The sequence below is a fragment of the Nerophis ophidion genome, linkage group LG26 (assembly GCF_033978795.1).
Source record: "Nerophis ophidion isolate RoL-2023_Sa linkage group LG26, RoL_Noph_v1.0, whole genome shotgun sequence".
Classification (NCBI taxonomy): Eukaryota; Metazoa; Chordata; class Actinopteri; order Syngnathiformes; family Syngnathidae; genus Nerophis; species Nerophis ophidion.
The window spans coordinates 6,617,354-6,678,301 of NC_084636.1; the positions used below are offsets into that span (position 1 = coordinate 6,617,354).

The 60,948-nt window shown below is 41.9% G+C and overlaps 3 protein-coding genes across 5 annotated transcripts; all 3 read right to left on the reverse strand.

Annotated features, from left to right (window-relative positions):
- Positions 1-12,037: 12,037 nt before the first annotated feature.
- Positions 12,038-29,199, reverse strand: slc1a8a (solute carrier family 1 member 8a). Of its 2 annotated transcripts, XM_061888137.1 has the most exons (12): positions 27,977-29,199; positions 26,335-26,616; positions 22,366-22,445; positions 22,060-22,275; positions 21,711-21,753; positions 21,432-21,639; positions 21,251-21,350; positions 20,953-21,186; positions 19,068-19,262; positions 12,925-13,059; positions 12,757-12,859; positions 12,038-12,682 (listed from the first exon to the last, which is right to left on the reverse strand). In XM_061888137.1, exons 2-12 carry the CDS (start codon positions 26,578-26,580, stop codon positions 12,536-12,538), a joined length of 1,707 nt encoding a protein of 568 aa, XP_061744121.1. In that variant the 5' UTR covers positions 26,581-26,616; positions 27,977-29,199; the 3' UTR covers positions 12,038-12,535. The 2 variants fall into 2 exon arrangements, with proteins under 2 accessions (XP_061744121.1, XP_061744122.1); XM_061888138.1 differs by lacking the exon at positions 12,925-13,059.
- A 955-nt stretch (positions 29,200-30,154) lies between these two features.
- On the reverse strand, positions 30,155-41,050 carry LOC133543733 (zinc transporter ZIP3-like). 2 transcript variants are annotated; one of them, XR_009804506.1, is made up of 4 exons: positions 40,957-41,050; positions 37,234-37,486; positions 30,744-37,172; positions 30,155-30,710 (listed from the first exon to the last, which is right to left on the reverse strand). XR_009804506.1 is itself a non-coding variant. In XM_061888483.1 (3 exons), the coding sequence occupies exons 2-3, from the start codon at positions 37,441-37,443 to the stop codon at positions 36,453-36,455; spliced, it is 930 nt and encodes a 309-aa protein (XP_061744467.1). In that variant the 5' UTR covers positions 37,444-37,486; positions 40,957-41,050; the 3' UTR covers positions 30,155-36,452. The 2 variants fall into 2 exon arrangements, 1 of the variants encoding a protein (XP_061744467.1); XM_061888483.1 differs by having other exon boundaries at positions 30,155-37,172.
- Positions 41,051-42,204: 1,154 nt separating this feature from the next.
- sgta (small glutamine rich tetratricopeptide repeat co-chaperone alpha) lies at positions 42,205-60,116 on the reverse strand. Its single transcript, XM_061888010.1, has 12 exons — positions 59,986-60,116; positions 53,855-54,030; positions 53,689-53,792; positions 53,467-53,545; positions 53,311-53,410; positions 53,091-53,195; positions 49,063-49,198; positions 48,894-48,956; positions 48,791-48,828; positions 48,530-48,715; positions 42,472-42,596; positions 42,205-42,409 (listed from the first exon to the last, which is right to left on the reverse strand). The coding sequence occupies exons 2-11, from the start codon at positions 53,952-53,954 to the stop codon at positions 42,485-42,487; spliced, it is 1,023 nt and encodes a 340-aa protein (XP_061743994.1). The 5' UTR covers positions 53,955-54,030; positions 59,986-60,116; the 3' UTR covers positions 42,205-42,409; positions 42,472-42,484.
- Positions 60,117-60,948: the final 832 nt, after the last annotated feature.

The following is a 60,948-nucleotide window of genomic DNA, read 5'->3' on the forward strand; positions in this document are numbered from 1 at the left end:
CACACTCACAGGTAACCCCTGAGGTGTCATCATTGATTATTTGACAATTTATTTTTGATTATAATTATCCTTAGTGTTGACTTAATTTTTCAACTATATGTTACTCAAACAACTAGCACATAACATTAGCCAATGTATGTCGTTTTGACGCCATACAGTCCAATTACTGATTCCATGTATGGGATTTGAACTCACTTCCCCTGTATAAGGAGCCCACATGGCTGACCATTGTGCTATCCTGGGTCCCATAAGGTTTTGGTTTTCACTCATATACAAATGTAAACAGTGAACTATGATCAAGGCAAAACAAAAAAATAAGATCTTCCTAGTTGTGGATTTGAACCCAGTAGTACTGCGTGAGAGGAAGCAGTCTTAACCAGTGAGCTATCATGGGTCCCTATGAGAACTGGTTTTCGCTCATATACAAATGAAATCAGTGAACTATGACCGAGGCGAAACAAAAAAAAAGATCTTCCGACTTATGGATTTGAACCCAACTGTACTGCTTGAAAGGCAGCAATTTAACCATTGAGCTATGCTGTACGCTGACAAGCTTTGGTTTTCGCTCATATACAAATGTAATCAATGAACTATCATCAAGGAGAAAGAAAAAACAAAATCTTCCTAATCATGGATTTGAACCTAGTTGTACCGCGTGAAAGGTAGCAGACTCAACCATTGAGCTATCCTGGGTACTACTATCAGTTGTTTTTTGCTCATATGCAAATGTGATCAGTGAGCTATGACCAAGGCGAAACAAAAATCAAGATCTTCCTGGCAATTAATTTGAACCCAGTCGTACTGCTTGAGAAGCAGCAGTCTTTACCATTGAGCTATCCTGGGTCCTATCAGTTTTGTTTTTGCTCATATACAAATGTAATCAGTGAACTATGATCGAGAAGAAACAAAAACATAACCTTCCTAGTTATGGATTTGAAGCCAGCTATACTGCATGAGAGGCAGCAGTCTTAACCATTGAGCTATCGTGAGTCTTATTGAAAAGATAGTCTGGCTCATTCACTAATGGAATCGTGACATCTTTCACAGTAAACTACAATTGAGGTGGAGCTAAATTTTGAACCTAAGTTACATATCAAACCAATTGGGAATCAAACCCAGTACCCCTGTATTTGTACCCCACAGTGATGACCATTGAGGTAACCTGGGTTCCATCAAGAAATGATTTTCGCTCATATACAAATGCAGTCATTTAACAATGATAGAGGTTAAAACAAAAAACAAGACCTTCCAATTTATGGATTTGAACCCAGTAATACAGAGTGAGAGGAAGGAGTTTTAACAAATAAGCTATCCTGGATCCTAGCAATATGTGATTTTTTGCTCACATACAAATACAATCATTAAACTATGATGAGGTGAAAAAAAATCTAAATCTTCCAAGTTATGGATTTTAACCTAGGAGTACTGTGTGAGAGGTAGCAGTCTTAACCATTAAGCTATCCTGGGTTTTGTTGTGACTAGATTTTTATTAATATACAAATGCAATCATTTAAGTATGATAGTTGAAAGACAGAAGTAGCTTTTCCAAGTTAAGGATTTGAATCCAGTTTTACTGACTGAGAGGCAGCAGTTTTAACCATTAAGCTACACTCAGTCTTGTTGCAAGTTTAGTCCGGCTCATTCACTAATGTAATCGTGACACCTGCCTCGATAACAATATATTGGTATCGAGACTACCCTGGAGTGGACCAAAACATCCAAAAGGGGGACTTGAAAACCAAAGTTTTATTGAATAGTCTGATTTCCGTGCGTCGTGTGTTCAAATTTCTTACAGAAAATGGTAAGATTGAGTGTGCCAACCACATTAACAAGGTTTTGGTTGGTGGAATATTAATATTAGTAAAGAATATTTTATTAAAAATCAAACGGGCACTCATACACCCGTGAAACTCGGGGTCCACGCAAAGGTAAAATATTCGGGAAGATCGGAGCATGTGGGAAGAAGTTACAACGTTACAACTTCCCACCACAAGGGGGCGATATTGCTGTCAATATCAAGGTCGAGTCTTACATCAGTTTGGAGGCAGAGTGGGTCATTGCAAGTCAAGTAATGACAGTTAGCTGTAGTTTTCGCCCTAACCCCAAGTGTGTACATCCAGACCCTTCATTTGAACCAGCTTTTGTCAAGATCAAAAATTGGTTGGCGCCGAGGTACGCATGTTGATAGTTCCGTGGTAAGCCTTAAAGTCAAAGTTTGGCACAATGCCACACCCACGTCCTGAGGCACAGGCAAAACCCCTTCGCAGGTTATCATCGGCCCATCAGTCTAGTGCCGGCCATTTTAATCGCAACTCGTTTGGTCAAAGTCCCTAGGAGGAGTTCGTTGGAGTACGAACCCTGTTTTTGGCCAATGAAACCAAGATGGCCGACTTCCGATTATTTTCTATCATGGGTTTTTGAGACTTTTATTCACATTCCGTGTTGGTATAGTCTCTATGGATTTCCCTGACAGTTGGCATGAGATAATTTTTTTTAATCTTCAAGAGGGGGCGCTAGAGAGCCAATTTATGAATTTTGAAAATATGCACATTTTTGCCAGACCTGACGCTCTTGCAAAATTGGTGAGTTTTTGTGCTTATTAAGTGCCTCAAAGTGGGAGATTCATATTCAATGAAGCAAAGTGGAAATAAATCTTAGCAACACAAGACAGAGGGTGGTCCAGTGGCTAAGATTGCTGACTTGAAATTAAAGGTACTGGGTTCAATCACTCTCCTCTCTGAGCTGCTACCTTACCGTGGTAGAGGAGTTTGCGTGTCCCAATGACCCTAGGAGCTATGTTGTCTGGGGGCTTTCATGCCCCCTGGTAGGGTCTCCCAAGACAAACAGGTCCTAGGTAAGTGATCAGACAAAGAGCAGCTCAAAGACTTCTATGGAATTACAACAAAATGAACTCAGATTTCCGTCGCCCGGACGCGGGTCACCGGGGCCCCGCTCTGGAGCCAGGCCCGGATTTGGGGCACGATGGCGAGCGCCTGGTGGCCGGGCCTGTCCCCATGGGGCCCGGCCGGGCACAGCCCGAAGAGGCAACGTGGGTCATCCCTCCAATGGGCTCACCACTCATAGGAGGGGCCATAGAGGTCGGGTGCATTGTGAGCTGGGCGGCAGCCGAAGGCAGGGCACTTGGCGGTCCGATCCTCGGCTACAGAAGCTAGCTCTTGGGACGTGGAACGTCACCTCACTGGGGGGGAAGGAGCCTGAGCTAGTCCGCGAGGTAGAGAAGTTCCGGCTGGATATAGTCGGACTCACCTCGACGCACAGCAAGGGCTCTGGAACCAGTTCTTTCGAGAGGGACTGGACCCTCTTCCACTCTGGCGTTGCCGGCAGTGAGAGGCGACGGGCTGGGGTGGCAATTCTGGTTGCCCCCCGGTTCAAAGTCTGCACGTTTGAGTTCAACCCAGTGGACGAGAGGGTAGCTTCCCTTTGCCTGACTGTTGTTTGTGCTTACGCTCCAAACAGCAGTTCGGAATACCCACCCTTTTTGGGTACACTCGAGGGAGTACTGGAAAGTGCTCCCCCGGGTGATTCCCTTGTCCTACTGGGGGACTTCAACGCTCATGTTGGCAACGACAGTGAAACCTGGAGAGGCGTGATCGGGAAGAATGGTCGCCCGGATCGAAACCCGAGTGGTGTTTTGTTATTGGACTTTTGTTTTCGTCACAGATTGTCCATAACAAACACCATGTTCAGACATAAGAGTGTCCATATGTGCACTTGGCACCAGGACACCCTAGGCCGCAGTTCCATGATCGACTTTGTAGCTGTGTCATCGGATTTGCGGCCTCATGTTCTGGACACTCGGGTGAAGAGAGGGGCGGAGATTTCTACCGATCACCACCTGGTGGTGAGTTGGCTGCGATGGTGGGGGAGGATGCCGGACAGACCTGGCAGGCCCAAGCGCATTGTGAGGGTCTGCTGGGAACGTCTGGCAGAGTCTCCTGTCAGAGAGAGTTTCAATTCACACCTCCGGGAGAACTTTGAACATGTCACGAGGGAGGTGCGGGACATTGAGTCCGAGTGGACCATGTTCCGAACCTCTGTTGTCGAGGCGGCTGATTGGAGCTGTGGCCGCAAGGTTGTTGGTGCCTGTCGTGGCGGTAATCCCAGAACCCGTTGGTGGACACCAGCAGTGAGGGTTGCTGTCAAGCTGAAGAAGGAGTCCTATCGGGTTCTTTTGGCTCATAGGACTCCGGAGGCAGTGGACGGGTACCGACGGGCCAAGCGGTGTGCAGCTTTAGCGGTCGCGGTGGCAAAAACTCGGACATTGGAAGAGTTCGGGGGAACCGTGGAAAATGACTTCCGGACGGCTTCGAAGCGATTCTGGACCACCATACGCCGCCTCACGAAGGGGAAGTAGTGCACTATCAACACCGTGTATGGTGCGGGTGGTGTTCTGCTGACTTCGACTGCGGATGTTGTGGATCGGTGGAGGGAATACTTCGAAAACCTCCTCAATCCCACCAACACGTCTTCCTTTGAGGAAGCGGTGCCTGGGGATTCTGTGGTGGGCTCTCCTATTTCTGGGGCTGAGGTTGCTGAGGTAGTTAAAAAGCTCCTCGGCGGCAAGGCCCCGGGGGTGGATGAGACCCGCCCGGAGTTCCTTAAGGCTCTGGATGCTGTGGGGCTGTCTTGGTTGACAAGACTCTGCGGCATCGCGTGGACATCGGGGGCGGTACCTTTGGATTGGCAGACCGGAGTGGTGGTCCCTCTCTTTAAGAAGGGGGACCGGAGGGTGTGTTCCAACTATCGTGGGATCACACTCCTCAGCCTTCCCGGTAAGGTTTATTCAGGTGTACTGGAGAGAAGGCTTTGCCGGATAGTCGAACCTCGGATTCAGGAGGAACAGTGTGGTTTTCGTCCTGGTCGTGGAACTGTGGACCAGCTCTATACTCTCGGCAGGGTTCTTGAGGGTGCATGGGAGTTTGCCCAACCAGTCTACATGTGCTTTGTGGACTTGGAGAAGGCATTCGACCGTGTCCCTCAGGAAGTCCTGTGGGGAGTGCTCAGAGACTATGGGGTATCGGACTGTCTTATTGTGGCAGTCCGCTCCCTGTATGAGCAGTGTCAGAGCTTGGTCCGCATTGCTGGCAGTAAGTCGGACACGTTTCTAGTGAGGGTTGGACTCCGCCAAGGCTGTCCTTTGTCACCGATTCTGTTCATAACTTTTATGGACAGAATTTCTAGGCGCAGCCAAGGCGTTGAGGGTTGAGGTTTGGTGGCCACGGGATTAGGTCTTTGCTTTTTGCAGATGATGTAGTCCTGATAGCTTCATCTGGCCGGGATCTTCAGCTCTCACTGGATCGGTTCGCAGCCGAGTGTGAAGCGACCGGAATGAGAATCAGCACCTCCAAGTCCGAGTCCATGGTTCTCGCCCGGAAAAGGGTGGAGTGCCATCTCCGGGTTGGGGAGGAGACCCTGCCCCAAGTGGAGAAGTTCAAGTACCTAGGAGTCTTGTTCACGAGTGGGGGAAGAGTGGATCGTGAGATCGACAGGCGGATCGGTGCGGCGTCTTCAGTAATGCGGACGTTGTACCGAAATGAGTTTCCTCCGCCGGGTGGCGGGGCTCTCCCTTAGAGATAGGGTGAGAAGCTCTGCCATCCGGGAGGAGCTCAACGTAAAGCCGCTGCTCCTTCACATCGAGAGGAGCCAGATGAGGTGGTTCGGGCATCTGGTCAGGATGCCACCCGAACGCCTCCCTAGGGAGGTGTTTAGGGCAGGTCCAGCTGGTAGGAGGCCACGGGGAAGACCCAGGACACGTTGGGAAGACTATTTTGTTTCATCTGGCCTGGGAACACCTCGGGATCCCCCGGGAAGAGCTAGACGAAGTGGCTGGAGAGAGGGAAGTCTGGGCTTCCCTGCTTAGGCTGCTGCCCCCGCGACCCGACCTCGGATAAGCGGAAGATGATGGATGGATGGATGGGTTCAAACACAGCTCTAGTTGACAGTATTTTGTTCCACTTGATCATACTTTACTGATCCAGGAGTCCTCAATGACATCTGTGTATGGACCAAAATCTCACCTTCACAAGACTGATGATAGCCCAGTGGTTAATACTGTTGAATTAGAACATAAGGTACTGGTTTCGAACCCCACTCCGGTTGACAGTATTTCTTACAACTCATCAAACTTTAGTCAGCCAGGGTTCGTAGATAACATTTCTGTATGAACAGAAAAGTAAACTCCACCAGACCAAGGGTAGTCTAGCGGTTAAGACTGCTGACTTGGAATGAGCGGTTTAGGGTTCAATTCCCACTCTGTTTGACAGTGTTTTCTTTCACTTCATCATACTTTAGTGAGCCAGGGGTCGTAGATAACATTTGTGAATGGAAATAAATGGAATCTGCACAAGAACAAGTATAGCTCAGTGGTTAACACTGCTGAATTGGAAAAAGAGGTACTGGGTTCAAATCCCACTCTGGTTAACATTATTTTGTTTCATCTTACTTTACTGAACCCGAAGTCCTCGATTACATTTGTGTATGGAACGCAATCCATTATTCACAAGACCCAGGATAGGCCAGGGGTTAAGACTGCTGTCTGGGAATGAAAAATACTGGGTTCAAGCCTAACTCTGACTGATGGTGTTTTGTTCAACCTCATCATACTTTACTGAGCCAGGAGTGTATATGAAAAAAATATTCACTTTATAATCACAAGACCCAGGATAGCCCAGTGGTTAAGACTGTTGACTCAGGTTGAAGGGTGCTGGGTTCGAATCCTGGTTGGGTTGACATGTAATTTACAAAACTGTCTGGAGGCTTAAAGGTGACATATATTGTGACTATGTCACCTCTCCCATGTAATGTTAGAAAAATTATTTAAAAAAAAATTTTTTTTTATCCAATTAGAATTAACCTATTTTATTTTAATTGTACCCAGGAGAGGTCATTAGTCAACGCTCTTTTTTTTTTTAACTTTATTCTCCTATTCCCACCCACCTCAGGAATTACACTCACTCGCACGCACGCACTCATTCTCACACACACACACACTCATTCATTCTCACACACACACTCACAGGTAACCCCTGAGGTGTCATCATTGACTATTTGACAATTTAGTTTAGATTATTATTATCTTTAGTGTTGACTTAATTTTTCAACTATATGTTACTCAAACAACTAGCACATAACATTAGCCAATGTATGTCGTTTTGACGCCATACAGCCAAATTACTGATTCCATGTATGGGATTTGAACTCACTTCCCCTGTATTAGGAGCCCACAGTGCTGACCATTGAGCTATCGTGGGTCCCAATAAGCTTTGGTTTTCGCTCATATACAAATGTAATCAGTGAACTATGATCAAGGAGAAACAAAATATAAGACCTTCCTAGTTATGGATTTGATCCCAGTAGTACTGCGTGAGAGGCAGCAGTCTTAACCATTGAGCTATCCTGGACCCTGTAAAATTATGGTGTTCGCTCATATACAAATGTAATCAGTGAACTATGATCAAGGAGAAACAAAATACATGATCTTCCTCGTTATGGATTTGAACCCAGTTGTGCCAGGTGAGAGGCAGCAGCCTTAACCATTGAGCTGTCTTAATTCTTTGTGTAAGTGTAGTCTGGCTCATTTAGTAATGGAATGGTGACATCTGTCGCAGTAAACTACAATTGAGGTGGAGCTAAATTTTGTACTTAAGCTACACCAATTCTCAAATCCCTTCACTGGCTTCCTGTTCCACTCAGGATTTAATACAAAGTCTCCCTACTAACCCACCGGTGCCTCCATGGAAATGCCCCCTGTACCTCAAAGAACTACTCACTCCCAAATCCTCCACACGAACACCTCAACTTCGGATAGGCTTACCTCCTCCAAGCTCCGAGGACAAAGCTACAAACAATGGGGGACCGAGCTTTCTGCTCCGCCGCACCCAGTCTGTGGAAGGCTTTCCCTGACCACCTGAAGGTACCACAGACTGTGGGTGCTTTTTAAAAAAGGCTTAAAACCCCTTTTTTTTTTTTTTTTAAAAAGCCTTTTTTTTTTTTTAGATATATGCATACTATTTCTAACTTAGGCTGTTCTAGTATTTTGTTTTTAATACACTTTAGCACTTTGAGGTTGTTTACTCAATGTAAAGTTATTTTTACAAATAAAATGTGTTATTGTTACTATCAATATCCTGTATATGGAGTTACAGTGGGCAAAACATATTAAATATACTTGTAAAATTAAACTCCAGCTTGTTTTAATGAATACGTTGGCGTACTACGCTACTGTATTTAATGTTGGTCTTAATGATCATACTGGAGAGCCAAGAGTTTTCTGTGAAAAAAGTTTGACAATAGAGGATAAAAATATAAAAAAAGATGTAAAGACTTTGTTTTTCTGCACAATATTGCATAAAAATTTTTTAAAGATATACTTAAAAAAAAGTTTGAGAACCACTGTAATGGAGGATAAAAATATATATTTTTTAATTATATGAAGGCTTTTATGTTTTTTACACAATATTACATAAAAAATATTTTTAAAAATGTTTGAGAACCACTGTAATGGAGGATAAAAAAATATTTTGAAAAATTATATGAAGACTTTGTTTTCCTACACAATATTACATTAAAAAAATCTAAAAATATGTAGAAAAAAAAAAAGTTGGAGAACCACTGTAAAATATTTTTTTAAATATATGAAAACTTTTTTATGTTTTTCTAAACAATATTACATTAAAAAAAAAAATCTAAAAAATATATTAAAAGTTTTGAGAACCACTATAATAGAGGATAAAAATCTGAAATTATTTATATGAAGAAGCGAAATTTTTTGTGAAGTGAATTATATTTATATAGCGCTTTTCTCTAGTGACTCAAAGCGCTTTACATAGTGAAACCCAATATCTAAGTTACATTTAAACCAGTGTGGGTGGCACTGGGAGCAGGTGGGTAAAGTGTCTTGCCCAAGGACACAACGGCAGTGACTAGGATGGCGGAAGCGGGAATTGAACCTGCAACCCTCAAGCTGCTGGCACAGCCACTCTACCAACCGAGCTATGCCGCCCAAGACTTTATTATGTTTTTCTACACTATATTACATAAAAAAATTCAATATAGAAAAAAGTTTGAGAACCACCGTATTACAGGATAACAATCTAAAAATATATTATATGAAGACTTATGTTTTTCTACACAATATTACATTAAAAAAAATTTAAAAAGATATTTAAAAAAAAAGTTTGCGAACCACTGTAATAGAGGATAAAAATATAAAACAATTTATATGAAGACTATGTTTTTCTACACAATATTAAATAAAAAAAATCTAAAAATATATTCAAAAAAAGTTTTAGAACTACTGTAATAGAGGATAAAAATATTTTTAAAATTATATGAAGACTTGTTTATGTTTTTCTACACAATATTACATGAAAAATCATCTAAAAATATATACAGAAAAGTTTGAGAACCATTGTAATAGAGGATAAAAATATTTGAAAAATAATATGAAGGCTTTTTTATGTTTTTCTACACAATATTCAATTAAAAAAAATCTAAAAATATGTAAAAAAAAAAAAAAAAAAATTGTAATAGAGGATGAACATATTTTAAAAAATTTATGAAGACTATGTTTTTCTACACAATATTACATAAAAAATTCTAAAAATATATTAAAAAAATACGTGTGAGGATAAAAATATTTTTAAAAACTATATTAAGACTTTTTTATGTTTTTCTACACAATATTACATTAAAAAAAATCTAAAAATATATTAAAAAAAGTTTGAGAACTACTGTAATAGAGGATGAAAATATAAAAAAATTATAATAAGACTTTTTTATGTTTTTCTACACATTACATAAAAAATCTAAAAATATATTAAAAAAAGTTTGAGAACTACTGTAATAGAGGATAAAAATTTAAAAAATAAGACTTTTTTATGTTTTTCTACACAATATTACATAAAAAAATGGAATAGAGAAAAAAGTTTGAGAACCACTGTATTAGAGGATAACAATCTAAAAACATTATATGAAAACTTGTTTTTCTGCAAAAAATTACATTAAAAAAATCTAAAAATATATATAAAAAGTTTGAGAACCACTGTAATAGAGGATAAAAATGTAAAAAAAATTATACAAAGACTTTTTTATGTTTTTCTACACAATATTACATAAAAAAAAAATCTAAAAAGATATTTAAAAAAAAGTTTGAGAACCGCTGTAATAGAGGATAAAAATATAAAACAATTTATATGAAGACTATGTTTTTCTACACAATATCACATAAAAAAATCTAAAAATATATTTTAAAAAAGTTTTAGAACTACTGTAATAGATAAAAAATATTTTTAAATTATATGAAGACTTGTTTAAGCTTTTCTACACAATATTACATGAAAAATCATCTAAAAATATATACAGAAAAGTTTGAGAACCATTGTAATAGAGGATAAAAATATTTGAAAAATAATATGAAGGCTTTTTTATGTTTTTCTACACAATATTCAATAAAAAAAAATCTAAAAATATGTAAAAAAAACAAACAAAAAATTGTAATAGAGGATGAACATATTTAAAAAAATTTATGAAGACTATGTTTTTCTACACAATATTACATAAAAAATTCTAAAAATATATTAAAAAAATACGTGTGAGGATAAAGATATTTTTAAAAACTATATTAAGACTTTTTTATGTTTTTCTACACAATATTACATTAAAAAAAATCTAAAAATATATTAAAAAAAGTTTGAGAACTACTGTAATAGAGGATGAAAATATAAAAAAATTATAATAAGACTTTTTTATGTTTTTCTACACATTACATAAAAAATCTAAAAATATATTTAAAAAAAGTTTGAGAACTACTGTAATAGAGGATAAAAATTTAAAAAATAAGACTTTTTTATGTTTTTCTACACAATATTACATAAAAAAATGGAATAGAGAAAAAAGTTTGAGAACCACTGTATTAGAGGATAACAATCTAAAAACATTATATGAAAACTTGTTTTTCTGCACAAAATTACATTAAAAAAATCTAAAAATATATATAAAAAGTTTGAGAACCACTGTAATAGAGGATAAAAATGTAAAAAAAATATATACTTTTTTATGTTTTTCTACACAATATTACATAAAAAAAAAATCTAAAAAGATATTTAAAAAAAAGTTTGAGAACCGCTGTAATAGAGGATAAAAATATAAAACAATTTATATGAAGACTATGTTTTTCTACACAATATCACATAAAAAAATCTAAAAATATATTTTAAAAAAGTTTTAGAACTACTGTAATAGATAAAAAATATTTTCAAATTATATGAAGACTTGTTTATGCTTTTCTACACAATATTAAATTAAAAAAATAATTATAAAAAAATAAATATAAAAAAAGTTGGACAACCACTGTAATAATGGATAAACAATATTAAAAAAACTGTTTGTGAAGACATGGTTTTATACACAATATAACGTAAAAAAAAAATCTAAAAATATATTTCAAAAAAGTTTGACAACCACTCTGAGGATAAAAATATTTTAAAAAAATATGAAGACTTTTTTATGTTTTTGTACACAATATTACATTAAAAAAAATAAAATATATAAAAACGTTTGAGAACCACTGCAATAGAGGAAAAAAATATTTTTAAAAATTATAAGACCTTTTTATGTTTTTCTACACATTATATTAAAAAAAAAAATCTAAAAATATATACAAAAAAGTTTGAGAACCACTGTAATAGAGGATAAACAATATACCAAAATGTATATGAAGACTTATATGGTTTTATACACAATATAATGTAAAAAATCTAAAAATATATTTAAAAAAAGTTTGACAACCACTGTAATAGAGGATAAAAATATTTTTGAGAATTATATGAAGACTTTTTGATGTTTTTCTACACAATATTACATTAAAAAAATCTAAAAATTATAGATAAAAAAGTTTGAAAACCACTGTAAAAGAGGATAAAAATATATTTTTTTAAATATATGAAGACTTTTTTATTTTTTTCAACACATTACGTACAAAAAATCTAAAAATATATATAAAAAAGTTTGAGAACCACTGTAGAGGATAAAAACATTTTTTTAAATCATATGAAGACTTTTTTAAGTTTTTCTACACAATATCACATAAACAAAATCTAAAAATAGATTTAAAAAGTTTGAGAACCACTGTAAAAATTGATAAAAATATATTTTTTTAAATTATATGAAGACTTTTATGTTTTTCAACACAATATTACATAAAAAAACTTAAAAAGATTGAGTGTTCTTGTGCATTGGCAGATGAAGTGAGGACTGCAGCGGAGGTTAAGGCAGAACTACTTCCTGTTTGAGAAAGGAAGATGAGGAAAGTCCACTTCCAGAATAAAATGAATTTCAGAATAAAAGAACAAATGCACCATGGACGCGTCGCCAACAGGAAGCAGGAAGTAAAGCACGAGAGGAAGCGGACGCACGCCAGCATGCAGTCGCCTGGAGAAGGTCACTTGAGGCCTCAATCACAGTCCCTTTGATGTCCGAGAAAGGTGGCGCCGCCCCCTTTGGGCGCCACGTTTCCTCACACCTGACAGATGTTGTAGTAGACGGTGTGGGCGTGGCCGTCCAACACCACGTCGCCGTCTTTGTGCGTGTGGATCTCCGTCATGGGCACGTCCACGCTGTGGGCGTGGACGTGGGGGGTGTGCGTGCCGTACGAAGGGACGCCCTGAGGGTGGGGGAGGAACATTTTTTTATTTTTTTTTAGCACGTGGCGTCAGGTTGCCGCCGCGTGACGTTTACCTTTCCCGTCCCGCTGAGGGGGAAGTCCTTCCGACACAGGTGGGCGATGATGCCCGCCGCCAGGGCGTCGCCCAGCACGTTGATCATGGTCCGAAACCGGTCCCTGAAACCAAGTACACGGTCACGCGACGCACTCAGGCCACACCCACTCACTCCGCCGCCACCTACAGGATCCAGTCGATGGCCACGATGAGGGTGATGTCGTCGGGGGGCAGGCCCACGGACGTCAGCACGATCACCATGGTAACCAGGCCGGCCTGGGGGATGCCGGCCGCGCCGATGCTGGCGGCGGTGGCGGTGATGCTGGCGGGAAGAGACGCGGGGGAAGGGGAGGTGAGGACGGCTGCGGGGTTGCCGCGGCAACAACATCAAACGCCATGCTTGCCAACCTTGAGACCTCCAATTTCGGGAGGTGGGGTGTGGGGGGCGTCGTTGGGGGCGTGGTTAAGAGGGGAGGAGTATATTTACATGTCAAGTATTTCATATATAAATATATATACGTATATATATATATATGTCTTAATTGGATTATCCAGAGAATAGTGCTCGATACCGTGGTAGAGCGCAATATGTATGTGTGGGAAAAATCACAAGACTACTTCATCTCTACAGAACTGTTTCATGAGGGGTTCCCTCAATCATCAGGAGATTTCAATTGTCATTCGTCAATCTCCATCCATCCATCCATTTTCTACCGCTTATTCCCTTTCGGGGTCGCGGGGGGCGCTGGCGCCTATCTCAGCTACAATCGGGCGGAAGGCAGGGTACACCCTGGACAAGTCGCCACCTCATCGCAGGGCCAACACAGATAGACAGACAACATTCACACTCACATTCACACACTAGGGCCAATTTAGTGTTGCCAATCAACCTATCCCCAGGTGCATGTCTTTGGAAGTGGGAGGAAGCCGGAGTACCCGGAGGGAACCCACGCATTCACGGGGGGAACATGCAAACTCCACACAGAAAGATCCCGAGCCTGGATTTGAACCCAGGACTGCAGGACCTTCGTATTGTGAGGCAGACGCACTAACCCCTCTGCCACCGTGAAGCCCATTCGTCAATCTCCTGACGATAAAATAAAACTCCTCTCTGAGCTGCAACCTTATCGTGGTAGAGGAGTTTGCGTGTCCCAATGATCCTAGGAGCTATGTTGTCTGGGGGCATAAAGCCCCCTGGTAGGGTCTCCCAAGGCAAACAGGTTCTAGGTGAGGGATCCGACAAAGAGCAGCTCGAAGACCTTTATGAAGAAGAAAAATCATGGACCCAGATTTCCCTCGCCCGGACGCGGGTCACCGGGGCCCCCCTCTGGAGCCAGGGCACGATGGCGAGCGCCTGGTGGCCGGGCCTGTTCCCATGGGGCCCGGCCGGGCACAGCCCGAAGAGGCAACGTGGGTCACCCCTCCAATGGGCTCACCACTCATAGGAGGGGCCATAGAGGTCGGGTGCATTGTGAGCTGGGCGGCAGCCGAAGGCAGGGCACTTGGCGGTCCGATCCTCGGCTACAGAAGCTAGCTCTTGGGACGTGGAACGTCACGTCACTGGGGGGTAAAGAGCCTGAGCTAGTGCGCGAAGTCGAGAAATTCCGGCTGGATATAGTCGGGCTCACTTCGACGCACAGCAAGGGCTCTGGAACCAGTTCTCTCGAGAGGGATTGGATCCTCTTCCACTCTGGCGTTGCCGGCAGTGAGAGGCGACTGGCTGGGGTGGCAATTCTTGTTCCCCCCCGGCTCAAAGCCTGTACGTTGGAGTTCAACCCGGTGGACGAAAGGGTAGCCTCCCTCCGCCTTCGGGTGGGGGGACGGGTCCTGACTGTTGTTTGTGCTTACGCACCAAACAGCAGTTCAGAGTACCCACCCTTTTTGGGAACACCCGAGGGAGTACTGGAAAGTGCCCCCCCGGGTGATTCCCTTGTCCTACTGGGAGACTTCAACGCTCACGTTGGCAACGACAGTGAAACCTGGAGAGACGTGATTGGGAAGAATGGCCGCCCGGATCTGAACCCGAGTGGTGTTTTGTTATTGGACTTTTGTGCTCGTCACAGTTTGTCCATAACAAACACCATGTTCAAACATAAGGGTGTCCATATGTGCACTTGGCACCAGGACACCCTAGGCCGCAGTTCCATGATCGACTTTGTAGTTGTGTCATCGGATTTGCGGCCTCATGTTTTGGACACTCGGGTGAAGAGAGGGGCGGAGCTTTCTACCGATCACCACCTGGTGGTGAGTTGGCTGCGATGGTGGGGGAGGATGGCGGACAGACCTGGCAGGCCCAAACGCATTGTGAGGGTCTGCTGGGAACGTCTGGCAGAGTCTCCTGTCAGACAAAGATTTAATTCCCACCTCCGGAAGAACTTTGAACATGTCACGAGGGAGGTGCTGGACATTGAGTCCGAGTGGACCATGTTCCGCACCTCTATTGTCGAGGCGGCAGATCGGAGCTGTGGCCGCAAGGTAGTTGGTGCCTGTCGGGGCGGCAATCCTAAAACCCCTTGGTGGACACCAGCGGTGAGGGATGCCGTCAAGCTGAAGAAGGAGTCCTATCGGGTCCTTTTGGCTCATAGGACTCCGGAGGCAGTGGACAGGTACCGACAGGCCAAGCGGTGTGCAGCTTCAGCGGTCGCTGGGAGCATGGGAGGAGTTCGGGGGAGCCATGGAAAACGACTTCCGGACGGCTTCGAAGCGATTCTGGACCACCGTCCGCCGCCTCAGGAAGGGGAAGCAGTGCACTATCAACACCGTGTATGGTGCGAATGGTGTTCTGCTGACCTCAACTGCGGATGTTGTGGATAGGTGGAAGGAATACTTCGAAGACCTCCTCAATCCCACCAACACGTCTTCCTATGAGGAAGCAGTGCCTGGGGAGTCTGTGGTGGACTCTTCTATTTCTGGGGCTGAGGTCGCTGAGGTAGTTAAAAAGCTCCTCGGTGGCAAGGCCCCAGGGGTGGACGAGACCCGCCCGGAGTTCCTTAAGGCTCTGGATGCTGTGGGGCTGTCTTGGTTGACAAGACTTTGCAGCATCGCGTGGACATCGGGGGCGGTACCTCTGGATTGGCAGACCGGGGTGGTGGTTCCTCTCTTTAAGAAGGGGGACCGGAGGGTGTGTTCCAACTATCGTGGGATCACACTCCTCAGCCTTCCCGGTAAGGTTTATTCAGGTGTACTGGAGAGGAGGCTACGTCGGATAGTCGAACCTCGGATTCAGGAGGAACAGTGTGGTTTTCGTCCTGGTCGTGGAACTGTGGACCAGCTCTATACTCTCGGCAGGGTTCTTGAGGGTGCATGGGAGTTTGCCCAACCAGTCTACATGTGCTTTGTGGACTTGGAGAAGGCATTCGACCGTGTCCCTCGGGAACTCCTGTGGGGAGTGCTCAGAGAGTATGGGGTATCGGACTGTCTTATTGTGGCGGTCCGTTCCCTGTACGATCAGTGCCAGAGCTTGGTCCGCATTGCCGGCAGTAAGTCGAACACATTTCCAGTGAGGGTTGGACTTCGCCAAGGCTGTCCTTTGTCACCGATTCTGTTCATAACTTTTAGGGACAGAATTTCTAGGCGCAGTCAAGGCGTTGAGAGGTTCCGGTTTGGTAACCGCAGGATTAGGTCTCTGCTTTTTGCAGATGATGTGGTCCTGATGGCTTCATCTGACCGGGATCTTCAGCTCTCGCTGGATCGGTTCGCAGCAGAGTGTGAAGCGACCGGAATGAGAATCAGCACCTCCAAGTCCGAGTCCATGGTTCTCGCCCGCAAAAGGGTGGAATGCCATCTCCGGGTTGGGGAGGAGACCCTGCCCCAAGTGGAGGAGTTCAAGTACCTAGGAGTCTTGTTCACGAGTGGGGGAAGAGTGGATCGTGAGATGGACAGGCGGATCGGTGCGGCGTCTTCAGTAATGCGGACGTTGTACCGATCCGTTGTGGTGAAGAAGGAGCTGAGCCGGAAGGCAAAGCTCTCAATTTACCGGTCGATCTGCGTTCCCATCCTCACCTATGGTCATGAGCTTTGGGTCATGACCGAAAGGATAAGATCACGGGTACAAGCGGCCGAAATGAGTTTCCTCCGCCGTGTGGCGGGGCTCTCCCTTAGAGATAGGGTGAGAAGCTCTGCCATCCGGGAGGAACTCAAAGTAAAGCCGCTGCTCCTTCACATCGAGAGGAGCCAGATGAGGTGGTTCGGGCATCTGGTCAGGATGCCACCCGAACGCCTCCCTACGGAGGTGTTTAGGGCACGTCCAACCTGTAGGAGGCCACGGGGAAGACCCAGGACACGTTGGGAAGACTATGTCTCCCGGCTGGTCTGGGAACGCCTTGGGATCACCCGGGAAGAGCTAGACGAAGTGGCTGGGGAGAGGGAAGTCTGGGTTTCCCTGCTTAGGCTGTTGCCCCCGCGACCCGACCTCGGATAAGCGGAAGATGATGGATGGATGGATGGATGGATGGATGGATATAAATAAAAGAAATACTTGAATCTCAGTGTTCATTTATTTACACATATACACACACATAACACTGATCAACTCATTGTTGAGTTAAGGGTTGAATTGTCCATCCTTGTTCTATTCTCTGTCACTACTTTTCTAACCATACGCCTGGGCTGAGAGCGAGGGACACATACAGACTGGACAAGTTGGTAGAGAAGGCCGGTAACGTGTTGGGAGTGGAGCTAGACTCTCTGACGGTGGTGTCAGAGAGGAGATGTCTCGCAAAACTCGCAGCCATTATGGACAACACCTCCCTCCCACTACACTCGGACCTTGCGGAGAGAATGAGCACGTTCAGTGGAAGGCTCAGACTCCCAAAATGTAACACGGAACGACACAGGAGGTCCTTCATACCGACAGCCATCAGACCGTATAATGCATATGTTCCTTCTTGGCTGCAGTTAAATGTAGAATATGTGTACAATATATTTTTATTATTCATGTATTATATATTAGATATATAATATATGTTATCTATTATTTATTATTATTATTGTTTACTGTGAACGAACTGTGGTGCTGAATTTCCCCCAGGATTTAATAAAGTACTTGTATTCTATTCTATTCTATTTCTATGTACAGTATTGTATGGCAGTATTGTCCTGTTTAAGAGTGCCACAACATTGCTGTTTACGGCAGACAAACTGCTTTACGGTAGACGAAAACGTGACTGCTGTTGTTGTATGTTGTTACCACGCTGGGAGGACGTTAATGAAACTGCCTAACAATAAACCCACATAAGAAACCAAGACCTCGCCCTCGATCATTCTACAGTTATAACGTCATTAGGCAGGCGCGATGTTTATATCGTGGGAAAGCGGACGTGAAAACAGGCAGTCCTCACTCAGGTCCGCCTGGAGCTGGAGGGGGCGTGGCCTCCAGCTCCGCCTGAATTTCCGGGAGATTTTCGGTAGAAAATTGGTCCCCCGGGAGGTTTTCGGGAGAGGCGCTGAATTTCGGGAGTCTCTAGGAAAATCCGGGAGGGTTGGCAAGTATGACAGTATCAAATCAAATTTATTTATAAAGCAAATTTAAAATTTACCAAAGGAGTAGCCAAAGTGCTGTACAATTTATTATATTATTTTATATTATGTTATATTATATTATATACATATTTACCTTCTTGAGACCACGTAGCTCTTTAGGACCACCCTGGCTAGATATATAAAGATTTTTATTTACAACAATAATAATACAAATACCAAAAAGGTACACTTTTAGTTCATTTTTTGTCTGTGGTTGGTTTTTAATCTTAATTATTTACTTCAAGTTATTACAGTATCCATACTTGCCAATTAATTTAATTATTTACATTAGGTTATTTACAATCCGGGGAGATGGGATGTGAATGGAGGAGGGTATTAGTAAAAGGGTTGAAGTTGCCTGAAATTGTTGTGGTGCATGTACAGTAGGTGGCAGTATTGTCCTATTTAAGAGTGTCACAACATTGCCGTTTACGGCAGACAAACTGTTTTACGGTAGACGAAAACGTGACTGCTGTTGTTGTGTGTTGTTACCGCGTTGGGAGGACGTTAATGAAACTGGCTAACAATAAACCCACATAAGAATCCAAGAACTCGCCCTTGATTCATTCTATAGTTATAACGTCATTGGGCAAGCGCGCTGTTTATATTGTGGGAAAGTGGACAGAAAAAAACAGGCTGTCCTCACTCAGGTCCGCCTGGAGCTGGAGGGGGCGTGGCCTCCAGCTCCGCCTGAATTTCGGGAGATTTTCGGTAGAAAATTTGTCCCCCCAGAGGTTTTCGGGAGAGGCGCTGAATTTCGGGAGTCTCTAGGAAAATCCGGGAGGGTTGGCAAGTATGTGGAACGCTCACCTGATGGTGACCAGCTGTCCGAAGTCCAGCTCGTAGTCGTTGACCTGGGCGATGAAGATGGCCGCCACCGCCTCGTAGAGCGCCGTGCCGTCCATGTTGATGGTGGCGCCCACGGGCAGCACGAAGCGGGCGATCTGGCGGTCCACGTGGCAGTTCTCCAGCAGACACTTCATGGTGATGGGCAGCGTCGCAGAGCTGGGGGGGGGAGCGCCGTCAGCGTTTTAAGGGGAACTTTATCACAATTTCAGAAGGGTTAAAACCGATAAAAATCTGTTCCCAGTGGCTTATTTCATTTTTACATTTTTTTTTTCAAAATTTTACCCATCATGGAATAACCCGAAAAAAGGCTTTAAAGTGCCTGATTTTTGCTATCTGTAAATCTACCGATTGGTAAGTGTTTGTTTGGCATTAAATGTGTGTGGAGGGAAAGGCTGGATGCAAATATAGCTACAAATGTACATACAGCTAGCCTAAATAGAATGTTAGCATCAATTAGCTGGCAGTCATGCCGCGACCAAATATGTCTGATTAGCACATAAGTCAATAACATCAACAAAACTCCCCTTTGTGATTTTGTTGACTTTATCGTTGGAAATGGATCTGCTTTGAGTGTCGCAGGATATCCGTGCCATGTCTGTCATAGCATCGCCGGTAAAATGTGCAGACCAAACGAGGGACTTTCGCATCTTTTGATACTGGTGCAACTTGAATCCGCCGATTGGTATGTGTTTGTTTGGCATTAAATGTGGGTTGAGGGAAAGGCTGGATGCAAATACAGCTACAAATGTACATACAGGTAGCCTAAATAGCATGTTAGTATCGATTAGCTGGCAATCATGCAGCGACCAAATATGTCTGATTAGCACATAAGTCAATAACATAAACAAAACTCCCCTTTGTGATTTCGTTGACTTTATCGTTGGAAATGCATCTGCTTTGAGTGTCGCAGGATATCCACACATTTCTCCGTGCCATGTCCGTCGTAGCATCACCGGTAAAATGTGCAACTTTCACATCTTTTGACACTGGTGCAACTTAAATCAGTCGATTGGTATGTGTTTGTTTGGCATTAAATGTGGGTGGAGGGAAAGGCTGGATGCAAATATAGCTACAAATGTACATACAGCTAGCCTAAATAGCATGTTAGCATCGATTAGCTGGCAGTCATGCCGCGACCAAATATGTCTGATTAGCACATAAGTCAATATCATCAACAAAACTCACGTTTGTGATTTCGTTGACTTTATCGTTGGAAATGCATCTGCTTTGAGTGTCGCAGGACATCCACACGTTTCTCCGTGCCATGTCCGTCGTAGCATCACCGGTAAAATGTGCAACTTTCGCATCTTTTGACACTGGTGCAACTTGAATCCGTCGATTGGTATGTGTTTGTTTGGCATTAAATGTGGGTGAAGGCTGGTTGTGAATATAGCTACAAATGAGGCATAACCATGCACATACAGCTAGCCTTAATAGCATGTTAGCATCGATTAGCATGCCGTGCTAATCAAAGCACACTCCACGTAAGTCAAATTGAATCTGTCCCTGATCGTGTTGTCGAAAAAACAGAAAATAACAAAGCTGATTTGACTCGATGTTTGTAATGTGTTTGAGAAATTGCCGTTGACTACCTATGTGACGTCACAACTCCGAGAGCGAATAATAGAAAGGCGTTTATTTCGCCAAAATTCACCCATTTAGAGTTCGGAAATCGGTTAAAAAAATATATGGTCTTTTTTCTGCAACATCAAGGTATATATTGACGCTTGCATAGGTCTGCTGATAATGTTCCCCTTTAAAAACGTCGCGGCGAAGGCGGCGGCCAACGCGGCGGCGAAAGCGGCGGCGAAAGCGGCGGCGAAGGCGGCGGCGAAGGCGGACTCACCTGGAGGAGGTGGCCAGGGCGATGACCAGGGCCTGCAGGAGCCCACGGATGTACGTGAAGGGATTCTTCCTCGTGAGCAGGAAGTAGAAAAGGGGGAGGAGCACCAGGCCGTGCACGAAGAGGCCGGCGAGCACGGTGACGCCGTACCAGCCCAGCTTCTTCCCCAGCGTGCTCGGGTCCTGCATGTCCAGGATCTTGCCCGCCACCAGGAAGATGATGCCGAACGGGAAGTACCTGCAATGAGACCAGGTTGGAATTTTTTTTATACAAGCCCCGCCCACAGGTGTCTTCCGCTCACCACACGGCGGCGTTGATGATTTTCATGACGCACTCGTTGATGCACTGGCACACGTTGACCAGCGGCGCTCCTCGCTCGCCCATCCTGCCCAGCAACAGCCCTGCCGTGACGTCATCGCCGGTCAACATGCGCGCACGTTCGACACCCTTGCCCGCCCACCCGCCCGAACTCCCACGCTTACCCATGGTGGCGGAGAAGATGACGATGCCGAGCACGTTCATCTGCTGGCTGCTGCCGGGACTCGTCTTGTACGTGACCTCGGGGGGCGGAGTCAGCTCCAGGAACACCGTGCGACCTTTGGGCTCGCGCTCGTCCGGCACCACGTACACGAAGTTGGGCTGGATGGTCCTGGTCGGGACCTTCAGGATGGGCACCAGGTCCGTTTTGTACTGACGACACAAACAGGAAGTGAGCGGCGGCGGCGGCGGCGGTCATGTGGCGGCGGAGTTCCGGCGCTCACCTGCTGGAACGTGGCCTCGATCAGATTGGACGGGACCATGTTCCTGTGGGCGGAGCAGAAACCGGGTCAGTGACAGCAGGACGCTCAGAAGCTCAAGACGGGGGGCGTGGCCCGCAGGCCTGCACGTGCAGCAGCAGAGATCACCATGACCTAATCCGTCACTCATCCTCGCCGGATTACCAAAAATACGCTCGTTAGCTTCTCGGCTGATTGGATGCACGTGCCGGTTGGTTTCCACGGCAACACAACAAAGGATCACGGTCCGCGTTGGCATCTCGACGAAAGCAGGGCGAGGGGCGGAGCTATGAACGTGACGGCGACTGACATAGAGGAGGGCGGAGACACTCACCTGATCAGGTCAAGGAGGGCGTCGGCCGACGTCATAACGGGCCCGCCCCCCAGCCGGTTGCTCTCCATCTCCGTGCCGACGCCGGGCTTGATGATGACCACCAAGACGATGCCCACCACCACGGCGATGAAGGTGGTCCACAGGTAATAGGTGACGGTCAGCACGCCCATGCGGCAGCACGCCTTCGACTCCATGGACGACAGGCCCGACATCAGACTGCGCACATGACCCAGGGGGCGGAGCTTACAACGTCAAAGAAGGCGAGGGCGGAGCGGCGGTTGCTAAAGCGGTAGCGTGACGACCCACCTGGACGTGATGAGGGGCAGGATGAGCATCTTCAGCATCCTCATGAGAAGTTCCCCCGGGAAGGAGAAGTAGATTTTTGCCTGCATTTCAAAATAAAAGCAAATGACTCGGTGAAGGGGAACAGGAAGTTGATGCATTTGGGATGAAGTTCCGCACTTTGCGAAGTTCGTATTGTCGTCATCAGGAACTTGAACTTGTGTCAATTTATGTGTAAAAACAATTTCATTTAATACAAATATGTGAACAAAGTTTGTGTTTAAAAGTTTGTAAAATAAAATTTAGTTTAAAAAAAAATCAGAAAATTTATATTTGTAACATTTGTAAATATTACAATCCACCGGAAGTGAGTTTTGAAGCAACCAATACTTTATAATATATTTTACAATATTTGTTTTTTTAAACAGATTTTTATAACACTGATTATTTTACACTTAATTTTTTGACACACTATTTGTTTTACACTGAATCTTTATCCACAGCATTATTTTACACACTGAAAATTTTCACACTGAACTTTTACACACGTTTTTTTTTTTTACAATGAATTTTTATACCCTGCTTTATTTTTACACTTATTTTTTTTGCACAGCCATTTTTTTACACTGAATCTTTATACACTGCATGATTTTACACTAACATTTTATACACTAAAACTCTTCACACTGATTTTTATAAACATATTTTTTATTTATACTGATTTTTGTACAGTGAACTTTTACACCATTTGTTTTCCAATTAATTTTTATACCCAGCTTTATTTTTTTTTTCACACTGAATTTTTATACACTGATTTTTTTACACTTAATTTTTTGACACACTATTTGTTTTACACTGAATCTTTATCCACAGCATTATTTTACACACTGAAAATTTTCACACTGAAATTTTACACACGTTTTTTTTTTTACAATGAATTTTTATACCCTGCTTTATTTTTACACTTGTTTTTTTTTTGCACAGACATTTTTTTACACTGAATCTTTATACACTGCATTATTTTACACTAACACTGATTTTTATAAACATATTTTTAATTATACTGATTTTTGTACAGTGAACTTTTACACCATTTGTTTTCCAATTAATTTTTATACCCAGCTTTATTTATTTTTTCCACACTGAATTTTTATACACTGATTTTTTTACACTTAATTGTTTTGCAAAAACAATTTTTTTTACACTGAATCTTTATATACTGCATTATTTTACACTAACATTTTATACACTCAAAATTTTCACACTGATTTTTATAAACATATTTACACTGGGTTTTTTTTACACTGAACTTTTACACAATTAATTGATTCACACTGAATTTTTTTTATACCCTACTTTTTAGACTGATTTTTAACACAATGTTTACAAAAATGTTTCATATTTACACTGAATTTTTGTACCCTGCTTTATTTTTACACTGAATTTTTTCACAGTGAATTTTTATACACTGATCTTTTTACACTTTATTTTCTTTACACTTACTTTTTTTGAACAGACATTTTTTTACACTGAATCTTTATACACTGCATTATTTTACACCAACAATTTATACACTGACATTTTTTTAACACTCAATATTTACAAACATATTTTTGATGTACACTGAGTTTTTATACCAAGCTTTTTCTTTATACACGTAATTTTAATACAGTGAATTTTTTTCCACTGAATTTTTATACACTGATTTTTTAAATTGATTTTTTCACTTTATTTTCTAACACTGATTTTTTTTAACACTCTTTTTTTTTGCACAGACATTTTTTTTACACTGAATCCTTATACACTGCATTATTTTACACTAAAATTTTATATACAAACATTTTTGACACTGATTTTTTTTTACGCTGAACGTTTATAAACATATTTTTCATTTACACTGTACTTTTACACACATTTTTTCTACACTGAATTTTTTTAACACTATACTTAAAGGTTTAAAACCTCAATTTTTATTCATACCGATTTTTTTACACAGAATTTTTTTTTTACACTGAATCTTTATACACTTTACACACTGCATTAAAAAGTAAATAAAACATCCGTTTATGAACATTCAGTGTTAAAAAAAAATCTGGGTGAAAATTTTCAGTGTATAAAATTGTGTAAAATAATTTTTTTTACACTTTTTTTCCCCACTGAATTTTTGTACATTTAATTTTCTCCACTGAATTTTTTAACTACATTTTTTTTGCACATACATTTTTTTTACACTGAATCTATACACTGCATTATTTTGTGTAAGTATTTTTTTGTTTTCCAACCTTAAAACATTCAGTGTAAAAAAAAAGCAGTGTATAAAAATTCAGTGGGAAAAAAATTCTGCATAAAAGTTAAGTGTAAAAAAAAAATTATTTTACACAACAATTTTATAGACTGAAAATTTTTACACTGATTTTTCTTAACACTGAATGTTTATAAACAGATTTTTTATTTACACTGAACTTTTACACCTTTTTTTTTTACAATGATTTTTTTTACACTGCATTAAAAAGTAAATAAAAAAATCCGTTTATAAACATTCAGTGTTAAAAAAAACAGTGTGAAAATTTTAAGTGTATAAATTGTTGAGTAAAATAATTTAGTTTTCACTTAACTTTTACACCGAATTCAGTGTAAGAAAAAAATTCTTACACTGAATTTTTTTTCACACTGAATTATTTAGACATTGAATTTTTGCACACAAAAAAAATCAGTTACATAAATTCAGTATAAAAAAGACAGTAATTAACCTCCATAGTCTACTTCCTGTTGTTCAAAAGGGTGATTTTATAAACTCACAGGACCTTTTGACTCTCCAGGGTTGACAATTTGTTCCTGGTGAAATTTAGTGTCGCTGTCCAAATGTTAAACATTTTTCTGGGTTGAAACTCATGCTAAGGTTAGCAACATGCTAACTCGAATTACCGTATTTCTTTGAATTGCCACCAGGTATATAGTATGCGCCTACCTAGAATTACTGCCGGGTCAAACTCGTTTCGCAAAATAATTAGCGCATGCTTAGCATTACCGCCGGCTCAGGATTAACGCCGGGTCAAACTCGTTTCGCAAAATATCATTTTTATTAGCACACGTCTAGAATTTCCGCCAGGTCAAACTCGTTTCGCCAACTAATTAGCATATCCCTAGAATTTCCACCGGGTCAAACTCGTCACGTCACGAGTGACACTTTACCTGTTATCATTTTCAAAATGGAGGAGGCTGAGTTCAATCATTTGAAATCGCTTAAAGGGAAGAAGATTAAAATCTATTCAGTAGGATTTAAGGTCCAAGCTATTGAATATGCTAAAAAGAACAGTAAGCAGCTATGTTTTATTAGTATACCGTAGCTGCGTGTGTCAAATATGAGTCATTAAATGACTCCCGCCTCCTGGTGGTAGAGGGCGCTAGTGATCCTTCTTGCGACTACTCGGCTGCAGAAGAAGTGACAACAAGCAGCGATCGTTTATTTTTTCCTCTCGCTTGCACTTTTAACATGGAGGATTACATATCTAAAATAAAACCGTTTTCTAAACTGGACTTTCAATCGAAGCAGGAGGTAATAAAGGAAGATCTCCATCGAGACAGAGAGACTTTTAAAACCGAAGAAAGATAAGGAAGACTTCAATAAATCAGTTATCGATGCTTTTGATCAGAAGGAGCTGGCTTTTACTTCATTTATAAGTAAAGATAAGACCATAACGTTTTTTTTTTAAATTATGTGCTATTCATGATGGTATACTTACATCACACTCAAATTCATAAGCGCAGGCCTAAATTTACCGCATGCCTTTGGTAAGCGCCGGAGTGGGAAGAGGTTTTAAATTAATTAGTGCCCCGGCAGCAATTCAAGGAAATACGGTATAGCGTTTGGAAAGTTAGTTAGCCTAGCATGCTAGCCAGTGTCTGGTAATGTTGAGGATTCTAAAAGCTTGCATACAGTGAAGGGATAAATGGGGGCTGGGGGTTGGGGGGTTGGGGGGTGGGGTAAGGTACCTGCGTGGACAGCTGGGTGCCCCTCAGCATGAAGCCCAGCGTGCAGCCGCTCAGCACGGCCACCACCGACAGGATCAGGAGGCCGTTCCTCCTGGCGAAGTCCCGCAGTCTCCTGCGGGCGCCGCCGCTCACTTTGGCGAACAGACGGTCCGCCATGCTCCTGTCGGCGTCTCCCGCCTCACAGGAGCTGTGTTCCGAGCGGGCCTCGTCCTCGCCGCCGCCGCCGCCAAGCAGAAGCTCGTCCATGGCTGGAAGGGGGACGAGGTTTGGAGCAGGTCTCACCTGCAGCGGCAGATTAAGGCAGACTTAGCGGGACTAAGGAGCTTACAGGCGGTCCTCACGCTCCCTCGTTGTGGCTCCCCCTCGGACTGGGGGGGGGGGGGGGGGGGGTTAAAGGTCAAGGCGAGGGTCACCGGCGTGCACTTGTCACCTTTAATCGTCTTCTTGATGTTGCTTCACGGTTACGACGGACTCATGCTCACCTCGTCAGCTTTTTTTCCTTCTATCACTTATTTGTTTACATTTTAGTTGATTGTTTATGTCCAAGTCCTGTTGTGTTGAACATACTTTGCCAATAAAGAGGATTCGGCCTCACCGCTTCAACCCTGTTCTTTTCAAAAACTACAAAACACGTTTTAGTTTTTTTACGTTTAAAATTTATATATCAAATATGATTAACATTGATATATGAAATATGTAAAAAAAAACATGATTAGTTACGTCAAAGCCCTATAGTGTTTAACATACTTTGCCAATAAAGAGGATTCGGCCTTACCGCTTAAACCCTGTTATTTTCAAAAACTACAAAACACCATTTTAGTTTTTTACGTTTATAATTTATATATTAAATATTATTAACATCCATCCATCCATTTTCTACCGCTTATTCCCTTTTGGGGTCGCGGGGGGCGCTGGCGCCTATCTCAGCTACAATCGGGCGGAAGGCGGTGTACACCCTGGACAAGTCGCCACCTCATCACAGGGCCAACACAGATAGACAGACAACATTCACACACTAGGGCCAATTTAGTGTTGCCAATCAACCTATCCCCAGGTGCATGTCTTTGGAAGTGGGAGGAAGCCGGAGTACCCGGAGGGAACCCACACATTCACGGGGAGAACATGCAAACTCCACACAGAAAGATCCCGAGCCTGGATTTGAACCCAGGACTGCAGGACCTTCGTATTGTGAGGCAGATGCACTAACCCCTCTGCCACCGTGAAGCCCTATTATTAACATTGATATATGAAATATGAAAAAGAACATGATTGTTTACGTCAAAGTCCTATTGTGTTTAACATACTTTGCCAATAAAGAGGATTCGGCCTCGCCGCTTAAACCCGGTTCTTTTCAAAAACTACAAAACACCATTTTAGTTTTTTACGTTTATAATTTATATATTAAATAGGATTAACATTGATATATGAAATATGATAAAGAACATGATTTTTTTATGTCAAAGTCCTATTGTGTTTAACATACTTTGCCAATAAAGAGGATTCTTTCAACCCTGTCCTTTTCAAAAAATACAAACCACCATTTTTGTTTATCATTTATATATTAAATATGATTAACGTTGATATATGAAATATGATAAAGAACATGATTGTTTACGTCGAAGTCCTTTTGTGTTTAACATACTTTGCCAATAAAGAGGATTCGGCCTCGCCGCTTCAACCCTGTGCTTTTCAAAAACGACACACCATTCTAGTTGTTTATGTTTATCATTTATATATTAAATATGATTAACATTGATATATGAAGTATGATAAAGGACATGATTGTTTACGTCAAAGTCCTGTTGTGTTTAACATACTTTGCCAATAAAGAGGATTCGGCCTCGCCGCTTCAACCCTGTCCTTTTCAAAAACGACACACCATTCTAGTTTTTTATGTTTGTCATTTACATATTAAATATGATTAACGTTGATGTATAAAATATGATAAAGAACATGATTGTTTACGTCAAAGTCGTATTGTGTTTAACATACTTTGCCAATAAAGAGGATTTGGCCTCGCCGCTTCAACTCGGTTCTTTTCAAAAACGACACACCATTCTAGTTTTTTATGTTTGTCATTTACATATTAAATATGATTAACGTTGATGTATAAAATATGATAAAGAACATGATTGTTTACGTCAAAGTCGTATTGTGTTTAACATACTTTGCCAATAAAGAGGATTTGGCCTCGCCGCTTCAACTCGGTTCTTTTCAAAAACGACACACCATTCTAGTTTTTTATGTTTGTCATTTACATATTAAATATGATTAACGTTGATGTATAAAATATGATAAAGAACATGATTGTTTACGTCAAAGTCGTATTGTGTTTAACATACTTTGCCAATAAAGAGGATTCGGCCTCGCCGCTTCAACCCGGTTCTTTTCAAAAACTACAAAACACCATTTTAGTTTTTATGTTTATCAGTTATATATTAAATATGATTAACATTGATATTTGAAATATGATAAAGAACATGATTGTTTACCTGCAACTCCTGTTGTGTTGATCATACTTTGCCAATAAAGAGGATTCTGCCCCACCGCTTCAACCCTGTTCTTTTCAAAAACTAAAAACCACCATTTTTGTTTTTATTGTTTATAATTCATATATTAAATTGGATTAACATTGATATATGAAATATGATAAAGAACATGATTGTTTACGTCAAAGTCCTATTGTGTTTAACATACTTTGCCAATAAAGAGGATTCGGCCTCGCCGCTTCAACCCTGTCCTTTTCAAAAACTACAAACCACCATTTTTGTTTTTATTGTTTATCATTTATATATTAAATATGATTAACGTTGATATATGAAATATGATAAAGAACATGATTGTTTACGTCATAGTCCTATTGTGTTGAACATACTTTGCCAATAAAGAGGATTCGGCCTCGCCGCTTCAACCTTGTCCTTTTCAAAAACGACATGCCATTCTAGTTTTTTATGTTTGTCATTTAAATATTAAATATGATTAATATTGATATTTGAAATATGATAAAGAACATGATTCATTACGTCAAAGTCCTTTTGTGTTTAACATACTTTGCCAATAAAGAGGATTCTGCCTCGCCGCTTCAACCCTGTCATTTTCAAAAACGACACACCATTCTAGTTTTTCATGTTTATCATTTACATATTAAATATGATTAATGTTGATATATATGAAATATGATAAAGAACATGATTTTTTTTATGTCAAAGTCCTATTGTGTTTAACATACTTTGCCAATAAAGAGGATTCTGCCTCGCCTCTTCAACCCTGTCCTTTTCAAAGACAACAAACCACCATTTTTGTTTTTATTGTTTATCATTTATATATTAAATATGATTAACGTTGATATATGAAATATGATAAAGAACGTGATTGTTTCCGTCAAAGTCCTATTGTGTTTACCATACTTTGCCAATAAAGAGGATTCGGCCCCGCCACTTCAACCGTCTTTTTCAAAAACGACACACCATTTTAGTTTTTTACGTTTATAATTTATATATTAAATATGATTAACACTGATATACGTATGAAATATGATAAAGAACATGATTGTTTACGTCAAAGTCCGATTGTGTTTAACATACTTTGCCAATAAAGAGGATTCGGCCTCGCCGCTTCAACCCTGTCCTTTTCAAAGACGACACACCATTTTAGTTTTTATGTTTATCATTTATATATCAAATATGATTAACGTTGATATATGAAATATGATACAAAAACCATGACTATCAAGTCCTTTTGTGTTGAACATACTTTGCCAATAAAGAGGATTCGGCCTCGCCGCTTCAACCCTGTCATTTTCAAAAACGACAAAACACCATTTTAGTTTTTCATGTTTATCATTTATATATCAAATATGATACATTTGATTAACATCGATACATGAAACATGTCATATATCAAATATGATGATTATATACGAAATCGGATCAAGAACACAAGCACAAGATAAAAATCCGTATCAAGTCAAGTAAATAACGACGTACAAAACATTGATTTAGTCTGAAAGTGTCTACATAGTTTGTAGATCTACCTGATTCTAGTAGATCTATCTAATCTCGTTCAATCATTTCTAGACCTGTCATGTAGTTCTATCCGTCACACATTTCCAATTCTAGTTCTGTCCGTTCTAGTTCTACTTGTAATTCTAGTTTTAGCCATTCTAGAACGACCTGTAATCCTGCTTCCATCCGTCCTAGATCTATCGTTTATCCATTGCAGATGTACCTGCTTCATTCAAGTCCTGTTTTTTGCAGTTCTACTTGCCATTTCAGTTTTGTACTTTCCAGGTACACCTGTTCTAGATCTTCCTGTAATTACAGTACTGTCATTTCTGGATCTAACTGGAATTATAGTACTATCACTTCTAGATCTACCTGTAATTATATTACTATCATTTCTAGATCTACCTACAATTATAGTTCAATCAATTCTGGATCTAATGTTAATTATCGTACTATCACTTCTAGTTTTACCTGTAACTATTGTTCTAGCCATTTTAGTTTTGTACTTTCCAGGTACACCTGTTCTAGATCTTCCTGTAATTACAGTACAATCATTTCTAGATCTACCTGGAATTATAGCTCAATTATTTCTGGATCTACCTTTAATTATAGTACTATCACTTCTAGTTTTACCTGGAACTATAGTTCTATCATTTCTAGTTCTTCCTATGATTAAAGTTCTATCCCTCCTAGATCTACCTGTAATTATAGGTTATACCTCCTAGATCTACCTGGAAGTATAGTTCTGTCCGTTCTAGATCTTTCTATAATTATAGAATTTATCTGTTCTAGCACTTCCTCTAAATACAGTCCTATCCGTTATAGATCTCCCTATATTATAGGACTACCCCTCCAAGATCTACATGTAATTACAGTTCTACCTGTTTTAGATCTTTCTATAATTATAATCTATCCCTCCTATATCTACCCGTAATTACATTTCTACCTGTTGTGGTTCTTTCTATAATTATAGTCTATCCCTCCTAGATCTACCTGTAATTACAGTTCTACCTGTCTAGATTGTTCTATAATTATAGTCTATCCTTCCTAGCTCTACCTGTAATTACAGAGGCTATCCCTCCTAAATCTACCTGTAATAATAGTTATATCCCTTCTAGATCTACCTGTAATTATAGTTCTGTCCCTCCTATAACTACCTGGATTTATAGTTCCATTCGTTCTAGGTCTTCCTAAAATTATAGTCTATACGTTGTAGATCTTCCTTTAAATACAGTTCTATCCTTTCTTGATCTACCAGTAATTAAAGTCTATCCCTCCTAGATCTACCTGTAAGTATAGTTCTGTCCGTTCTAGACCTTTCTATAATTATAGTTTAACTTTTCTAGCACTTCCTCTAAATACAGTCCTATCCGTTATAAATCTTTTTATAATTATAGGTCTATCCCTACTATATCTACCTGTAATTACAATCCTACCTGTACTAGATATTCCTACAATTATAGTGCTATCCCTTCTAGAACTACCTGCAGTTATAGGTCCATCCCTCCCACATCTACCTGTAATTATAGTTCTAAGCTATCTAGCTCTACCTGTAATTTTAGTTACATCCGATCTAGGCCTTCCTGAAACTAGTACTATCGGTACTAGACTTCCTCTAAATACAGTTCTATCCTTTCTAGATCTTCCTATAACTATATTTCTATCCCTCTTATATATTTAGCTGTAATTATAGTTCTATCCCCTTCTAGAGCTACCTATAATTATAGTCCATCCCTCTTAGAACTACCTGTAATTGTAGTTATTTCCGTTCTAGATCTTCCTATAATTATAGTTCTATCTGTTCTAGCACTTCCTCTAAATACAGTCCTATCCGTTATAGTTCTTTCTATAATTATAGGTCTAGCCCACCTAGACCTACCTGTAATTACAGTTCCACCTGTTCTAGATCTTACTATAATCATAGTACTATCCGTTCTAGAGCTACCTGTAGTTATAGCCTATCCCTCCCACATCTACCTGTAATTATAGTTCCAATATTTCCATCCGTTCTAGGTTTTCCTGAAATTAGTGCTGTTCTAGACTTCCTCTAAATACAGTACTATACGTTCCAGGTATTTCTATAAATATAGTACTATCCCTCCTACATCTACCTGTAATTATAGTTCTATCCCTTCTAGATATAACAGTAATTATAGTTCTATCCGTTCTAGTTTTTCCTTTAAATACAGTTCTATCCTTTCCCTTAAATACAGTTCAAACAGGTCTAGATCTTCGTGTCATTCTAGTGTAGTCCTTTCCAGGGTCACCTGTACTATCCAATAGAGCTTCCTGTAAAAAGAGTTCATTCCAGATCTGTGGTTGTAGTTGGGTTTGTTCCAGATTCACATGTTCTAGTCATTCCAAATTTGTGGTTTTAGTTGGGTTTGTTCCAGAATCACGTTTGAGTCATTCCAGGTCTGTGGTACTAGTTGGGTTTGTTCCAGATTCCCATTTTCTAGTCATTCCAGATTTGTGATTCTAGTTGGGTTTTTTGCAGATTCCCATGTTATAGTCATTCCAGATTTGTGGTTCGAGTTGAGTTTGTTCCAGGTTCCCATGTTCTAGTCATTCCAGGTTTGTGGTTCTAGTTGGGTTTGTTCCAGATGTACATGTTCTAGTTGGGTTTGTTCCAGATTCACATGTTCTAGTCATTCCAGATCTGTGGTTCTATTTGAGTTTGTTCCAGATTCACATGTTCTAGTCATTCCAAATTTGTGGTTCTAGTTGGGTTTGTTCCAGATTCCCATGTACTGGTCATTCCAGATCTGTGGTTCTAGTTGGGTTTGTTCCAGATTCCCATGTTCTAGTCATTCCAGATCTGTGGTTCTAGTTGGGTTTGTTCCAGGTTCATATGTTCTAGTCATCCCAGATTTGTGGTGCTAGTTGGGTTTGTTCCAGATTCCCATGTTCTAGTCATTCCAGGTTTGTGGTTCTAGTTGGGTTTGTTCCAGATTCCCATTTTCTAGTCATTCCAAATTTGTGGTTCTAGTTGGGTTTGTTCCAGATTCCCATGTACTGGTCATTCCAGATCTGTGGTTCTAGTTGGGTTTGTTCCAGATTCCCATGTTCTAGTCATTCCAGATCTGTGGTTCTAGTTGGGTTTGTTCCAGGTTCATATGTTCTAGTTATCCCAGATTTGTGGTGCTAGTTGGGTTTGTTCCAGATTCCCATGTTCTAGTCATTCCAGGTTTGTGGTTCTAGTTGGGTTTGTTCCAGATTCACATGTTCTAGTCATTCCAGATCTGTGGTTCTAGTTGGGTTTGTTCCAGAATCCCATGTTCTAGTCATTCCAGATTTGTAGTTTGAGTTGACTTTGTTCCAGAGTCCCATGTTCTAGTCATTCCAGATTTGTGGGTCTAGTTGGGTTTGTTCCAGATTCACATGTTCTAGTCATTCCAGATTTGTGGTTCTGGTTGAGTTTGTTCCAGATTCACATATTTTAGTCATTCCAGAGTTGTGGTTCTAGTTGGGTTTGTTCCAGATTCCCATGTTCTAGTCATTCCAGATCTGTGGGTCTAGTTGGGTTTGTTCCAGATTCACATGTTCTAGTCATTCCAGAGTTGTGGTTCTAGTTGGGTTTGTTCCAGATTCCCATGTTCTAGTCATTCCAGATTTGTGGTTCGAGTTGAGTTTGTTCCAGATTCCCATGTTCTAGTCATTCCAAATTTGTGGTTCTAGTTGGGGTTTTTTCCAGATTCTTATGTTCTAGTCATTCCAGATTTGTGGTTTGAGTTGAGTTTGTTCCAGATTGACGTGTTTGAGTCATTCCAGATCTGTGGTACTAGTTGGGTTTGTTCCAGATTCCCATGTTCTAGTCATTCCAGAGTTGTGGTTCTAGTTGGGTTTGTTCCAGATTCACATGTTCTAGTCATTCCAGATTTGTGGTTCGAGTTGAGTTTGTTCCAGATTCCCATGTTCTAGTCATTCCAAATTTGTGGTTCTAGTTGGGGTTTTTTCCAGATTCTTATGTTCTAGTCATTCCAGATTTGTGGTTTGAGTTGAGTTTGTTCCAGATTGACGTGTTTGAGTCATTCCAGATCTGTGGTACTAGTTGGGTTTGTTCCAGATTCCCATGTTCTAGTCATTCCAGATTTGTGGTTCTAGTTGGGTTTGTTCCAGATTCACATGTTATAGTCATTCCAGATTTGTGGTTTGAGTTGAGTTTGTTCCAGATTCCCATGTTCTTGTCATTCCTGGTTTGTGGATCTAGTTGGGTTTGTTCCAGATTCTTATGTTCTAGTCATTCCAGATCTGTGGTTCTAGTTGCGTTTGTTCCAGATTCCCATGTTCTAGTCATTCCCAATATGTGGTTCTAGTTGGGTTTGTTCCAGATTCACATGTTTTAGTTATTCCAGATCTGTGGTTCTATTTGAGTTTGTTCCAGATTCACATGTTGTAGTCATTCCAAATTTGTGGTTCTAGTTGGGTTTGTTCCAGATTCCCATGTTCTGGTCATTCCAGGTCTGTGGTTCTAGTTGGGTTTGTTCCAGATTCACATGTTCTAGTCATTCCAAATTTGTGGTTCTAGTTGAGTTTGTTCCAGATTCCCATGTTGTAGTCATTCCAGATCTGTGGTAGTAGTTGGGTTTGTTCCAGATTCACATGTTCTATTCATCCCAGATTTGTGGTGCTAGTTGGGTTTGTTCCAGATTCCCATGTTCTAGTCATTCCAGATTTGTGGTTCTAGTTGGGTTTGTTCCAGATTCGCATGTTCTAGTCATTCCAGATCTGTGGTTCTAGTTGGGTTTGTTCCAGATTCCCATGTTCTAGTCATTCCAGATCTGTGGTTCTAGTTGGGTTTGTTCCAGGTTCCCATGTTCTAGTCATCCCAGATTTGTGGTGCTAGTTGGGTTTGTTCCAGATTCCCATGTTCTAGTCATTCCAGATTTGTGGTTCTAGTTGGGTTTGTTCCAGATTCACATGTTGTAGTCATTCCAGATCTGTGGTTCTAGTTGGGTTTGTTCCAGAATCCCATGTTCTAGTCATTCCAGATTTGTGGTTTGAGTTGAGTTTGTTCCAGAGTCCCATGTTCTAGTCATTCCAGATTTGTGGGTCTAGTTGGGTTTGTTCCAGATTCACATGTTCTAGTCATTCCAGAGTTTTGGTTCTAGTTGGGTTTGTTCCAGATTCCCATGTTTTAGTCATTCCAGATCTGTGGTTCTAGTTGGGTTTGTTCCAGATTCACATGTTCTAGTCATTCCAGATTTGTGGTTCGAGTTGAGTTTGTTCCAGAGTCCCATGTTCTAGTCATTCCAAATTTGTGGTTCTAGATTGTTTTTTTTCCAGATTATTATGTTCTAGTCATTCCAGATTTGTGGTTTGAGTTGAGTTTGTTCCAGATTCACATGTTTGAGTCATTCCAGATTTGTGGTGCTAGTTGGGTTTCTTCCAGATTCCCATGTTCTAGTCATTCCAGATGTGAGGTTCTGGTTAGGTTTGTTCCAGATTCACATGTTCTAGTCATTCCAGATCTGTGGTTCTAGTTGAGTTGGTTCCAGATTCCCATGTTCTAGTCATTCCAAATTTGTGGTTCTAGTTGGGTTTGTTCCAGATTCTTATGTTCTAGTCATTCCAGATTTGTGTTTCGAGTTGAGTTTGTTCCAGACTCACATGTTTGAGTCATTTCTGATCTGTGGTGCTAGTTGGGTTTGTTGCAGATTCACATGTTCTAGTCATTCCAAATTTGTGGTTCTAGTTGGGTTTGTTCCAGATTCTTATGTTCTAGTCATTCCAGATTTGTGTTTCGAGTTGAGTTTGTTCCAGACTCACATGTTTGAGTCATTTCTGATCTGTGGTGCTAGTTGGGTTTGTTGCAGATTCACATGACTCTAGTCATTCCAAATGTGTGGTTCTAGTTGAGTTTGTTGCAGATTCACATGTTCTAGTCATTCCAAATGTGTGGTTCTAGTTGAGTTTGTTCCAGATTCACATGTTCAAGTCATTCCAGATCTGTTGTACTAGTTGGGTTTGTTCCAGATTTACATGTTCTAGTCATTCCAGATCTACTAGTAGCTCTGCCCGTTCTAGATCCCTGTGTCATTGTAGTCTATCATCTTAGATCTACCTGTCCAGGTCTAGTGCCAAGCGCACTCTGACCTGCAAGGTCAGGGGGGGTCACCATCGGATGAAGGAGAGGGCGGCGAGTGCGGCGTATCCGAGGACCAGGAAGAGGACTTTGAGGAGGCGGTCTGCCTGGTGCTCCAGTTCTGGCGCCAGGATCTCGAAAAAGGTGACGAAGAGGAAAGTTCCGGCGGCGAGCCCCTGCAGCACCACAGAGACCACGCCCCCCGCTAGTGTCTGAGCAGAGTCGATGGCCACGCCCACGGCGGCGCCCAGCGGGATCATCAGGCTGACGGCCACGGCCATCTTGGCGGCGTCCTTCATGCCGAGGGCCGCCTTGGCCGCGCTCACGCCCAGCGCGGCGGCGGCCAGCGTCTCGTGCACGGCCACGCCCAGCAGGAGGCGGCCGAACTTAGCGGCGTCCTCTTGCAGGCCCAGCGCCACGCCCTCGAAGACCGAGTGGGCGGACAGAGCCAGGACCAGACTGGCGAGGCGCACGGGCCCCGCCCCCGCCAGCTGCGTGGGGCTCAGGTGTCCGTGGCGGTGGCCGTGACGGCGTCCCTCGGAGAGGAAGGGCGCGTCGCACTCCGAGTCGCTGCCCGCCTCCGAGCTGCCCCGGTTGAAAGTCTCCAGGTCGATGAAGGACGGCGTCTCCTTCCTGAAGGTCAGCACGCTCTGCTCCACCAAGACGCTGACGAAGAAGCCCACCATCATCATCGTCTCCGCCGCCGGATAGTCGCCGCCCACCTTCAGCCGCTGCAGCACGTCGTTCGCCTGCGGAGACGCCACACGCTTAAGGCCCGCCCGTCACATGACCCGCCGCGTGCGTGCTTACCTTGGCTCTGACCGCCGGCAGCAGCGCGTTGAAGCAGGTGGCCAAGAACACGCCCCCCGAGAAGGCGTTGCAGAGCGAGACGGCGCGGCGGTAACTTTGCGCTTTGCGGCGGTCGGCCGCCAGGAGGCGCGCCGGCACCAGCACGCCGGCCAGCATGAGCGCCAACAGCGCCAGCAGACCCAGCAGCTTGGCCACCAGGATGTGCATCATGCTCGCCCCCTACAGCCAGGACCCCGCCATCGCACCTGTTTACCTGGAAAAAACATCAGTACAAGTTACATATATACATCCATCCATTTTCTACCGCTTGTCCCTATTGGGGTATTGGGGAGTGCCGGAGCCTATCTCAGCTGCATTTTGGCCGAAAGCGGTGTACACCCTGGACAACATGTGTGTGTGTGTGTGTGTGTGTATATATATATATATATATATATATATATATATATATATATATATATATATATATATTAGGGGTGTGGGGGAAAATCTAATCGAATACGTTGTGCGATTCAGAATAGATTCTCATTTTTAATTATTTATTTATTTTTTAATCAATCCAACAAACCACTACACAGCAATACCATAACAATGCAATCCAATTCCAAAACCGAACCTGACCCAGCAACACTCAGAACTGCAATAAACAGAGCAATTGAGAGGAGACACAAACACCACACAGAACAAACCAAAAGTAGTGAAACAAAAATGAATATTATCAACAACAGTATCAATATTAGTTATAATTTCAGCATAGCAGTGATTAAAAATCCCTCATTGACATTATCATTAGACATTTATAAAAAATAATAAAAAAGAAGAAAAGTGTCACAGTGGCTTACACTTGCATCGCATCTCATAAGCTTGACAACTCATTGTGTCCAATGTTTTCACAAAGATAAAATACGTCATATTTCTGGTTCGTTTAATAGTTAAAACAAATTTACATTATTGCAATCAGTTAATAAAACATTGTCCTTTACAATTATAAAAGCTTTTTACAAAAATCTACTGCTCTGCTAGGATGTCAGCAGACTGGGGTAGATCCTGCTGAAATCCTATGTATTGAATCAATACAGAATCCTTTTGAATCGGAAAAATATCGTTTTTGGATCGAGAATAGAGTTGAATCGAAAAAAAGCGATATATTATCGAATCGTGACCCCAAGAATCGATATTGAATCGAATCGTGGGACACCCTAGTATATATACACATATAGACATACATATATACTAGGGCCGCTTCGGGTCATGTTGCTGCTAGCGGGGTGTATAAAATAGTCAGGAAGTATCATGAATACAAAGGATTCTGGGTATTTGTTGTGTTGCGTTTATGTTGTGTCACTGTGAGGATGTTCTCCCGAAATGTGTTTTGTCGTTCTTAAATGGTGTGGCTTCACAGTGTGGCGCATATTACTAAGAGTGTTCAAATTGTTTATATCACAACCATTAGTGTACACTGTGTCACCCAGTATGCCTTGCAGTCGTGTGCGTGTTGCCGCGGAAACCACACACAACATGAAGCTGGACTGACAACCAGGTCATACATGTTGTAGTAGGCGACAAAGTCAATGACTTCATAGCACGCCCTAATACTTATTATCTGGGTGACTACCTGCATTCAGTCAAGAGAATAATAGCGTCTCCTATTGTCTTCTTCGCTTTATGACACGGGAATACCGATCCCAAAACCATGGATATCAAATATTTCCGGATGGTTCAACCGCCACCCGCCCGAATCTAATTAAAATCTATTTTTTCGTCATGTCAACCGCCTGACCCGCGGTTTATCCGCCGACTCCGCGGATGAGACCGCAAACCGCGCATCTCTAATATATATATATATATACATATATATACACATATGTAGGTAGTGTTACACATTGCTAAATTGATTCAAACAACCTTATTATTGAACCTTTAACAGCAAAAACTGATTTTATCCGAACTTTTATGACATGGGTGTCAAACTCTGGCCTGCGGGCCAAATTTGGCCCGCCGTGTAATTTCATTTGGCCCTTGAGGCAATATCAAATCAACATTAGAGTTGGCCCGCCGCTGTAACACCGCATTCACCGCTAATACTCATACTTGTCAACCCTCCCAATTTTCCCGAGAGACTCCCGAAGTTCAGTGCCCCTCCCGAATTTCCACCCAGACAATAATATTGGGGGCCGGCCGTAAAAGCACTGCTTTTGGCGTTCTTTACATGTCGCCACGTCCGCTTTTCTTCCATAATATATGCGGCTTGTACACACACACAAGTGTATGCAAGGCATACTTGGTCAACAGCCATACAGGTCACACTGAGGGTGGCCGTATAAACAAGGTTAACACTGTTACAAATATGCACCACACTGTGAACTCACACCAAACAAGAATGACAAACACATTTCGGGAGAACATCTGCACTGTAACATAACATAAACACAACAGAACAAATACCCAGAACCCCTTGCAGCACTAACTCTTTCGGGACGCTACAATATATTTTGATATTTACCTCAGAAGGCTGCAAATATAAAAGAGGTGTAGCTGAGATATGCGCCAGCGCCCCCCGCGACCCCAAAAAGGATGGATGGATGGCATTAAATTTGTATTTAAATTTTATTTGATATGCCATTGATATTTTTTAATCATTATTATTATTATTCTAAACTCGATTTTGCATGTCACTATAAAGTTACTGTATATAAGCCTTGCTTGTTCAATGTTCAATGCAAAAACCCACAGCAAACAAGAATGACAAACACATTTCGGGAGAATATCCGCGCCGTAACACAACATAAACACAACCGGACAAATACCCAGAATCCCTTGCATCACTAACTCTTCCGGGACGCTACAATATACACCCCCGCTACCACCAAACCCCGCCCCAACTCAAACCCGCCACCGAAAAAAGGCATTAAATTTGTGTTTTTATTTTATTTGATATGCCATTGATATTTTTTAATTATTATTATCTGAAACTGGATTTTGCATGTCACTATAAAGTTATATAAGCCTTGCCTGGTCAATATTCAATGCAAAACTTGTTTGGGTTCCTATTAAAGGGTTAATTTTTTCAACCTCGGCCCGCGGCTTTGTTCAGTTTTAAATTTTGGCCCACTCTGTATTTGAGTTTGACACCCCTGGTATATAACATCCTATTTTATCAGCAAAAACATCTTCACAAAAGTCCGGGCCACGTGCGCCCACTGGTGGTTATGGCCGCCCACAACTGCATAGACTGTCAAGTAAATCATGTTCCACTTCCGACAAGGAAAAGGGAATCGGAACTATATCTGAATTACTGTTTTTTTTTTGGTTTTTTTCATACGCCACATTTAGTCCAATTTTTTTTTGATGGACCACTGTGATGGATACCTATGACGTCACACAAAGGAGTCTTTGATTGACACATCGCAAACGAAAAATTTAAGACATTTCCTCTCAACAATCTGTTCCGCGTATAAAAATACTGAAAGTTACTACTTTAGGTGACGTTACCTAGTACGAAGATATATACTAACGCTATCAATTATATTAAAGGTTTGTTATTATTATGAATGCACTTTGATGCTGAATTACGTGCTTCTTGAGGCCGCCATGACATTTCCTGCTTCCGACTGCGGCCTTGAAGGCAGCATAACGCCTAAAGCTTGCGACTAGAACAACACGACCTTAATAACGAAACTATTCGCACAAAAACGCATAAATGTGTGCGCTAATGTTCCAAATTACCTGAGTGAGTCGTTTTCAACAGCAGGTGTAGTCTTGCTAGCTACTTCCGCGATGACGTCACAGCACACCGGTACGTGATTGGTGGATGGGCTGATGACGTTTATCACGTTTACAAATGAAATTTCGACACAAACGTTGAATTCCGTTTTTTTGTTTTTTTTCAAATATGTATATTTTGTTTCAACCAGTAATGTAAATTATAAAGTGTATTAAAGGCCTACTGAAAGCCACTACTAGCGACCACGCAGTCTGATAGTTTATATATCAATGATGAAATATTAACATTGCAACACATGCCAATACAACCGGGTTAGTTTACAAAATTGCAATTTTAAATTTCGCGCCGAAATATCGTGGTATGATGATGACGCGTGCATTTTAGGGGACATTTTGTTCCAGCATCGTTCCCACCTAGAAGTCGTCTGTTTTCATCGCATAATTCCACAGTATTCTGGACTACTGTGTTGCTGAATCTTTTGCAATTTGCTCAATGAATAATGGAGACGTCAAAGAAGAAAGCTGTAGGTGGGAAGCGGTGTATTGCGGACGCCTTTAGCAACACAAACACAGCCGGTGTTTCATTGTTTACATTCCCGAAAGATGACGGTGACGCTTTACTATGGAAAAGAGATGTCAAGCGAACACGGTTGGATTGGACCACACACACAAAGTACAGTGTATTATGCTGCGATCAATTCGAAAGATCGTGTTTCGAAGAGGGTCCCTTGCGAAAGGCAGACCCGTCGACTGGTGCTGAAAAAAGGTGCGGGGCCGACCTTCAGGTTGTACAGGTACCTTATAATCTCACTAAAACACTAGTAACATAATAAGCAGATAAGGGATTTTCCAGAATTATCCTAGTAAATGTGCCTAATAACATCTGAATCTCTCCCACTGCCCTTTAGTCCTTTTTTTTTTTCTTTCTAGTCCTTCAGTCTCACTTTCCTCACCCACGAATCTTTTAATCCTCGCTCAAATTAATGGGGAAATAGTCGCTTTCTCTGTCTGAATCGCTCTCGCTGCTGGTGGCCATGATTGTAAACAATGTTCAGATGTGAGGAGCTCCACAACCCGTGACATCATGTGCACATTGTCTGCTACTTCCAGTACAGGCAAGCCTTTGTTATCATCGCCAAAAGTTGCGGACTTTATCGTCAATGTTCTCTACTAAATCCTTTCAGTAAAAGTATGACAATATTTTTTAAATCAGGCCAACAACAAACTTCCATGAAAGCAAGTTGAGCAAAGAGCAGTCATAAAATGTTCTTTAATTGTAGAACCAGCGCAATGCCTTTATGACACACACAGGAAGTGGGAGGGGCTTCCTTCGAGGGGTGTGGCTGGTGGCGACGTGGAGGCTCTTGGCTCATGCAAGAATTCTTCAGTGATGAAACAATTGGCGCCCTCCTCGAGTCCTTCGTGTTACAACAAACGGTCCAGGTGAAAAGAACCCCTGAAACACAACGCACACGTCACCTCGTCGCCACCTCGCCGTCTCGGCGCTCTGGGACTTACCCGCGCGGGTGCGTCACGGCTGCTCCTCGTTTCCCGCGCTGGGCGCCCGATTGCGGATTTGACTCCTGAGCTGCTCGATGAGTTCAGGATTCTGTTGCTGCATCTGCTGTGCGAACTGTTGACCTCTGACCCAACACACACGCCAAAACGCGGGTTAGTAGTGATGGGTTGATGAGGCGTCATGAAGCGTTTTGACACTGTATTGATACTGTGTCGATACTGTGCTACTAAATACTGACATCTGCTGGACATTAAAAATCCCTACAGGCAACCTATGGACCGGCTCAACTGACACTGATGTTATGACCCAGTACGCGGGTCGGCGAGCCACATGCGGCTCTTTAGCGCAGCCCTAGTGGCTCTCTGGAGCTTTTTAAAAAATATATGAAAAATGGAAAAAGATGAGGGGAAAAAACACATTTTCTGTTTCAATACAGTTTCTGTAGGAGGACAAACATGACACAAACCTCCCTAATTGTTATAAAGCACACTGTTTATATTAAACATGCTTCACCGATTCGAGTATTTGGCGAGCGCCGTTTCGTCCTACTAGTTTTGGCGGTCCTTGAACTCACCATAGTTTGTTTACGTGTACAACTTTCTCGGACGTGTTTTATGCCACTTCTTTTTCTGTCTCATTCTGTCCACCAAACTTTTAATGCAGTGCATGAATGCACAAAAGTGAGTTTTGTTGATGTTATTGACTTGTGCGGAGTGCTAATCAGACATATTTGGTCACTGCATGACTGCAAGCTAATTGATGCTAACATGCTATTGTGCCTCAATGGTAGCTATATTTGAGCTTATTTAGTTTGCTTTAAGTCTTCATAATTCAATTTATATCTCATTACACACTATCTGTGCGTAATATGGCTTTCGATTTTTTGCGGCCACAGACGGACATGTTTTTGTATTTTTGGACCAATATGGCTCTTTCAACATTTTGGGGTTGCCGACACCTGACCTAGTAAATACAATAATAAAAAAACCAAGTCATTGTATTTCATTTAGGATTATTTCATATCTTCATTTAAACAAAAATATATTTTTATCTTATTTAGATACAGTAAATAAATAATGTGAACATGTATCATAATATGGAAATCTAAGAGAACGTGTTGTGAATGAGGATGCTTGTGAAGTGAAGTGAATTGTATTTATATAGCGCTTTTCTCTAGTGACTCAAAGCGCTTTACATAGTGAAACCCAATATCTAAGTTACATTTAAACCAGTGTGGGTGGCACTGGGAGCAGGTGGGTAAGGTGTCTTGCCCAAGGACACAACGGCAGAATCGAACCTGCAACCTGTGGACTGGGGATTTTTTTTGCAAAAAAATGTTACACATTTTTATTAAAAAATAAAGTTTTTCCAACGTATTAGATCGTAGACGATTTCTCTTCTTAGTTATTATTTCACCTGAGACTGCTCCATGATCTCCGACGACGATAAATGACAAATGACAAACGACAGATGTGCAGCGATTCTGTTGGCAGCAGCATCTCATTGACAGATGAGCTTCCTTATAAGCACAGTTTGGCGCGCAGGCGTCAGTTCGACACAGTTCGCGTCTCGGTCAAGTGACCGATACAGCTCATGATCGGTCACGTGACTTTCTAAAAGCGGTACACGCACAGGGTTTTGCTCTATGAGCTCGACGCATGCGCCGATGCATCACTACGGGTTAGTATCTTCAGGTCACCTGACATTTGTGAGTCTACACATGACATGACACGGCGTATGTCCTCAAATAATACAGCTGCTAGGGGAACCTCGGCAAAAAATGCGGCCCATTAGGAGTTTCACTCCGGTCCGCCAGTCTTTCTGCATCATTTTTTTAGACCTTTAACATCAAAACGGTAGCCACCATTATGATGTTTAGATGACGTGACGACGCACCGTCTGATTGATTGATTGAAACTTTTATTAGTAGATTGCACAGTTCAGTACATACTCCGTACAATTGACCACTAAATGGTAACACCCCAATAAGTTTTTCAACGTAAATCAGGGGTGTCCAAACTTTTTCCACAGAGGGCCGCACATGGAAAAATTTAAGCATGCTGGGGCCATTTGGATATTTATCATTTTCAAACCATAACAAATTATATGGATTTTTTTTTTTTTTTATCCTTAAGGCTCCTGGGGGGCTTAGAGGGTCTCAGTCACTAAAATGTTAAAAATAAGTCAAATTATTATTTTATTTTTTATTTAATGCTTACAGTAAATCTCTATATCAACTTGAAGGTGATATAAAGTAAAAAAAATAATGTTTTATGCCTTTTCTGTCAAAGACAAATTTGTTTTTTATAGTAAAACTGAAATATGCAGTATTTAGACAGATAGTACTTTATTGATTCCTTCAGGAGAGTTCCTTTATTTAGCAATTAAAGCCCTCAAAGATCAATAATGCAGGACACCATTGATTTTAATTATTTAATATTTTTGAGTAATCACAGTGAAAAGTTCAATAAAATCCTACTAAATATATTTGAGATCCAAAAGGTTCCACACTCATAAAGTAATGCATTTTTATTCGTTTTTTTTTTTACTTTTAACACTTAAATTTCAAGATCAACTTCCGATATATCTGTCGATTTTAAGTTTGAACTATTATTTAGTTTTTTTTATGCTCTTTTGTCAAAACTTTGATGTTCTTATATGGCAACCACACAACATATGCAATATTGTTTCCACATAAAACATTTTAAAGTGATAATTTTTAAGTAATAATTCATTATAACAGATTTTTTTTGTCCTTTTTTTTTTGGAGCAATTGAAAAAAAAGAAAATGAGGACAAAAGGAAAAAAAAACTGCCTGCATGGCAGCTTTGTGTCAACATTGCTACTTTTTCTCATTAGATTTCACCTCATTCCACTTTTTTTAAATGTTGTTTTTTTATTTTTGCAATAGTATCAATTTTGCAATTTTTGCAGAATGTGTGGCGGGCCGGTAAACGATTAGCTGCGGGCCACACTTTGGACACCCCTGACGTAAATCAATTCATGGTACATTTCAAAGAGTATAGTGCCGTTTTTGATTCATTAGTACCGTGATACTAGGGCTGGGCGATATATCGATGTACTCGATATATCGCGGGTTTGTCTTTGTGCGATATAGAAAATGACTATATTGTGATATTTGGGTATACGTTCTTTTAGCTGCGGGCATTACACTGCAGGCGTTTCTCACTCCTCCTCTTCCCTCCTTCTCACAGAGACGTAAAACAAGACCACCTTCTTACATATGTCCCATACTGTCACGCGTGCAACATCACACACTCCAGCGGAGCAGAGAGGTAGCAACATGGTAACATTAGCTGTGATGCTAACGGTGAGGTGCGGGTGGTAATACAAGAGAGAGAAGGTGGTAACAAATGGAGGAAGAATTAATTCCCAAGGAAAACAGCGCGGGATCCATCGTCTGGCGGTGGTTTGGCTTCAAGCGGGAAGATGTTCAACATTTATGCGGCAAAAGCGTCGCTACAAAAAGTAACAGCACTGCTAATGTAGCATCATTTGAAAAGTCACCCGTTACAGAAGGAAGAGTCCTTGAAACTTTGCATGTTTACCATGAATTGATTTCAACAAGTTGAAAAACTTATTCGGATGTTACCATTTAGTGGTCAATTGTACGGAATATTTACTGTACTGTACAATCTGCTAATAAAAGTTTAAATGAATCAATCAACATCTCCGGCCGGTGCCACACAAACAAAACGCCGAAGCAATTATTTCCAGACCAACACGGTACAGTTGTGATCAAAATTATTTAACCCCCACACAATTTTGGTGTTTTAGCAGTTGGACATTTATTCCGTATTTTGTTTATAGTCATATCAAATAAAGATGCATTAAATAGACAAATGCAACTTGAATTACAACATTATATTTTGTAACATACCAAACAGTGTCATTTCTCTTAATATATCATTGACAAAATAATTCAACCCCTTGAAGATCATAACTCTTAAGAACAGAATTTGAATAAGGTCTTTTCAATCAGGTGTTGAAAACCCCTGTAGATGTGATTAGAACCATAACGAGCAACAATTTAACTGATTGAAAAAGACTATGACGCTCAGCTTCTTGTAGATGGTCAATGGTGTATTTGCAACATGGTGAAGTCCAGGGAGTGGTCAAAGAAGTCAACAGAGGAGGTAATTTCTCTTCATAAGAAAGGATATGGATATAAGAAAATAGCAAAGACATTACACATTCCAAGAGACACAGTTGGGAGTATAATGCGCAAGTTTAAAGCTAAAGGCACAGTGGAAACATTACCTGGGCGTGGTAGAAAGAGGATGCTGTATGCAACTACTGTCCGGTATTTGAAGCGCACAGTAGTGAAAAACCCCCGGGTAACAGCTGAGGAACTACAACAGGACATTGCAGAGGGGGGAACGCAGGTTTCGTCCCAGACAAAAAGGCGCGCATTTCGAGATGAAGGCCTCCATGCCAGAACTCCCAGGCGCACCCCACTTCTGACTACAAGGCACAAGAAAAATAGACTCCAGTATGCCAAAAATCATCTGGACAAACTCCAAAGGTTTTGGGAAACTTTTCTATGGAGTGATGAGACAAAACTGGAACTCTTTGGGCCTATGAATCAACGTTATGTCTGGAGGAGAAAAAAATGAAGCTTAAAAAGAGAAGAACACCTCGCCTACTGTTAAGCATGGTGGGGGGGTCAATCATGCTCTGGGGCTGTTTCTCCACCTCAGGTAGCGGGAATCTCCAGCTCGTTCAAGGCATTATGAATTCTATTTCCTAGCAGGATATATTAGCTGCAAATGTCATGAAGTCAGTGACGAAGCTGAGGCTTGGGAGACGTTGGACCTTCCAGCAGGACAAGAATCCCAAGCATACCTCCAAATCAACATCAGAGTGGTTGCTGAAGAAGGGCTGGAAGACTCTGGAGTGGCCTTCACAGTCGCCAGACCTAAATCCTTTAGAAAAGCTGTAGTGGGACTTGAAGAAGGCAGTTGCAGCACGCAAGCCCAAGAATATGAATTAACTGGAGGCTTTTGCCCAAGAGGAATGGGCTAAAATACCTGTAGATGGTTGCAAGAAGCTTGTGTCCGGTTATGTATCACCTTTGAAGGATGTCATTACTGCCAAAGGGTGTTCTACTAAGTACTAAAGATGCATGGAACAAGGGGGTTGAATCATTTTGTCAATGAGATATTAAGAAAAATGTCCTTTTTTGGAATTTTGTAAAATACAGTGTTACAATTTAAGTTGCATTTGTCTATTTGACACATCTTTATTTGATATGACTATAAACAAAATACGGAATAAATGTCCAACTTGCTAAAGTACCAAAATTGTGTGGGGGTTGAATAATTTTGATCACAACTGTATGAAAAAAAAAAGTAAACAACAGAAGGAGATAACGTCCGCAGGAACCTATTACGCAGCTCATTTTTATTTGAGAGTTATTGAAAAGTGCACTTTATTTGTTTTTAACTATTGTAGTGTACTGTACAAAAAGTACACTTGAATTTAGTCTTGTTTTGATATGTCCTCTTACCGACATCATGCACAAGAGTGCACTAATAGCTTGTTTTTAAATGTCTCTGACAATCTTGCACTTTCTGTTTTGAAATGACATTAATGTTTGTGCCACTGCTTAATAACTGTTTAATAAATACACTCTTGGTCATTTGACTTAGTTGTGATTTCCCTCTCTGCATGAAAGTTTAAAAGTAGCATATATTAATGCAGTATGAAGAAGAATGTTTTAATGTAGACACATGGAATCATCATACTGCTGTGATTATATGCATCAAGTGTTCATTCAAGGCTAAGGCAAAATATGGAGATATATGTTGTGTATCGTGACATTGCTTAAAAATATTGTGATATTAAAAAGAGGCCACATCGCCCAGCTCTACGCGATACTATATCAGTACGGGTATACCGTACAACCCAAACTAAAAGCTGCTGTTGCCCTTTGTTGATTCGGGCGGATGGCGAGTCATGATAAACAAAGCATGGTCACGATTTGAGGAAATATTTGCAATTATAACAATGTGTCAAAGTATTTCATGTACGCACGCTTGGATGAGTCCCGATAAATCTCCAGCTGGTGCGCCTCCGGGGACTCCACCTACTCCTCCGCCGAGTAGTCCTCCTCCGCCTACTCCTACTCCTCCTCCTGTTGCTGCTGCTGCTGCGGCTGCTGCTGGACCGCCTCCTCCACCACCCATTCCGCCATAGGCCCCAGACATCATTCCTGACATCCTGCCAAACAGCGCTACCGTCAGCAGGCAGAACACACACACACACACACACACAACAACCCACACACACACTTACATCTGCTGCACCTGTGGGTTGGTCATCAGCGACGACGCCTGCAACAAACACCACTCGTTACACAAACTGACTTAATGACCAGAGTAACAATGCCCGCCCTCACCATGTTCATGAAACCAGGATTACTGAGCAGTCCAGCCAGGTCCACTCCGCCCATGCCCGCCGTCTGACACGTACACACACACACACACACACACACACACACACACACACACGCAAAGTGAGCGCAAACATCAAACAATGGCGTGTGCACACAGATGTGTTTGCTTTACAGGACTAGTAGTGTCCATCTTCTCCTCCGCGATCTTCAGGTTGGACTTATACGTGTCGTTGTCAGGGTCCAGTTCTAGGGCTTTCTTGTAGAACGACGCCGCCTCCGTGTGCTTGTTGAGGCTCGCCAATGCCAACCTGCAAACACAGCGCATGCTCAGAACCTTCCAGGACACGTCTCTACCAATACGGATATTTTTAAAGAGTTTTTGGGTGACCTTTTGGAATACTCCGGCCAGAGTGGAGATATTTCTGTTTGGACCGGTGAAACTCAACTTTTTGGTTTGTGTCAGCTTTGCAGAGACTCCCTTTCATTTACAGACATCCAATAATGCAATAACCTTCCAGATCAGTGGTGTCAAACTGTTTTACATTGAGGGCCACATCGCAGTTACGGTTGCCCTCGGAAGGCCGCATTTAAAGGGGAACATTATCACCAGACCCATGTAAGCATCAATATATACCTTGATGGTGCAGAAAAAAAAGACCATATATTTTTTTAACCGATTTCCGAACTCTAAATTGGTGAATTTTGGCGAATTAAACACCTTTCTGTTTATCGCGCTGGAGGCGATGATGTCAGAATGTGACGTCACCGAGGTAACACAGCCGCAATTTTCATTTTCAATACATTACAAACACCGGGTCTCAGCTCTGTTATTGTCAGTTTTTTTGACTATTTTTTGGAACCTTGGAGACATCATGCCTCGTCGGTGTGTTGTCGGAGGGTGTAACAGCACTAACAGGGAGAGATTCAAGTTGCACCACTGGCCCGAAGATGCGAAAGTGTCTGCCGCCAGACCCCCATTGAATGTACCAGAGTGTCTCCACATTTTACCGGCGATGCCAAGACTGACATGGCACAGAGATGTATGGATAACCTGCAGATGCATTTGCAACGATAGTCAACGAAATCACAAAGGTGAGTTTTGTTGATGTTGACTGCCAGCTAATCGATGCTAACATGCTACGCTAATCGATGCTAACATGCTATTTACCGGCGGTGCTAAAGCAGACATGGCACAGAGATGTATGGATAACCTGTAGATGCATTTGCAACTATATTACGTTTCCTTCCACCCACATTTAATGCGAAAAAAACACTTACCAATCATCGGATTTAAGTTGCTCCAGTGTCAAAAGATGCGAAAGTCCTGATCGTTTGGTCCGCACATTTTACCGGCGATGCTAACGCAGATATTCGGCAATGCTATGGCTATGAATAGCGTCAATAGCTATTCGCTCAATAGCTTCAGTTTCTTCTTCAATACTTTCATACTCCAACCATCTGTTTCAATACATGCGTAATCTGTTGAATCGCTTAAGTCGCTGAAATCCGAGTTTGAATCCGAGCTAATGTCACTATATCTTGCTGTGCTATTCCCATTGTTTGTTTACATTGGCAGCACTGTGTGACGTCACAGGGAAATGGATAGTGGTTTCGAAGATAGCGAAAATAAGGCACTTTAAAGCTTTATTTAGGGATATTCCGAGACCGGTAAAATTTTGAAAAAAACTTCCCAAAATACAACAAGCCACTGGGAACTGATTTTTATTGTTTTCAACCCTTTTGAAATTGTGATAATGTTCCCCTTTAACTTCCCGTGGTAAATTTCCACCCTTTTGCAGTCCTATTCTTAAAGGCCTACTGAAAGCCACTACTACCCACCACGCAGTCTGATAGTTTATACATCAATGATGAAATATTAACATTGCAACACATGCCAATACGGCTTTTTTAGTTTACTAAATTACAATTTTTAATTTCCCGGGAGTTTCGTCTTGGAAACGTCGTGTAATGATGACGTGTACGCGTGACGTCACGGGGTTTTAGGAAGTGTGAGCACTGCACACACACAGGTAAAAGTCGTCTGCTTTAACGGCATAATTACACAGTATTTTGGAGATCTGTGTTGCTGAATCTTTTGCAATTTGGTCAATTAATAATGGAGAAGTCACAGTAGAAAGATGGAGTTGGGAAGCTTTAGCCACACAAACACACGGTGATTGCTTGTTTAAAATTCCCGGAGGTGCAAATTTACTATGGATCAGACCAAATGTCAATCAGCAGGTTTCGATGAGAAAATTGTGGTTAAAAAGTCAGTTCTTATCGGATAAAAGCTGAGCTTGTGCCGTCCATGTAGCTGCCGTCGACTTCCCTAAGACATTGACATCAACACCCGGCCGTGGACGTACACTTCCGACTATCAGGTACTATTAAACTCACTAAAACACTAGCAACACAATAGAAAGATAAGGGATTTCCCAGAATTATCCTAGTAAATGTCTTTAAAAATATCGGAATACATCCCAATGCTATCGCGTTTTTTTTTTCTAGTCCGTCGCTATCAATATCCTCAAACACGAATCTTTCATCCTCGCTCAAATTAATGGGGAAATTGTCGTTTTCTCGGTCCGGATAACTGTTTTTGTTGGAGGCTCCCATTAAAATCAATGCGAATATATGAGGAGCCATCAACATGTGACGTCATCGTCTGCGACTTCCGGTAAAGGCGAGGCTTTTTCAGGAAGTACCAAAATTGCCGAACTTTATCGTCGATTTTCTCTACTAAATCCTTTCAGCAAAAAAATGGCAATATCGCGAAATGATCAAGTATGACACAGAATGGACCTGCTATCCCCGTTTAAATAAGAAAATCTCATTTCAGTAGGCCTTTAAAGGGGAACATTATCACAATTTCAAAAGGGTTAAAAACAATAAAAATCAGTGCCCAGTGGCTTGTTGCATTTTTTTAAATTTGTTTCACAATTTTACCGGTTTCGGAATATCCCTAAATAAAGCTTTAAAGTGCCTTATTTTCGTCTCTCTGTGAAGACACTGGCCATTTCCCTGTGACGTCACACAGTGCTGCCAATGTAAACAAACAATGGGAATACCACAGCAAGATATAGCGACATTAGCTCGGATTCAAACTCGGATTTCAGCGACTTAAGCGATTCAACAGATTACGCACGCATTTAAACAGATGGTTGGAGTATGAAAATATTGAAGAAGAAACTGAAGCTATTGAGCGAATAGCTATTGACGCTATTCATAGCCATAGCATGGCCGAATAGCTGCGTTAGCATCGCCGGTAAAATGTGCGGACCAAACGATCAGGACTTTCGCATCTTGTGATACTGGAGCAACTTAAATCCGTCGATTGGTAAGTGTTTTTTTTGCATTAAATGTGGGTGGAAGGAAACGTAATATAGTTGCAAATGCATCTACAGGTTATCCATACATCTCTGTGCCATGTCTGCTTTAGCACCGCCGGTAAATAGCATGTTAGCATCGATTAGCTGGCAGTCAACATCAACAAAACTCACCTTTGTGATTTCGTTGACTATCGTTGCAAATGCATTTGCAGGTTATCCATACATCTCTGTGCTATGTCTGTCTTAGCATCGCCGGTAAAATGTGGAGACACTCTGGCACATTCAATGGGGGTCTGGCGGCAGACACTTTGGCATATTCGGGCCAGTGGTGCAACTTGAATCCCTCCCTGTTAGTGTTGTTACACCCTCCGACAACACACCGTCGAGGCACGATGTCTCCAAGGTTCCAAAAAATAGTCAAAAAAACGGAAAATAACAGAGCTGAGACCCGGTGTTTGTAATGTGTTGAAAATGAAAAGGGCGGGTGTGTTACCTCGGCGACGTCACGTTCTGACGTCAATGCTTCCAGCGCGATAAACAGAAAGGCGTTTAATTCGCCAAAATTCACCCATTTAGAGTTCGGAAATCGGTTAAAAAAATAGATGGTCTTTTTTCTGCACCATCAAGGTATATATTGACGCTTACATAGGTCTGGTGATAATGTTCCCCTTTAAGTGACTATTCTGATCAACTTTCATGTCACAAACATATGTAAACATTAAAAAGGTAGGGTATTGTTTTGGGCAAAATGTGCATGTTTTTCTTTTCTTAAAAGTACTCGTTTGGGCCCCGGCGCTGTTTTATAAGTAAACATTTAGAAGCGTTATCAGATAATATGTAAAAAAAAAAAATACCAGACCCTGGTACTTACCCCATTCTGCCGTAAGCTTTGCTGTAGTTTGGGTCTATGCTAATGGCCTGCTCGCAGTCTTGCACGGCACCCGCGTAGTTTCCCAGCTTGCTCAGCGCCGCCGCCCTGACACACGTACCAAGTCCACACCATTTGATTTGTATTCCACACTCGACATGGTTCCGTCACGTAAAGACAGTATACTGGTTTGGTAAAAAAGAGGGAGAGGCAGAACGCTGACCTATTGCAGTAGTAGACGGCGTTCTGAGGGTTGGCGGCGATGGCTTTGGAATAAAACTCAACAGCGGCAGCAAAGTTCTCCACTTTCATTTGATCGTTTCCTGTGGAGGAGAACGCGTCACTAAGGCGTCGCACAACAAAAGGATAGACGCCTTACCGTCCGTCTTGAGTCTCTCTGCCTCTGCTCTCTGCTCCTCGCTGATGGAGTTTGTAGTGGTGTTGTTGTTGACCTGCGACTGAGCGCACATATACGTTACAAACAAGGGTGTATCGATTCGCTTAAACAAAGGTTTGATTATAATTTGAGGTTGCCAATGCGATTTAGGTCGATAATGAGGTTTTTATCTCAAAATGGTGCAGCCCCAGCGCTAACAAGTACCTTGCCGACAGCGGCGACGAAAATCTCAGGTAACGTCATGGGGACGTCGAGGCTCTGGTCGTCTTTGGACACTTCAAACGCCGTCTCCAGACATTGGACCGCCACTGCGGGAGGGAGGGCGTAGCTTTAGGAACGTCACACCTTCGGGAACATAACTCCGACTCACCTTCCAGGCTCTCCTGGGCGCCCGACGACAGATTTCCTGACTCCAGCTGCTCGTGGAGGTATCGGATGATGGAGAAGGCGAGACGCTTGGTGTCTGTCATGGCGGCGGAGGCAGAGACCGCTGATGGACAGCCAGGAAGGGCGACGACGCAGCCTGAGTGTCCACTTCTTTAAAAGCTAGTGTGATGACAACAAAGCAAAACATTTAGTGACTTATGTACCTCAAAGCTGCCACAAATGATTGGAGGATGCGGGGAGAACTGTGATTTGGATCACATCGGACTGTCTGCCCCGCAGGATGAATTTTGAGGCTCAGTCATAGACAATTTAGAGCCTACCCTATGGCTCGAGAGCCAGATGTTGCTCTTTTGATGACTGCATCTGGCTCTCGGATAAATCTGAGCTGACATTGCTTAACACGATAAGTAATGAATAATTCCACTTGTCATCACAGTGTTAAAAATAACGTTCAAAATATAAAACATTCTCATGCTTTTTTATGTTCAAAAAGTTGCATTAATGGTAATAAGTAATTTATTTATTATTGGTTAGTGTGGGGCTTGCCGTCCTGGGGGTTCTTCAGACCACCAAGAGCCTGTTTTAGGGTTACAATATTGTTTTATTTTATTTTTGTCTCAGTTGCTTTCCAGCAATTGTCCTTTTTCTCTTTTGTCCTCACTCGCGCTCTGGCTCCAGCCCCCGCCCCAACCCTGTCTCTCCTCCTGGCTGCTGCTTATAACAGAGCAACAGGTGATTAGATAACAAGGCCCAAGTGGGCCATCTACGCACCTGTCGCTGATTTCGAGGCCGGTCCTGGCAACATCCTGCTTTGCTGCAGGCCCGCAGGCCACGCCCCCTCCACAGTTAGCTTCAGAATAACAATGTTATTATAAAGAATAAGAGACATATTATACTCTGGAAATGTTGGTCTTACTTAAAAATGCACGCGTTTAGTTGTGTCCAGTGTTAAAAAAAATATTATATGGCTCTTAGGGAAATACATTTGAAAATATTTGGCTTCTTGGCTCTCTCAGCCAAAAAGGTTCCCGACCCCTGATTTACAGTGAAAAGCATATTTTATTTTCACTCGCACACAAAACATTCTAACTTGCATTGTTTCTCTGGCTTTGAGAACCTCCCGAAGGACAGTGCGGCGAAGACACAACAAACTCCTTTCTTGTCTCTCATGGACACACACCAGTTGTTGGTGACTTTTTGGACTGACTATCGGCTGCACAACATGAAGGCCGCGGAACAGAGACACACTGCAGGCTTACACACACACACACACATGCATCCACAAAAAATATACGCCACACACACATACCCCACCCCCAATCCAACGCCCTTGACACATTTTCCAATGGGGGGAAATACGGATGGGCGGCGCCTGAACAGCTGCAACCTGCCACCATGGCCCCCCACTCCCTCCCCTCTGTTGCTAGATATCTTGAGATGTAAGTTGTAATATGTATTTGTGCTTTGCTATGGAGGTTTTTTCCCCACTACAGACTGGGCCCCCATAGGAGCCCAGTCTAGATTATATATTTTTTTACTCATCCTTCCCCAGCGCTTACCTTTTTTTCCCATATTTTACGGGGCGCCTTGTGGCGACCCATCAGCGTTCCTGTTCTGTAACCCCGTACACTGTTTGTTTGTCTAATCTTGAAACGGGTGTGTGCCGAAAACAAAGTTTCGTTGTACTTGCGCAATGAATTGAAGCATTTATTTCAAACCTGCACAGTACAACACTTTTTTTTTTTTTACATCTTGGCAGAGACATTTGTGCAAGGCTTGAAAAGGAGTTGGATGAAGCAGATGCTTATAATATCCCAACCCCACTCACTCATTCCACATTTAACATACACAAAATAATACAAGAACAATACCATACAAACAAAAACAAGAAAAACTCCTGTACACCAACAATACAATAGTACCACTGTTAGTATGAGACAAGACAAGACGAAACAAAACACACACCCATCACTCTCTGACCATAAACCTCTCTCCTATCGCTCTGTACAGAGGGCATCCATCTATTTTCTCCTCGTACTTCTTTTTTAAGCAGTTTTTTAAATTGAATTATGTTTGTACACGTTTTAACTCGTCCCCTAAGTCGTTCCACAGAGTGACTCCACGCACTAAAATGCACATTGATTTTAAAGTTGTTCTAAATTTAGCCAAATATAATTTGTTGTTTCCTCTTAGACGGTAACTATGATGAGCAACCCCAGATCACATCTCACTCCTACCCACTTCTCCAAGGTGGGCTGGCTCAGGGGGGAGGATGGAGTAAAACAACTTGCAGTGAGCCTAGTCTATAAAATCCGCTACACCTCCCTGATACCGAAGTACATGTCAAACTACTTCCATAACGTAAATGTCCGCCATACCCACAACACCAGGGGGAGCTCCACAAACCACGTTAAACCCAGATTCCGATCTAACAAAGGTCTTAACTCATTCTCCTTCTATGCCACATCAATGTGGAATGCACTCCCAACAGGTGTAAAAGACAGTGCATCTCTATCCTCCTTCAAAACCGCACTAAAAGAACACCTCCAGGCAACTTTAAGCCTTGACTAACACCCTCCCAATCTACTAATAAACATTTTCAATCAATCAATAAATCAGCGTCTCTATCCTGGAATGGGTTTTGTATATTGGTAGGTGGAGAGTTTTTGGGATGCCCTAAACATAATTTGAGCAGTTTTAAAGTTGATCACAGTTTAAAGGCCTACTGAAACCCACTACTACCGACCACGCAGTCTGATAGTTTATATATCAATGATGAAATATTACATTGCAACACATGCCAATATGGCCGGGTTAGTTTACTAAATTGCAATTTCAAATTTCGCGCCGAAGTGTCCTACTGAAATGTCGCGGTATGATGACGCGTGCTCGTGACGTCACGCAATGTAGAGGATATTATGTTCCAGGACCGTTCCCAACTATAAGTCGTCTGTTTGCATCGCATAATTCCACAGTATTCCGGACTACTGTGTTGCTGAATTTTTTGCAATTTGTCAATGAATAATGGAGACGTCAAAGAAGAAAGCTGTAGGTGGGAAGCAGTGTATTGCGGCCGCCTTTAGCAACACAAACACAGCCGGTGTTTCATTGTTTACATTCCCGAAAGATGACGGTGAAGCTTGACTATGGAACAGAGCAGCCAAGCGAACACTGTTGGATTGGACCACACACACAAAGTACAGTGTATTATGCGGCGATCATTTCGAAAGATCGTGTTTCGAAGAGGGTCCCTTGCGAAGGGCAGAGATGGGCATCCGTCGACTGGTGCTGAAGAAAGGTGCGGGGCCGACCTTCAGGTTGTACAGGTACGACCATACAATCTCCCTAAAACACTAGTAACACAATAAGCAGATACGGGATTTTCCAGAATTATCCTAGTAAATTTGTCTAATAACATTTGAATCGCTCCCACTGTAGTCTTTTTTTTTTGTCCTTCACTCTCACTTTCCTCATCCACAAATCGTTCATCCTCGCTCAAATTAATGGGGAAATCGTCGCTTTCTTGGTCTGAATCGCTCTCGCTGCTGGTGGCCATGATTGTAAACAATGTTCAGATGTGAGGAGGTCCACAACCCGTGACATCACGTGCACATCGTCTGCTACTTCCGGTACAGGCAAGGCTTTTTTATTAGCGACCAAAGGTTGCGAACCTTATCGTGGGTGTTATCTACTAAATCCTTTCAGCAGAAATATGGCGATATCGCGAAATGATAAAGTATGACACATAGAATGGACCTGCTATCCCCGTTTAAATAAGAAAATCTCATTTCAGTAGGCCTTAAATTGCAATAGCTCGTTGAGAAATGTTGTTCTTAAACTGTTGGACAATTTGCTCACGCATTTGTTCATAAAGTGGTGCCATCCTTGTTTGTGAATGACTGAGCATTTCATGGAAGCTGCTTTTATACCCAATCATGGCACCCAACTCTTCCCAATTAGCCTGTACACCTGTGGGATGTTCCAAATAAGCTTTTGATGAGCATTCCTCAACTTTCTCAGTCTTTTTTGCCACTTTTGCCAGCTTTTTTGAAACATTGTTGCTGGTATCTAATTCCAAATGAGCTAATATTTGCAAAAAATAACATTTACCTGTTCGAACGTTAAATATCTTGTCTTTGCAGTCTATTCAATTGAACATAAGTTGAAAAAGATTTCCAAATCATTGTATTTTTTTTTTTTATTCTGGTTAGCGCCTTGCATGGCAGCTCCCGCCATCAGTGTGTGAACGTGTGTGTGAATGGGTGAATGTGGAAATACTGTCAAAGTGCTTTGGGCTCCTTAAAAAGGGGTAGAAAAGTGCTATAAAAGTACAATCCATTACCATTTACCTTTAAGTTGCTTTAAACTCCAAGAATAGTGGATTTGAATGATGCCTGGAGTGAATATTGTACACAATGTGGGGCGGTTTAGCTAGGTTGGTAGAGTGGCCGTGCCAGCAACTTGAGGGTTGCAGGTTCAATCCCCGCTTCCGCCAACCTAGTCACTGCCGTTGTGTCCTTGGGCAAGACACTTTACCCACCTGTTCCCAGTGCCACCCACACTGGTTTGATTGTAACCTAGATATTGGGTTTCACTATGTAAAGCGCTTTGAGTCACTAGAGAAAAAGCGCTATATAAATATAATTCACTTCACCTCACAATCCTAATGGCGTTTTTCTGCAGAAATAAAGACCTACCTACCTTATCATGTTGCCGTGTTATTCCTACACATGTGCCCATCAAGTTTATGCTCAAATATCACAATGCCTGTTGCAACCGTTACTTCACCATTCTTGTTCAAACATGTCAAATAAAAGCCAAGTAAGGGACAAGCTGTAGAAAATGGATGGATAGAAAACAAAAACTGAAAGCAAAACACTTGTCTAATGTCGACTTTTACCCAATCAACAATATTTAGGAGGTGCCATTATGGGGCAGCCTATGGCGCCCTCTACTTTCTGTACCAACAGTGTGCAAACCCAGTTATATATGTCATATCTAGCCATTATAAACACATGGATATTATTGCTTGACATATTTGATCAACAGCCATACAGGTCACACTGAGGGTGGCCGTAAAAAAAACTTTAACACTGTTACAACTATGCGTCACACTGTGAACACACACCAAACAAGAATGATAAATGATAAATGGGTTGTACTTGTATAGCGCTTTTCTACCTTCAAGGTACTCAAAGCGCTTTGACACTACTTCCACATTTACCCATTCACACACACATTCACACACTGATGGAGGGAGCTGCCATGCAAGGCGCTAACCAGCACCCATCAGGAGCAAGGGTGAAGTGTCTTGCTCAGGACACAACGGACGTGACGAGGTTGGTTCTAGGTGGGATTTGAACCAGTGACCCTCGGGTTGCGTACGGCCACTCTCCCACTGCGCCACGCCGTCCCTTGACAAACATATTTTGGGAGAACATCCGTGCGGACCGCGAGTTTAATATGAACGCCGCTTGACTACGTCATACTTGCAAACGCTCCAAATTTTTAAGGGAGATCCCTGAATTTCAGGGCACCCGTTCTCTCCAATTCCTGACGACTTTTACCCAATCAACCATATTTAGGAGGTGCCATTATGGGGCAGCCTATGGCGCCCTCTACTTTCTGTACCAACAGTGTGCAAACCCAGTTATATGTCGTATCTGGCCATTTTAACACATGAGTGTTATTGCTTGACATATTTGATCAACAGCCATACAGGTCACACTGAGGGTGGCCGTAAAAATCAACTTTAACACTGTTACAAATATGCACCACACTGTGAACACACATCGAAAAAGAATGACAAACTCATTTAGGGAGAACATCCGCACCCTAACAGAACAAATACCCAGAATCCCATGCAGCCCTAACTCTTCTACCTACAATATACCCCCCGCCCCTACTTGCGTCGGTTGAGGTGGTGTATATTGTAGTGATTTACTCTAAAAGGAGCTAAGTCACGTTTTAATTCGTCAAACGTTTGAGAGGCTTTTTACATGACGTGAGAGGCACACATGCTAATGCTAACAAGCTAATTGCCCACATTTCGCTGGCGGGGCTCAATTGACGCCACTTTGGCTGAAAATGAAACGGAACTATTTGCTTTCCTACCAAATATCTGCGTGTTCCAGGCGCGGGTGTGCGCGGTAAGCAATAAAACGATGTTGTTGTTGTTGTTGTTCCTCGAATTCGGCAAGGCGCTGTTGTCAGAATTGAGGTTAGGGCGGCGCTGGATTATGACGTCACAACATGCGACGCTCTTTCGCAACTTTTTTTAAATGTTTTTTTTTTTTTTATTGAACCACCAATATACATTTATAATTCACACAAAAGTCAAAGCCCTTTCAACATCAATGAAAGAAAACAAAAGCAGATAATACAACAACAACAAAAAAAAAACATTTTTTTTTAAATATATATACAGTCAAGAAAATAAGTATTTGAACACCATGCTATTTTGCAAGTTCTCCCACTTAGAAATCATGGAGGGGTCTGAAATTTTCACGGTAGGTGAGTGTGCACAGTGTGAGAGATAATCCATCCATCCATCCATTTTCTTCCGCTTATCCGAGGTCGGGTCGTGGGGGCAGCAGCCTAAGCAGGGAAGCCCAGACTTCCCTCTCTCCAGCCACTTCGTCCAGCTCCTCCCGGGGAATCCCGAGGCGTTCCCAGGCCAGCCGGTAGACATAGTCTTCCCAACGTGTCCTGGGTCTTCCCTGCGGCCTCCTTCCGGTTGGACGTATCCTCAAGGCGTTCGGGTGGCATCCTGAACAGATGCCCGAACCACCTCATCTGGCTCCTCTCCATGTGGAGGAGCAGTGGCTTTACTTTGAGCTCCCCCCGGATGGCAGAGCTTCTCACCCTATCTCTAAGGGAGAGCCCCGCCACACGGCGGAGGAAACTCATTACGGCCGCTTGTACCCAAGATCTTATCCTTTCAGTCATGACCCAAAGCTCATGACCATAGGTGAGGATGGGAACGTAGATCGACCGGTAAATTGAGAGCTTTGCCTTCCGGCTCAGCTCCTTCTTCCCCACAACGGATCGGTACAACGTCCGCATTACTGAAGACGC

What these genes read in the sequence shown, in the direction of transcription:
- slc1a8a (XM_061888137.1), bottom strand. Translation starts at nt 26,580, where the DNA reads ATGGACGAGCTTCTGCTTGGCGGCGGCGGCGGCGAGGACGAGGCCCGC. An exon ending in CTGCCCCTCATCACGTCCAG is followed by an intron (nt 22,276 to 22,365) that starts GTGGGTCGTCAC and finishes TCATGTGCGCAG; the next exon opens with TCTGATGTCGGGCCTGTCGT. An exon ending in GCCCTCCTTGACCTGATCAG is followed by an intron (nt 21,754 to 22,059) that starts GTGAGTGTCTCC and finishes CTCCGCCCACAG; the next exon opens with GAACATGGTCCCGTCCAATC.
- LOC133543733 (XM_061888483.1), bottom strand. Translation starts at nt 37,443, where the DNA reads ATGATGCACATCCTGGTGGCCAAGCTGCTGGGTCTGCTGGCGCTGTTG. An exon ending in TGCCGGCGGTCAGAGCCAAG is followed by an intron (nt 37,173 to 37,233) that starts GTAAGCACGCAC and finishes GCGTCTCCGCAG; the next exon opens with GCGAACGACGTGCTGCAGCG.
- sgta (XM_061888010.1), bottom strand. Translation starts at nt 53,954, where the DNA reads ATGACAGACACCAAGCGTCTCGCCTTCTCCATCATCCGATACCTCCAC. An exon ending in AAAGCTTACGGCAGAATGGG is followed by an intron (nt 49,199 to 53,090) that starts GTAAGTACCAGG and finishes CTGTGTTTGCAG; the next exon opens with GTTGGCATTGGCGAGCCTCA. An exon ending in AACCCACAGGTGCAGCAGAT is followed by an intron (nt 48,716 to 48,790) that starts GTAAGTGTGTGT and finishes GCTGTTTGGCAG; the next exon opens with GATGTCAGGAATGATGTCTG.